Source organism: Polypterus senegalus, chromosome 3 (genome assembly GCF_016835505.1).
Source record: "Polypterus senegalus isolate Bchr_013 chromosome 3, ASM1683550v1, whole genome shotgun sequence".
Lineage (NCBI taxonomy): Eukaryota > Metazoa > Chordata > Cladistia > Polypteriformes > Polypteridae > Polypterus > Polypterus senegalus.
Window position 1 is genome coordinate 55,713,701 of NC_053156.1, and position 57,857 is coordinate 55,771,557.

At 37.8% G+C, this 57,857-nt stretch overlaps 1 protein-coding gene across 1 annotated transcript; it reads right to left on the minus strand.

The window, feature by feature from the left end:
• Window positions 1–6,911: 6,911 nt before the first annotated feature.
• Window positions 6,912–43,008, minus strand: wnt1 (wingless-type MMTV integration site family, member 1). Its single transcript, XM_039747241.1, has 4 exons — window positions 42,222–43,008; window positions 38,514–38,767; window positions 35,543–35,808; window positions 6,912–8,220 (listed from the first exon to the last, which is right to left on the minus strand). The coding sequence occupies exons 1-4, from the start codon at window positions 42,320–42,322 to the stop codon at window positions 7,732–7,734; spliced, it is 1,110 nt and encodes a 369-aa protein (XP_039603175.1). The 5' UTR covers window positions 42,323–43,008; the 3' UTR covers window positions 6,912–7,731.
• Window positions 43,009–57,857: the final 14,849 nt, after the last annotated feature.

Consider the following 57,857-nt stretch of genomic DNA (forward strand, 5'->3'; position numbering starts at 1 on the left):
TTTTTTTTTAATTAGACATTTGTAGTTCCGGGTTGAGCTATTCCTATTTTGCTTTTTTTCAAATTACTGTGCCTACCTTTAAGCAGTGGTACTGGACTTTTCGTAACTCTTTGGTCGCTTCAGAAGAATGAGTTTCTTCCTGGTTCCAGTTTAGCGATGGGGCCTGAAGGCTCATTCATGGCAATAAAATGAGGCTAATTTTTTTTTATTATTATTACATTTGCATAATTTTCTTTTATTTACACTAGGGGTTCTGCTTCCTGCTCATTTCACTTGCCTACCCCCGGGTTTGGTTAACCGGATATACAATTTAAAGAAATTGTTATTTTTTCATTTTTCTTGATTTATGCCAGTAATAAAGCTGTAGTGAATGAGTTATTCCCCAAACTGCTATGCGTGTCTCTGCCTATTGCGATGTGAGTAGGGGGGCTGAACTCACGGTTAGGAGATGTGGTCGCTCCTCCAAAACCCCCTCTTAAACGGTGATACAATGGGAAACAAATTCATTTTTTTTACCTCTACTATGTTCGATCAGCTGGCTTGGTGCTGCTGCTGCTGCTTGTGCCCTGCTGCATGATCTGCATGTCGCGCAGCGCTTCGAACATTTAAAAGCCTATACAGCAGCTGTGCTTTCGTCTCACTTCCTTGTCTCGAGGGACGCTAAAGTGTTTTTGAGAAAATCACGTCTCAACCCAAGATTTTTTTTATTATAATAGGGAGACATTTACACATCTGGGTTGAGCTTTTCCCTGTCTTTTTTAATTACTGTAGCTACCTTTAAGCAATGCTACTGGACTTTTTGTAACCTTTGCTGGTTTGAGCTGTACAGCCTTTTCTGAGAAACTTTCGACCATGAAGTGCAAATATTTAATTAAACAAAAGTGGTCCTTATTTGAATGGCATAAATTAGGGAATCTCACCTTCAAACCCCATCGTAAACTGAAGAGTTCGAAATGGACATTCACACACACAGGTAAACCCAGCGCTGTAAAAAATGATTTATAATCAAGTGGAAAATTATTTATTTCATGATATTAAATCTTATTTTCCTTATTGTAAGATTCATTGAGTTATCAAAAAATAGCATTTAAGATTATTTAGCTTACTTTACTTGTCAAATAAATTTTGCTTACCCCTTTGGCAGATTTTTTGCTTGCATGCCGATAGAGCTAGCCCTTCAGTGTGCAGCACCCAGCACAAATACAATTTTGCATACAGCAAAAGTAAGATCTTTCTTCATGACAAATTACATTAAGCATATGATGGACAATTAAAACAAAAATGTTTAACAAGACAAGCTTGAGGGTTGTTATAATTATTTTAATAATAAGTTATATTAATGATAGAAACCTATTTTGTTTCTGCACAACGTCTGCTGATGCTGTGCCACACTGGCCTTAAGCAGAAACGACTCTGAAACAAAACTTAAAAAAAAAAAAAAATCTTTTATCTCAGTGCTTTCCATGATGTTCACGGGAACCTGTCATGCAGTATTTGCAAAAGATTCAGTCTTTTTTGATCATAAGAGTATGAAAGTTTTGCAGGGTGGTAAACTGAACAATATAACCCAGATGAGAAGTGAACTTCTTGACACCAAAGTCAGCATTTGGGAAGAAAGTCAGAGGTTGCACAACCTAAACTAGAAAGACCTGTTGTAGTGCCATGGGCAGCAATTACACGTGAATGAAGACTTCCAGTGATTTTCTAATATCACAATAATGCCTGCATGTGTAATCTTGCTTGAATACAGAATTGTGGATTTTTTTCCAAGCAGAGGGCATGGCAATAAAAATGTAACATTGTAAATGTTGCCAATGCATCTATTTCTTTCCAAAGCTACAATTTCCTCTTTTATCATGTTCCCCACTCACTGCTTTGTTTTCTTTGTCTCCCTTTGATTTGTGGTGGCTTGGTGGTGCAGATCGAGAGTGCTGGGCTTGAATCATATGCCTGATAATTGTCCGGGTACAGTTTGCGTGTTCTCTCCATGACTCTGCGGTTTTCATTCAAATCTTCTGTTTTTCTTCCCACAACTACAAATATCCAAATACATACACATGTGACAAAGCTGCTACTCCTACTGCATGCTGTAAATTGAACAGTGTGACTGTGACTGTGGGGATACAGTGAGTGGACCCTACACTCTATTAGCACCCTGTCCAGGGCTGTTTCCTGCTTTGTGCTCGATGCTGTTAGATTAGATGGCTTGTTATATTACATATGCCTCAATTTTTCTTGGTGACCTGTGTTTTTGATTGCACTCATTACACCTTTTATTATTCAAGCATTTAATACTATTGCACCCTGCAGCCGAGCGCTTAAGCTCAGAGACTTTGGTCTGAGCAACTCCATCCATGGCTGGTTGCTTCACTTCCTGATTAATAGGCTCCGTTAGTGAGGACTGGCAACAGGAATGCCTCTATGCTTCTCACCAACATTGGCGGTCTGCAAGGCTGCTGCCTTAGGCCCATTGCTGTACCGTAAATTCACCTGTGACTGTGTAGCAAAGCATGATGGCAGCAAGATCATCAAGTTTGCAAATGACTCCTCCATGTCTGAGGTCATCAGCAGTGATGATTAGGCAGCTCACAGAAAGGATGTAAATGACCAGACTGTATGGTGCCATGACTATAACCTTACCCTGAATGTCATAAAAACAAAAGAGGTCATTTTTGTCTTCAGGAAGAACAATGGCAGTCATGCTCCATTCCACATCAACGTCTCCCCATCTTTTCAGTTAGCAGCTTTGTGTTCCTTGGAGTCCGGATCACTGACTGCTTTTCATGGTCTGTCAGAACCCCCTGTATCCTCAAAAAGGCTTAGCAAAGGCATCCAAATCCTAATCAACTTCTGCCACTGCACTACAGGAAATATCCTGACCAGATGCATCACTGCGTGGCTTGGTAATCTGACTTGCCCGGACTGCAAAATTATAATATGCAAGCTTTCAAGGCAACTCAGGCCCCTTCTTCAGGCAAAAGTTGCCTCAAAAGCTTGCATATTGTAATCTGTCTAGTTAGCCAATAAAAGGTGTCCTTTTGCTTAACTTCTCACTACATCTCTGATTCCAGTCATTCAGCTCATCCCATGTTTTCACTTCTGCTTTCTACCAGAGCCTCACCACCCGCTCCATCTGCTTTAGGGTCTGCTTCCTTCTCCAGGTCCTAAAGGTCACTGAACTCTCGGTGACCTGATCTTACCTGCCCCGTACTGTACCCACCTGCTGGTTTATGTCTAATTCTACTGTATGTTACATATGTGCTGCTATTTGCACTTTTTTTTCCCACCTCTGTTCAATACAGTCTTCATGTCTGTACAGTTCTGTTTTGCATTATGTACATTAAGCCACTCTCCAGCTACTCTTATTTATTGTATTTTTTAAAATACATCATCTTATTGTGTTTTTGCCTATATATACTTCTGTAGTGCAGTGGGTTAGGGGTCCATGGTAGTGTAAGATTTTTAAATTAACAATTTGGCTCGGGCTTGATGGGTGTAGGTATGTGCCACTGTATAGCTGTGTGACTGCAGAGGCCTTGAGAAGGGAAGTTGTTAATTGATGTTAATGTGCACAAAGGCTGTCCAGCATCTGAGCTCCACAGGTCATTTGTTGCACCTGCACTCATTGGAGATAAAAGGAGTCTGAGCAGGATAGACGAGAGGACAGAAAAGAAAAGAATAGCAAAAGAAGGGAGAAAAGCGATGGAACAACTCAAGAAGGATCATTGTTAAAGGAATGGTAGTGTGCTATAGATGGAGGCATGATGGTTGGGAAGAGGACCCATTGGTGAGCGAGAGGAAAAGGGTTCAGGGGACAAGTCAGTCGTACTCAACGCTGAGGGAGAAGGAGCAGCTGATTGGCTTCAGGGATTGTCCTATGGATGGAAGAGCTAGTGATGGTCTTATCCTTGATTTTAACATTCCGTATGGATTTATTTATTGATTTGATTTAACTTCCATGGAAGAACACTGATTTTATAGATTATTTATTTATTTATTGAAGGATTGCATGACACCTCATTTATCTGGACAATGAAAGTTGTTGGAATAAATTCTATAACATTCTATAACATTCTAAACAGAGCACAAAGCTCTGTTTGCAAATATTTTGTTATTTGGGTCCGCACTGCACTTGTCCATCTTGGTTTCAGGACTATTGATGTCCCGCAAATGGGATGATGTCCCGGCTGTGGACAACAGTGGACATCACAACCTCCCTACCCTTAACCTGCCCACCACCAAATGTTGCACAATAATTTCACTTTCTCCTCACAGTTTACGTTAAAAACACACACAGTGAAAATCACTTACCCTTTAATTTCTCCCTTGTCCCTCTGGTGTCCCCTTCTTAATTCAGCTGCTGTCACAGTGCCTTTTCTGAATGCTGCTTCCTATCCAGAGAGCAAGTTGTTGTCTTTAAATCTCAAGTCCTGGGATCTGACAAACCTCCTGCTTTGAGAACTTTAAAAACAGAGACACAGCGACGGTGGTAACACATACGAGAAGGACCCCCAAGTTCACTGAAAATATAGACTTTATTATTCTATAACATTCTAAAATGACAGTGTATAGGCTTTTTGGTAAAAAATAAAAGTAAATGGTTTATACTAAAGTATTTCTTCTATTTGCATATAAAAATTAATAATAAATATTTTATTTACAGAAATGAAAATCCTGTTATTTCAGTGCATGAAGTTTACCAATACTGACAGGGAAGAAAAAAAAATAAAAAAATAATTGCCAAATCTGGTCAGAAACCTAATGAATCACTTTTTCATTATCCATTTGTTTGGCACAAGAGGCTTTGGTGAGAAATACAATATGCATATCGGCCGTCTGTCTGTACATTGTACTTAAGAAGACTGATGATTGCTTCTTCTCTCCAGCAGCAAAACAAGTTCATATTATCTGACCAACATCTGGCATTAAAAGGGTCCGCCTGAATTTCCAGGCACGTCAGCTAGATTCCAAACAGTCAATAATGGACTTTTAGAGGCATGCTTCCAAGATGACTTACAAATATAAAATGAGCGTTGACGTGTGTGTGGTGGTGCAGATTATCAAGGATTATTGACGCAGATCAGGGTGTGAACTGTGCACTTAACAACAGCTGCAAAATCCTTCTGTGTCCTTTCTCTGACAAGGCACTCAAAGATACTGAGCTGCAGAGCTGCCACTTTCAAATCCTTGCACCTTGTGGCCTCCTCTCTGAAGATCAGAGAGTGCTTGGTAGGATAGTCACACAACAAATCCATCCTGGAACTGGGTGCCATCTGAGTTCATATCTCTTACATACTTAGCAGTGTACTTTTTATGTAGACATGGGGCACAAGAAAATGAGACAATGCCTTAAAAACATAAAAGAAAAAGTACCCTGTAATGGACAAATAAGTACTTGAAATGGTTTGGCCTGGTACATGGGGAGAGAAGGTTAGAATTGGTGGTCATCTTAATTTTACGTTTGTGTTTCCTGTCACATACACCCACAGGGGCAGAAGAAGGGAGACTTATCAGCCTTTGGATCATGCCATTCTTGAAGACACCTCAATTCTCTTAGGTACTGATGACTGCTGATGGTCTTATGTTGTATGTTTCAATTGGTTTGATTTGTATGAAATGGATGTTGATACAGTAAGATTAGTTTACTTTGAATTCTACACTGCATGAGCTACCCCACAAAGAAGTGGAAAGACCACCTTTAACATGAGATAACAAGTCAATGGCCATGGTGGGAGTTTCCTAAACAGGAGAACATGCCACTTCAATTGAACAGAAAAAGGGAGAGTGACCAGGTCTGGCATGACAACAGTCTGACATGCTACAATGGGAGCTGTATGATGCCAGATCTTTCACTGAACCATGTGGCTTTGCACATCACAAGGAGGTAAAGAGATTTGATTTGAGGAGGATGAGCTACCTGCCATCATCTATTGAATCATATACAGCAGAGCCCCACACTCTTCAAGAAAGATGCTGTCAGAGGTTAGGTGTCAAAAGAGTTTATTGGCCCTTATCCACCATAAAAAGGATTTGGGCCACCCCTTTAGCATTGCACCACCACCATGGCTGCCAGAAGCTGTGATTAATTTCTGGTGTCTAAGGGGCTTTAGCTAAGAACACAGGATCCCATATAGAGGGATAAGAAGTAGTCACCAGCTGAATTGGTGGCTGTTGGTTTTCACATCTTTGACATATTGAACAGCACAGTCTCTTTACATACACAGAGTGTGAGGCAGTGAGATGACATGCTCTATCAAGTGTGTCAAACTAGAAGATAGAAGCTGATGTGGGAAACTCAAAATTTTAAGTCTTTAACCTTCTGGAGCAAACGGTATCATTCCAATGAACATAATAATGCAAGGGGATAAAATTTGGCCAACTGTTACTTTTGAAGTGTCAATCACATATGTCCCATGAAGATGGAGTGACCTGGCCTAGTGTCACAGGGGAGGGAGTGGCTAATATGGGATCCTCTTTCACCACTCACCACTGATGTTTTATTGGCAGAATCAAGTGCCATAATATACTCGCAGCTTGGTGACCTCAGATGCCCCAGAATTTTTGTCACACTGAACGCTTTCAGAATTAAACCAGGCCCCAGGATATACCACAACTAGTTTCTTCCAAACCTTTTTTTCCCTTTTCCTTCCAGAGAATTACTAAGCTTGAGAGACTCAGGCAAATGCAGAAATCATCACCTGCTAGGAAATGAGAATTTGTGAAAATGTTAAAGGTGTAGGTTTTCCAAAAGTAAAAAACATGAAGCTGCTGTTTAGCAACAATGTGATATCCGCATTTTAACATCTAGTTAGGGGAAGCACAATTCTAAAAACAGAACATTTAAATCTTTATTTTTGCCCCGCCTGGAAAATCCACAAAGTAAAAAAAAAAAGAAATCCCTTCCATCTATGCCCTGCCTGCTTTTTCTTTTTTTTTTTTTTTTGAAAGGGTACTCGGGGAGTTAAAGGCACCCTGCTCCATCATCCAGTTCCTGCTGAAATCATTAGCATTGCAAGCATATGCCTGCACCAAAAAGCGGCGCCAGCTTTGCGCCACAGCGTCAGCTGAGTTGACCGCATCGACTTGTGTGTGCGAGTGTGTTACTACGATTTGGTCTGTAGCAGTGTTCAAATTTTTTGGTTTCTCAGCACTTGGCACAGCACTCGTTACAGTTCAGTGGAGCTGTCAGCCTCGCCACTGGCTCTTTCCACATCGTCATGTTTGTTGCAAAGGGCACAGAGAGGAAAACCAAGTGGCACAGCCAAAATGAGCCGGCAGAGCAGGGTGGTTGTTGTGGGGGAGGGGGGCATTGTGGGTTGAAGGGTTACTAGAAAATCTTTGGCAGAATTTCAGTTACAGGCAGCAGCAGATTGACAGAAAGGGGTTTTGGTCAATTTACAAGGGATTGGGGGAAATGCTGGGACTATCAAAGTGGAAACTTCTTCTGGCACGCTGAGTCCCTGTTAAGTGCTTTCTCTGTTCCCTTAATGGATGACAGTGTGGCAGCTTGGTCTGGTGATTGGAGGTCTCCTCTTCTCACCTTGTCATATCCATTTTTCCTTGTTTTTCCTTTTTTCATGGCTGGAAGCACCATTGAGACACCAAATGACTGCTGACTGTATTAAGGTGATAAGTGAGCACCAAGGAAGCACTGTCTGGCCTTCACCACAGCAAATAAAGTTGCCCCAAGGAGGTGAAAATATGGAATGAGGGACAATGGAAGAGCTGGGCCTACAAACACTCATGTAAAACCTGTGTGCTGGTGCAATTAAGGCAGCTCACATGGCAGCACCAATGGAAGGTGCAGTTGCACCGTTCTGTGACTTGCTCTGTCCTGGTCCGGTAGCCGCGCCCACAGCAAAGCAGTTCACATCCATCCAATGCTGGGGAAGAGCTGTTGCAGTAGCGTCCTGTGGTGCCTACTGTGCCTGTCTTCCCACTATATGTACAGAAGTTAGGAGACTTTTCGAAATAGACCAGATCCCGTGGGGAAGGAGGCTTGTGAGCTGGGTTTTCCGGCTCTAGGTGCCGCACATCCATTCTGGAGGCCCGGTTGCTGCCTTTGTTACCATAGATGACTCGAGATGCCCCATCAAATCGGTCCTTCAGGAAGTCCCCAACTGTACGGAACGTTGGAAGTCTCATCCAGCAAGTCTTGATCGTGCAGGATCCTGACATCCCATGGCACTTACATTCCTGGCGCATCTCAGAAAAAACTGTCTGCACAGAAAAAGAAAACAGGTGAATGAAGCAAAGCGATTGGAAGATAGAGACAGAAACGCAACACACATTGTGTGGCCCCAACATGGAGGGAGAATGAGAACTGGAAAACTGAGTGTGTCCAAAAGCTGTAAAACTCCATAGGGGAGAGCTGGGCAATCGTATGAGACAGATGACACATGAAGCCTCCCTGGAAGGATGAGTCAAACAAGCCTGCCTAGTAGGGGGTAACCAAACAGTGATACTGAATACAACAAAGACTGCATATGGAGCATTCCCAGCAGGTATGGTGGTTAAACGAGAGAGATCACTGGGCTGGAATGAGGGAAGTGATACAGAACACAGACAGTTATCTTCTAATTTAAAAGAGGGCTGGTATTTTTCAAGTCAAATTTATTTCTTCATAAACATGCTATATATGCATTTGCTATTTATTTCTTCATAAACATGCTATATTTGCATTTGTCATGTGAAATTGTGCTCTAAAGTCAAGCATTTTCAATAAATAAAAAAAAAAAAAATCATGCCCACACTGCTGCTTTACATTGCAGTTTATGGGGTATGGAGGAAAAGCTTAAAATCTTAACCAAATATGTAAATTTTTCAAGCCAAAACAGTTGTCGAGTACAATTACGCACACATTGTAAAATAGCTTAAACATGTCATTTTTGAACAAAAAAAACCCCACAAATATGAGATTCAGCCATTTTAAAAGAAGATCAACAGTGCTTTATAACTCTGCACTTAGTCTTCCTGTGCAATAACCTTTCACCCCACCTGCATGTAGTTACCTCTTACAGTAAAAGACCACGTCACAGTAACCTTTTTATGCCACATCGCTGGTTTTGTTTTCTTTTGTTTCCGTATTTATTTGAGAAGCCACACAAATAAATAGAAAACATAGCTTTACCATGAGAACAACAGTACCACCAATATGCAATAAAATGATTATTCCCAGATCCCCTTTATTGTCACAAACATGCACCGGAATCAAGGAAGGTGCATATCAAAAATTAACGAATCTGGTAAGTTTTTAGGCTTTTCCACCATGGCCCATACCCTTCATTGTAAAGCAACAGTGCGGGAAAGTTATTTTCTTTACTTTATATGTAGTGCGTAAGTTTTAAGTAGCAAAAATATATATATATATATATACTATGTTTGTGAAGAAATCATCTCAACATGAAAAACATCAAACTTGTCCATTAAGCCAAAAGGGGAAGCTGTCAAGTGGTGTGAGCATGCAGTGTGGTGTAGTGACCAAGGCACTGGACTTTAAACCTTACATGTACTGATTTCATTTTGACATGCTGTGTGTTCCTGAACCTGCTCTTTACACAACATGCCTGTGCTCCAGCCATAAAAAAAACATTGTATATTAAGAAAACAGTTATAATATATCCTTGACTTGAATATAGGTGTTAGTCAAATATACAACAGTTTTACACAAACACAAAAAGTGCACACATTCACACCACCCCAAACAGTGATCTAGTTAAGTGATACTGAATGTAAGACATGCTTTACAGTGTAGCAACATCTGCAGGGCAGAGCAGAACAATCAGAAGAATCCCTACAAAAAACCAGTGCTCTGTCCATGAATTGGATTAAGCTGGTTTTGAGAGTGTTAGGTTATCAGGAGGAGCAGAGTGCATGAATCAAGGTAAATCAGATGTATATAATGAGCAGAGAGAGGTGCATTTGTTAAAATAGTAGGAGTAGTAGTAATAGGAGGTGGGAGAGCAATCAAACAAAGTGTGATTCCCCTTCTATAAATGCACTATGCAAGGAAAGTCTGCCGAGGGAATCTGTGGAAATGAACTCCCCATACACTGAAGAGACATGGCCAGGAGAGTCAAAAGAGGACAAATAGCCATGGGTATAACTCATGGACCTAATAAAGAGTCACAGAGAGAGACCCCACACATACTGAGCACACCCAGCAGGCACAACTAAGCTTAGAGAACCACATGAATGCACACTGCACAGCAAGCATCTCAGAGGAAAGATCCAGACATACAGAAGCGAGCAAATGACATACCACGTAGAAAGAATGCATAGACCGGGCCCCAAGTACACAACGGCTTTGTCTAGCCGCCTGCAATATGGTTTTGTTTGTTTGCTTTTGAAACATTAAGGTAATCTGCAGAGCTTGTTGATCAATTTAAATTAATTTGTACCACATAAGAGAGCGACTGCCAAACAGTACGCGACCAATCATTTTCATAATTAAAATTCCTTCATATTGGTTTAATTGGTTAGCAAAATATTGGATAGCTGTCGCTTTTAGTCTATAAAATAATAAATCATGCAGTGCATAATAATAGGAGCCACATGTGGCAGAGAAACAAAACAAAGCAAAATGCTATTATTTTCAGACATTTGAACCCAGCATAGAAAGGCACAAACGTCTTGCACGCAATGCGCCGGCAATGTCCTCTGCACAAGACTTTAATGGCAAGGAGATGACGCCAGATTGTCTCCAACCCCTGATGTCATTTTGTGTTTAATGTTTAGTACCCCTCATTTTCCCTTTTCGACATGGCACTGATCTTAAAAGTCTTTGGAAGATACTCAAGAGGAGCACAAGTTGTGTACTTCCTAAAATGTGCTTATTGCATTGCATTTAGTGTGTGCCAAGACATTTATATGTGCTAATCATAAAGCAGAAGATGCAGAAATGCATGCAAACCAAAGGAAGACTGAATTAATTAGAATTATAGTTTTATTCTAAACATTGCTACATGAGAAAAAGTACAATTCCCATGCCTCATCAGTCCAAACCTCTCTTTACATGCCCATTTTTTAGCAACTGAGCTGTGCATTATATATTTTGCCTGAAGTGGTGCTGGAAGGGGGATTTGCTCTGCTGCATGGGCTGACAGTTTTGGAAACGGTGTTCTGGTGGAGGAATCTATGCGGTCACAAATCTTAACAGCAGATCTAAAATAAAAAAAAAGTTTATGTAACATTGATGTATTTGTTCATTTTGTGAATCTGCTTAGCATAACGCAGGGTTATTGGGTTGTGCATTTCCCAAATGTATCAGCCACAAGGTAGAAATAAATACATAAACTTCAGATCCATTACACTTATGCACAAACTGACATTCAAAAGGTGCTAATTTCAAGCTGCCAAACAACCTAAGGTGAAAGAAAGTATTAGGAACATGGGAGGATACCCGGGTACCTGGAGTAAACCAACAGGAAATAAAAAGAACGTAAAAACTCCACACTAGCCAAGGAATCAAATCCATATTTCTGGAATTCTGAGAAAACAAAGCTAAACAATACAATGCCATGCTGTCCTAATGGAAAATTCATAATATAATGTGGTGAATTATTTTTTGTGTATGGGAAGTCTTTGCCATTAACCTTCTTCTTTCTGATCTCACATCCTACAGATCTCACATCCACTAAATGCCATTGTACTGCGGTTGTGTCATATGCTTCACAATACTTTGTGATAAAGGACTAATGGATTATGTGATAAAGTGATAAACAGTGTTCATTGGTAGCTAAGTTTTAAAATCTGTATTTGAAGGTTTTATTTTGCTATTTTTTCACCTGCACAGGAGCAAAAGTAGCTGGGGAAGCATTTGGAAAATGACTTTTCTTGTTACTTGTTCCCAAGTGGCTGGACCCGAGTGGACACCTGGCTGTGGCAGATAAAGGGTCATTTCCAGAGGGTGGGACTGGAATGTGTGTCTGTATGGGGGGCTGCCAAACAGGATCCGAGCTGTTTTGTCCATGTGGTGGGTGTGGCAATGCACTGTACCAGTGCATGCTCCCTAACCTGAACCTGAACCTATGCTTTTCCTTGCATTTCAGTAATTATTTACTACTCTCATGCTGATCTTTCTGATCATAAAATAGGTCATTACAATAGCAACTGATGAGAAGAATTAATAATTAACTGCAGAATGATGGTATTTGAGGGTTCCTAGAGTGCCTCTTTCTATTGCACAATTTGGCTCAAAAACTAATCAGCACATTGTCATCTCAAAACAAGTTTAAGTTTTGAGTTTGGTATTTTTCTTTTCAGCCATTTTTTAGCTCTAGACTAGGGGTTCTCAACGTCGGTCCTGGGGACCCCCTGTGGCTGCAGGTTTTTGTTCCAACCAGATTCCTAATCAGTGACAACACCTTATAACACTGATCTCATTTAATCAGCTGGTATTTTTTTTTTCTTTTATTCAACATTCAGAAAAGCATAGCAGCATGATTTTTACATTTATGACATTTATAAATATTTCTGCTTTTGCTCTAGATTTAAATGCTTAACTCTCTTTTGTTGATTTCATTTTACTTTGCCCGTTCTCTGTGCAGTTTTTCTCCCTTCATTGTATCTTAATAATGACAACTTAAAATGAGCAGATCAGACACCCAGGCAAACAACACTGACTAATCAAAGGCTGCAACTACTTTAGTCAGACCCACTAATTAGTAAATAATGGATTAATTAAACAATTAGAACACCTAGAAAAGTAGAATAAAAATCAAGATGAAAATACTGTTAAAAAGAAAAAAATACATTATTTCTATATAACTGCTTGGTACATTTTAATATATATATATTTTTTTTAGCAAACTTAGCTTTCTGATTAATATATTGTTCCTTAAACACAGAACTTGGGAAATATCAGTTCACTTAATTAGCCCAGGAGTCCAATTAAAAACAGAAGCTGGTTGGAACAAAAAACCTGCAGCGACAGGGGGTCCCCAGGACTGACATTGAGAACCCCTGCTCTAGACTGTCCTCACAAAACTGTGAGAAACAGATACATACACACAGACATGCATTATCAAGATATTGATGTTTTTGTATCAGGGGACCCTAAAACAGAGATAGAGATTGAAATGTTTAAATAATTGAAACTTTTCACTCCTCCCCCAAAGATGATAGGTTATGGTGTGGAAGGGCACAAAGCAAAAAAGCTTTGCTTTTGTGCATGCTGCAAGTTTTGTTCAGTTTGACCTCTCTGCTTGTCTTGTCAACTTCAATTCTTATCTGAATTTGGTAACTATGTTTGTTTTCATTTGGTTTGGTTTTGTTTTTGTACCCATTTCTACTGGTTATTAACCTGTTTATTCCTTGCAGGACAATTAGAAAGCGAGGACATACACATTTATTCCTTAGGAAAAAAGTACAGATAAATTGACTTCAAAGCGGTTAAGAGTGGGGCTCCACAGTACACAAACAGGCATCAAGTGAAAGAACATTTATCAGGTACAAGTATCAGGTACAAGTGGTAGTAGAAACAGACCAGTGAATAAGAAAATAACTACCAGCTGATATCAGTAAGCGTGTTTTCTCAGTAAGAAGGAAGCAGGGTGTATATAATATACAATTAAGATGACAACAGTGTAACGGTTCATGAATATGAAGGAATACAAACGGTGTATGTGCAGAGTTTCAGTAGTAGTGACGTAATAGGAGTGGTGTGATGTTACTAAAACAGACAGGGAAAATAATAAGTTTAATAACCTCAAAGAAAGACATTCATGCAGTTGAAGGGGGAGTTTTACAGGAGCTTAAAGAGTCAGAAGGTGTGAAATAATAATTATTCTATTAATTTATTCATTGTATTAATTTAGTTTAATCACATAAATTTAATAAAAACAGTTGAGCAATTTAGTAATCTAAAGCCATGTTTTAAAAATGAGAACAATGCAATTCAAGTCCTGCTGCATGTTTGACTTTTTGAAGGATGGCTTGGAGGAGTTAGTCCTCCTCATTAACTGGAAATGTCAAACTGTTTTCAGGTCCTTGTGGAGTATAGATAATCTCTGAAGACTTTGGTAGGCAGGCACGGGGAGCCCCAATGGGCCACCTCAAAACTAGCTCCCAGAATTTGAGAAGTTGTAATTGTAAAGGACTTGATCATTACAGGAAATGAAGTATAGGTTTGCTCCAGAGACAGAGAGTCTTGCATGATGCGTTGACTTCTGGGTGCACAGGTGGGAGACCTCCCTTGAAGGGTAGATAGGTTCTTGGCCAGAGCAGAGGTGGATCCAGTTGTCATTGTCTATGTTGGAACAAATTGCATGCATAAGGGCAGTGTGTCACCTCTGCAACCCAAATTTAAAGAGTTAACTTACAGGGTGGGGAGCAAAACTGACAAGGTAGTCTTCTCTACAAGTCCTACTTCTGCCATGCACCTGTTCAGGTAAGACAGAATGGTCAGAAGGCTTAACATGTGGCTCAAGTCTTTGTGTAGTAGAGTTCATGGTGCTTTGGGACTACTTTTGGAACAAATGGAACCTGTTCCGTCGCAATGGGTTACATTTGAACTAGAGGAGCACCAATGTGCTGGGGAGGCATATGAGTAGGTTAGCCAAGGATTGTTTAAACTATGGTATAGAGGGCAGGTAGTTTAGGACAAGCCAGGGTTATAATTGCACATGAAGGAACAAACAATAGTGTAAAACTAAAAAAGCATAATAATGTAACTTCTAACCCAAAGTTTAAGTACAAAGCTAAAATGAGTAACACCATTAAAAATAGATGGCCTTCATACTAGAAGTATCACAAATTAAACAAGTGAGCTGGAGTGATATGTTGCTGAGCATAGTTAAGATACTATAGCAATAACTGAAACTTGGTTGAATAAAAATATGGTGATGAGTATAACATACATGGGTACACATTTTCGGAAGGATAGACTGAACAAAAAGGGGAGGGGGTGCCATTTACTGTAAAGCAGAATTTAAATGCAAGTATTCTTCAGTTGGAAGATGACTCCCATCTTAGTGAGGATGTCTGGAAAGCATTAGGGAAAATTGCCGTATTTTAGGAGTGTTCTATAGACACCCCAATGCAGACAGTAATTTTAATGTGCATCATTTTAATAATATTAAAAAGGCAAGCTTACAGGTTATATCATAATCATAGGACACTTTAACTACCCAAATACAGTCTGCACCAAATTTACAAACAGCAAAGCTCAAGAGCAGAGTTTTTAGATGTAATCAATGACTGCTTCTTAACACAGTATGTTAAAGCACCAACATGGAGGGAAGCCGGTCTAAATTGAGCAATTTGTAATAATCATGATAGAATTGTTCTGGTGGGCTGGCGCCCTGCCCAGGGTTTGTTTCCTGCCTTACGCCCTATGTTGGCTGGGATTGTCTCCGGCAGACCCCAATGACCCTATAGTTAGGATATAGAGGGTGGATAATGGATGGATGGATGGATGATAGAATTGAAAGTGTACATGTGATTGAGCAACTTTGGTCAAGAGAACATAATCAAATGCAATTCTCAGTAACTTAGAAGAGCTTGGATGCAAAGACCAAAACTGTTAAGTTTATCTTTGGTAGGGCAAAGTTTAGCAGATGAGACAACTCTACGGAGGATGAACTGGGATTGCTTTTAAGTGTGGAGGCAGTTGAGGAGCTGTGGAACAGATTTAAAAATATTTTACATATAATGCAGGACAGGTCATTTCCAAAATATGGATCTCCTTGAAAAAAAATATTTGCAGAGAGTTACTAAGGAGTTGAAAAAGAAGCTGCAGAGGATAAAACAGCTTTGTAAGGCCTGTAAGACTATTAACTCCAATGTGAATCGTAGAGTGTATGAGAACATGAGGGCAATTGTTAAGAAGGATATTAGAGAAGATAAAAGGCAGTTTATTTAGCAGATAAGGCAAAATATGACCCAAAGAGATTCTTTCAGTATTTTAGTAGAAAAAGAACAGTCTCGGAGGAGGTGAAGTCCATCAGGAATAGTAAAGGGGAATTAAAATAATATAATTTAATATACAAAAGTTAAGAGTGATGTCCTTCAGAACTGGTACTGTTTTTAACATATATGTAAATAGTATGGATAGGAATATAAATAACCAGCTGGTTAAGTTTGTAGATGATACCAAACTAATAGGATCACAGATAATCTAGAATTCATGAAATAATCACGGGATTTGGACAGCATACAGGCTTGGGAAGATTTGTGGCAAATAAAATATAATGTAAGTTAATGTAAAATATTACACATAGGAAGTCAAAATGTTAGATCAGAATACACAATGAAAGGTATGAAATTTGAAAATACAGCTTACGAGAAGGATATAGGAGTCATAGTGGATTTATCACTATCACCTTCCAGACAGACAGTATGATGTATAAGTACAAGTCAAAGAAGGTTATGCTTTATAATGCACTGGTGAGGCCTCATTTGGGGAACTGTGTGCAGTTCTGTTCTCCACGCTACAAAAAAAGATATAGATTTGCTAGAAAAAGTCCAGAGAAGAGCAACCAGGTTGATTCCATGGATACAGGGGATGAGTTATGAGGAAAGATTAAAAGAACTTCAGATTAAGCAAATGATAATTAAGGAAGGACATGATCGAAGTGTTAAAAATTCTGAAAGGAATTAGTTCAGTGAGTTGAGACTATTACTAAAAAAAATTAGTTCAACAAGAACATGGGGACGCAGTAGGAAACCTGTTAAATTTTACATAAACATTAGGAAGTATTTCTTCACACAAAGAACCATAGATAGACACATGAAATAAAGTACCAAGTAGTTGAGGTAGTCAGCAGGACGTTAGTCCTGTTATTTTGGAGGGATTAAGTGGATACAACTGGTGAGCTTTGTTGGGCTGAATGGCCTGTTCTCATCAAAATCTTTCTAACGTTCTAATAATCAGTAGAAAAAAAACATCAATAAAAAATGAACTAATGGATAGAATCATAACAATGTAGAAGTATGTGACAAAGGATGGCAGAAGGTGATGAGAGCAGATGTGTGTATTAAGCTTTGTATGTCCCATCAATATTTGATGAAATGACTTAAAGAAGTGGAAGGACAGAAGTATTGAGATGTTCATTTGCCACATTTTTCTACTTTTTATTATATAAAGTATATTATTTTCCAAAGGTATGCATGACAGGTATATACCAGCTCTAAACAGGTATGATTTAGTGTGTTGTTCATGTGTTTGATAGAGGAATAGTAGCTTTAATTTCTGATGTCAAGACAAGCTCTGACTATAATGCAAAATGTCGAGTCAGAATAAGAGATGGCTGGATACTTTATTTCTAAAAAAAAATAATAACCTCGACCTGTTCACTACCCAAAAGCCACAACTTTTCTCCATGATCCTTCAGCACAAACTACAATCATCAAAGGTAAGTAAAAGTTCAAAACAACTCATAAATACAATATGAAACAAACAGAACAGTGAGTTCTACATCAGCCCAAACATGGATTATTATAAAGTCAATAATACTGTATATTAAATACCATAGCAAAGGCAAAAATACAGTGTCACCAATAAAAGAGTGCCAGGAATTCTAGAGATTAAGAACCACAAAGCTGAATGAGCTTCTAGAGCAAAGTTGTGGAGTCCTGAAAATTTCAAACTCCAAAAATTTCATCCAATGAAAACATTTCCCTTGCTTCGAAGCTGAAGCTGATATCAATTGGTTTTAACGGTATGCCGTATAATATGAGGATCTCTTGATTGAGCAGGGTACATAGTTGCACACAATGTAATGTGAACCACATTATCAAGAAGGGGTTAGTCATCCCATGGGTGGCTAATGGCTGCTTACAGACCTGCAATAAATCTCAGAGAGAGACAATGTTCATTTGAAACAACTTCAATAAAAAGTGGAGAACCCAAGAACACAATGTGGAGATTCGCCTGTTCTGTTGATCCACCCAGTAATTTAGAGAGTACTTCTGGCCTAGTGACAAAGAAAGTGGACTGAAAATTAGAAGGGTTTCCCCTCTGTTCACTTAAGTCACTTAATTGATCGTCTGCTAAACACAGGTAACTCAAAGGAATGCCTCCTAAGTACTTCCAGTAAAACCTGTGAGGCTATCGCTGTATTTTTCAATCAAAAAATGTATGATATTAGAAATAACATAGTATATCTCCCCAACACTAAGGATCCTCCTAAACCCCAGCATTCTGTTTTTAACAAATTAAACTCTTTCACTAGGATAGATTTACCTGATTTACAAAAAATAATATCTCAATTAAAACCCTCCACCTGCGTCCTTGATCCAATACCAACAAATTATTTCAAAGAAGTATCAGGCGCACTAATTGATAATGTTCTTGACATAGTAAATTTGTCATTAGATACGGGGGTCTTCCCAGACTGTCTTAAGACTGCTGTAGTTAAACCCCTACTTAAGAAACATGATCTTGACCCCTCGGCTCTTGAAAATTTTAGACCCATCTCTAACCTGCCTTTCTTAAGTAAAGTTCTGGAGAAGGCAATCATTATGCAGCTACATGACCACCTAAATAAACATGCTATTCTTGATAAATTTCAGTCGGGTTTTAGAACAAATCACAGCACAGAAACTGCACTCGTTAAAGTAGTAAATGATTTGCGGGTGAATGCAGACAGAGGCCATTTATCTGTTCTCATCCTCCTAGATCTGAGTGCTGCATTTGACACCATTGATCACAATATTCTTAGAAATCGCCTTAGTCAATGGGTGGGCCTCTCTGGCAGTGTCTTAAATTGGTTTGAATCCTACCTGACAGGGAGAAAAATTTTCAGTCGACTAGATTACTGTAACACACTCCTCTCAGGACTACCCAAAAAAGACATCAATCGTTTGCAACTAGTGCAGAATGCAGCTGCTAGAATCCTAACTAGGAAAAGAAAATCCGAACACATTTCTCCAGTTTTGATGTCACTACACTGGTTACCTGTGTCATTCAGGACTGACTTTAAAATCCTGCTTATGGTTTATAAAGCCTTAAATAATCTCGCTCCATCTTATATATCGGAATGTCTGACACCCTATATTACAAATTGTAACCTCAGATCCTCAAATGAGTGTCTCCTTAGAATTCCAAGAACAAAGCTTAAAAGTAGTAGTGAGGCGGCCTTCTGCTGTTATGCACCTAAAATCTGGAATAGCCTGCCAATAGGAATTCACCAGGCTGATACAGTAGAGCACTTTAAAACAATGGTGAAAACATATTACTTTAACATGGCCTTTTCATAACTTCACTTTAACTTAATCCTGATACTCTGTATGTTCAATTCATCATAATAACTATTCATGGTGGCTCTAAAATCCGTACTGACCCCTACTCTCTCTTCTGTTTCTTTTTCCGGTTTATTTGTGGTGGTGGCCTGCACCACCACCACCTACTCAAAGCTTCATGATGCTCTAACAATGAGGGATAGATTAAAAGCCAAAATTCTACGTATCCATCATCATCAAGTCCTTCCGTGAGAATACAAAATCCAAAGAGGACTGTTTCATTTATGTTAGGTAGAATGCCCAGAGGGGACTGGGCAGTCTAATGGTCTGGAATCCCTACAGATTTTATTTTTTTCTCCAGCCATCTGGAGTTTTTTTCTGTCCACCCTGGCCATTGGACCTTACTTTTATTCTATGTTAATTAATGTTGACTTATTTTATTTTCTTACTGTCTTTTATTTTTCTATTCTTCATTATGTAAAGCACTTTGAGCTACTTTTTGTATGAAAATGTGCTATATAAATAAATGTTGTTGTTGTTAATTCTGCTGTCTTCCATCTGTATAATTTAATTTGTTAGCCATTATGAATCATCTATGAAGTGCTTTTTGATACTGTTCACTATGAAAGGTGCTGTATAAGGTAATCATTTGTTTGGTAATAATATGAAAAGGTGCTAAGTTTCATTATGCTAAGCAGGGTGCAAGAGCTAAGTGAAGAGTGTAAATGTATTTTGTTATGTACTATCATAGCCACCTACATTAAAAAAAAAACAGAGACATAAAAAAGAATAACAACTTCATCATCCAAACTTTAGTATTTAAAGTTTTAGACCAGAAAGACTTCTGTCATATTTGCATTGGTTATATCTGATTCATCTTAAATTTAAATAGTTTCATGATGACTGTGTCATAGGTTCAGCATAAAGGCTATTCTTCATTAATATAAAGCCACACATCTTCCCATGTCAACAATTTTTCACTAATTCTATATACAAGTGATATCCATTTGTGCTGAAAACCAGGAATATTAGTGTGACTTCAAATAAGTCCAGAACCACTTCATTTACAGTCTTGCCAGCAGCACCAAGCTCACTACAATAATGGAAGCAGTGGCAATGAATAGCAAAGTACTAAAAATCTGCAACTGGTCAAAATAAAATAAGACACAGATTTAGAAAGTGTTTTGATTATATACTATGCATAGTATAGAGTGCTATTACTGCCTTATGTTATACATGTGTCTGCAAAAGAATTTGGATTGTCTGCCAAATAATGTAGGTTTATGAGTAAGAAAAAAAATGGAAATTTGGCAAACCTAGATATTGGCTGAAGTTTGGGAGAAGGAAGTTGGGAGGATCATCTTCCAACATGAACTAGGCCTGACACATGTTCCCAGGCTCATGCAGGCTCATAGATTTGCACCCTGCGTTTAAGGCATATCACTGCAGATGTACAGAGAATTGAATATGAAGTTAAATTCCTAAACCTTTAAACTTCCAAACCAGTCCAATAGCAGAATGGGATAATAAAGGCTGTAAGGATTATTGCTGTGCCTAGCAACTCTTTATGATTTTTTTGTTTATCGTTTTTCTCCTGTTTTCTTACCTTCATGTTCTTTGTATTTTATTTTGTGTGTATGTATTTTTTCCCAGTCTTTTACCCTTTATTGTGTCCTTTTTGCAGGGCACGGAGATTTTATTGAATTGTATCTTCTAGGTGCAGTAGTCATAGGATCTCATTTACCTATGAAGTCTCTTGGAGACACCTGGGGCCTCATGCCTAACGGCGTGTGTAGATTTCACACTATAACATGACATAAGCACAAAAGCCGAAATGTGCTTACGCACAGAAAAATCTAGATGCAGGAATTACACCTCTATGCATATGCAAATCAATATAAATCGCCCTTAAGCTCAGCCTTCTGTGAAAAAACAATGGAAAAAGCAAGAGGGAAAATGGAACAATTTTAGCGAATACCAAGTGGAGGCAAGGAAAAACGTACTATTTGTTGGTTTAAACAGTGGTATAAACAATAAAAGGAAGCTGATTGCCTGACATAGCCGCACAGTGCCCAAAATAAAAAAGAAGTTGTCACATATCAAAGTCACCGTGTAAAGGCGAGTTGTAGCCCACCGTCTGAGTGTCATATGAAAGCTTATTAGGGTACAGAGAAAAAAAAGGCACACAGTAGGAAAAAAGCGCGAAATGTCAATTTCAATCTCGAAATTTCCACTTTAATTGCATAGTTTATTTTGTCATTAAAGTAGAACATCATAAACTTCATCTTAAAATCGTTTAATTAACCAGTTTCTCAGATCACATCATAATTAAAGTAGCACGTTAAATGCTTTGTTTTGTATTTGATCTTTTGCTCTGTGTGTGTGAATCACTACGTGCTTCCGCTTTCTCTTTCTCCGACAGGACACAGAATCCATTACATTCATGATATTACAGCTCTCTGAATAATTAAAATACTGAGATGTATACATGATATCTTTTTCATGATGATAAGAGTTAAAGCACGTTATTAAACAGGGGAACACGGTGCGTGATTGTGTGTGACCATCGATGAAATTATTGTAGCAGTACTGTCTCTTTCAAACGTACTAACCCCCAATTCCTGTGCTTATTTTTCTTTCTCCAAATACCCAATCACCAGACAATCAGCTCTGTAATAGACACTAAGCCATCTGTAAGCTTACAACGATGATTCTTGAAAACATTTAAGGAACATTGAAATATTGTTGTAGTATAAGTTTAGTTATTCTATCCATCTATCCTTCTAGTGTTGCGTCAGCCCCAGAAAGAATACAGCACAAGGTAGGATCAATCCATGAACTATCTAGCTTTGCAGAACTGTGTCCTCACATGTTTAATTATTAACAATACAGATTATTTAAATGAAGTTAAAGTTTTATCTATATAATATAATCAACATATTTTACTGCATTTCATCTTAAAAATGATATCGTCATCATATGTAAATACGCGCTTTATAAAGTGGCGCATGTTGTGCAATATTATAACTGTAGTGCAAGTTTACAGTGGGGTAATTGCCCTTATAAGTACAAACAGTTCTACAAGGTGCAATTAATGGACTGATTGGCTGTTTCTGAACCGCGAGGTCTTTACAGGAAAGGCTCTGAAACATTTTGCCGTGGCTGAGGTAGCGTGTGCTTGATGCTGTATAACGATATTTCTCTTTCCGATCAGCTGCTGCTGTGATTCCCCACTCAGATACAGTGATATTAATACTCTGAGTGGTGCAGTGAGAGTAATATGGAAAAAGATGATCCTCTGTGGCAACCCTTAACGGAAGCAGCTGAAAGAAATAAAAAAAGGTGCAGTGAGAGTAACAACGCTAAAGCATTTATGGTATTTGGAATGCTATGGCTATTTCCTAGACCATTATATTGTTACAAGTTAATTACAATCAGATGCATTACACTAATAAACAATATGCGGTTAGTTTCAGTGTATTTATAAAGCCGAATCAGGAAAATAAGGTGTAACCACACAGGAACAGTAGCATTGCTTTGACGCTGGGTGCCGCCAGTCTGCAAAACCGAGCGGAGAACTTGCGTACGATATAGTATGAGGTACCGTGGAAAAGTGCGTGGCTTTATGCCAAGTGTAGGTTTTATACATTGCAATTTGAACGTGGAAAAATTCTTTACGCAACATTTCTGTGCGTACGCACCGTTTATGCACCGTGATGCCCCTGCTGACTCCTGGACAGTTGCTGTCTTTGTTCTTTGAATGTGAGGCAATCTCTTTTTATTAAAATTAGTTTGGAATGCTTAGCTTTTTTAATTAGGGGATTTTGAATTTTTGGCTCTGATATTTTCTCTTTCCTTAGTTTAGTTTTTTAGAGTTTTTGTTTATTGTTTTTTCATTGCTTTTTATTTTTGAGCTCATTTTATTTTTAAATTCAGTTTTCCTTCTTTATTTCTCTCTTATTTACTCATTTAATTGAAGTATTTAATTTCTCCTTTTTAATTTATGATTAATGGCATTTTGAGTTTTATTTTGTGAATTTTAGGTTCTTTATGTTTATGTTATGTAGGTTTCCAACCTGCAGGGAAAAATCTGGGGGTTGGTGGCAAACCTCACACTGTTCCATTCCATCTGAACTAGTGTGGTACTGAGGTGTCACCCATTGCATGGCCGCACTTGGGTTGTAATCTGGGATCCTGAGTTGGTTTGTTATGTGGTGGGTGTGGCAATGCGCTGTATCAGTAATTTCCCATTTTGGGAAATACTAAATACTAGAATATATGCATGTCATTAATATTGAAGGTTTAAACACAATGTGTCCTTGCATGCACTATTTTAAGTTAATAAAAAAGCAGCAAAGTTTACCAGTTATTACTGAAAATGAAACCAAATAGCCTATCTCTTAGACCTAACTACAACAACTTGCAGAGCCTGCGTTTAACATAATTAGTATGACGTAACTGGTCATCATTATCCCTATTATCTTTACATATGTCTTGTCAGAACTTTATTTAAAACATTCACATTAAAATCTGAGCACACCAAAGTTATAAAAAGATAAAAAATAACAGTTTATTTCTAAAGTCTTGAATATAATTTAACCCTGCCATTTCTAGTATCTTCTTAAATACTATTATTTAGAACTTTTCAGTTTGGTTTTTGATATTCAAAAGACATCCTTATATTTTGCCTTTAAGTATATTTTAATATATACTAATCATTACACTTTTAGACCTAACCATAGCTTGAACACTACATATTTTTGTTATTTTGTATTTTAATTTTAATTTCTTGTTTTACTCCTTTCATTCTCATTTGATGCTAGTGTGGTATATGGCCGGCCAGTCATCCCGGCCAATACCCCCAGGCTGCCAGATGGAGCCTTTCCTACAGCATGGAGGTGCCCCAAATTCCAGCAGGGCATCATGGACATTGGTGTTTTCCTGTACAGCCCTGCTGGATAACGTCGGTGCCATCAGTGGCTGCTGCAGGGAGGCCCAGAGACATTTATTTTCCATATAGCCTGGAAGTACTTCCATGTCACGAGGACAGAAGAAATAAAGTACTTCCGGGCTGACGAAGAAAAGGAGCTTTTATCTGACCCGGAAGTATTCCCAGTCACATGGACAGAGAGAAAGAAACACGTCCGGGTTAAGGACTGTAAAAGACTGTGGGAGATCCCAGACAGGCGAGCTGAGTCGGGTGGTAGGGGACTACGCATCTGTGGATTTGTTTACTGTTTATGAGTACTGTGGAGAGGAGGGTGCTTTGTGCACTGTTTTGTCCAAATAAAGAAAATTATTGGACTTTTATCTGGTGTCTGATCTGAGGGTTCAAGGTGACGACAGCGCCCCCTATCTGTCACACTAGATAAACTCAAGGTTTCCACTTATGCTATTTCTTTCTTTATATGTTGTCATGAGGTAATCATTTAGTATCACACTATTCAGTTTCATTACATGCTGTTTTTAAACTGTGAGTATCAATGAAGCTTCACAATATTTTATTAACTAACTGTCTCAATGAGTAAAATGCAGATGAGATGTAACAACTAGTCTGTAACCATGGAAAAACAGAATTGCTATTTGTGAAAATTCTTCAGAAGCCAATATAATACTATCAACTCTAAGATTAGAGGGATTAAATTGTAGCACTATTGAATTTGGATATAGTTTCAGTGTTACATTGGACTTAAAATGGCATGACAGTTGATTTAGGAATCAGAACCAGGAGACAAAATAAGGCTGTGAAAAAACCAAGATTGTAGACCAGGGGTCAAATAATTCAATGAACAAGGTCCAGGCAGTTGAAACAATAATTGTGGTGAAGAACAAGACCAAGAGAATCAGTAGCCAAAAGTTAACATAACCAGACCCAAAATGTAAGACAAAAACTACTATCATATTCACAAAAATAATTTGTAACCAGATAGCCTCTTGTAACAAACAATATTAAAGCTAGAGTTTTAGGTTGAATCCACAGACTTGGACAAACAAACAACTCCAAGGGGCTGACTGTCTGTAACCCCTGATATCATGTTTAGCAAACAACAAAGCAACCAGCAACATTAAAGTCCCAAAATGGCAGTCACCAAAAAAATAAATAAATGATAGCACAGTGGGACAGCCCAAAAATAACTACTTTTAGTAAAGATGCAGTGAAACATAAAATAAATGTGACCAGTAGATCCCTGAGTCTCAAAAACCCCAAAAACAATATCAAGAATCATATAGAAAAAAATAAAACCAAGCATTAAATCATGATGAATATCACACACTGATCTTTAAGATAGTTGTTAACATACTGTATGACCTTCTACATTTTAGAAAAATAGGAAAATTGCAAATCTAATGTTCTGCCACATAGAAAAAAGTCAGAGAGAGAGAGAAAAAAATAATAATTTTAGTTTCAAATTAAATTTATGTTCATTATGTATTTGCACAGAAATATAAGTAATATAATATTTCTAAACTGTTACTAACCTTCCTCTAGTCTGCGTCTTTCCTCAGTATCTGGAGTTGGCACTTGGTGCCTCTGCTCTACCACCAGGCTGCTCTCCTGCATATGGAAAACTCATTCTGGATAAAGGGGCATTGAAATCACCAGATGGAAAGATTCCCTCATCAGATTGAATGGCACAGCACGACCCCATTATGGAATGTCAGGTAGATGGGTAGGTGGGTAGATGTATGAAACCTCCAGGATTTTCTCTGTGTCTAACTTTGTCACTGACTTTCTCTTTAACAATTTTAATTTCCTTTGTTGTCAACTGGCAATAGTCCATCAATTAATTAATGCACAGATATTTTTGGTTTCTATTTATGTCTAATAACTTTCTACCTTGTTCTCCATGTGTTTTAACAAATCTGTACTTTGATGAGTTCTAATTCTGTATTTAGTAATTAGTATAATATGCACTTGTTTCTTGAGTTAGAATTGTTCATAGCTCTCTCCACCTACATGCAGCAAAGAGCTTTTTACAAAAAGACGTTGTAGTGTATGAGTGGTATATTTGCCAGGCTGAAAAGTTAGTAGGACTACTGAGTCATGGCATAGTCAGAGCCCCCTTGCTTTTTCAAACTCAAACTTCCCTAGTACAAAAATACACTGGCAAAAAAGGATAAGGAGATTAATCAAAATCTTAAACTTAATAAAATCAAACCCAGGAGATGAAGAAAGTAAATCCATAATGCACGGCAAACTTTTAAAACTGCTTGCTATATTATAATTCACAAATCCTAAGTCATTAGGAAGAGTCAAAATGCGCTGAAACAGAGATCCACACCAAATAAAAGCTACTCAAAAGCTACTCAAAATAGTGGCGTCCATGAATCAACAAAATGGAAACCCACTAAAACAAACACACAATGATAACAATTATTAAAATATATCCAGAAACAATAATTCAAATGTAATAATCATATAGGGAGATTCCCTCACATCAGAAACCTCCCAAAAATGTCAATAGACTCTGAAACAAAATCCATTAATACAGAGCAAACGAAAAATCTTATAATTTAATGGTTTTCTGAACTTTCAGGACACACAAAAGCTAGTTTATTAGTTTATTGCAACTAGAACTGACTACTGTAATGCTTTACCCAGGCCTCTTTGAAATATTATAATTACATCCACCCATTTTTGAAAACTGATTGTTTTCTATTACAAGACATTGAGGATCCAGATACAATTCTTATCAGATCAGAAGAAGGCAAAAACCTACACTGGATGGGACACCATTCCATTTCTCACTGATTCATACTGGGCCAATTTAGATTTACCAATGAACCTGATGTTTATTTATCTCCTTTGGAGAAGAAATACCAAGTACCCAGAGAAAAAACAGACAGAAATTCAGAGAATTTGCATAATTTTGCATACACCACATAGAGAGTAAACAGGCTGCAGAGGTGGCAGAGCTAATCCCTGTGCTATAGAATGATGCTCAATTGCCTTCCAAAAATTAATTCAAAATAATGGACCTAGGACAGAAAGTGATGTCATACAGAACCAGTAAATCCACTAGGAAACACAGGCAGCTACCTAGGGTGCCATCACTTAAGGGAAGCAATTTATGAAAGCTAAGAGATGCTCTGGAATCAAGGACTAAACCAAAATCAAGGTTGGAGACTACACTAGATGAAAACTAGAAGTCTTTCCTAAACATGGCTTTGTTTTATTGTTTGCTCAAGTGCTAATCTCTTGTAGGGACTTTTGTTTTGGTGGGTCCAACTTTGGATGCTTTGCTGTACTTGGCAAATTCCTTTCAGGTTTGTTTGTGCCAAGGTCATGTACCTCCAAATTGCACACCATGCTGCCTAGCCACATGCGATGTCCCAAGTAAGAAAATGCAGGTGCCTTTTGAAAAATGTACAGAACAATAAAAATATCAAAACAATAAGATTTTAAAATAAATAATATATCCCAGTGCAAAGAAACAATGATAAAATATTATAATTAGTCTGAAAGTAAGAGCTACACGTGGACATTTTTTGCAGTCTCTCTGAAATACCTTCGAAATATGCAACCACCAATTGCACCATTGCTTCAGATTTTGAAATTGATTGGATGTAATTACAGCAAGGGGTCTAGGTGAAGGATTACAGTAGTCAGTTCTGGTTGCAATAAATGAAGTAGTGTTTCTATGTCCTGGATGTTTAACCATTAACTTTGTACTTTTCCATTTCTTTTAACATGGAGAAGGTCATGCAGTATAATAACAACTTTTTCATATAGCAGTTCACAATAAAACAGCTAAACTGTAACTAAATTCAATAACACTAAAATTTGATATTGCTAACCTAATAATTAACAGTAGTGTTTTTGTGTTTACAGAATTTCCACTTAGAAATTTTGTTTTTCCGATACTAAGGATTAGTAGTTAAATCTCGACTACTTTTTACTTGAATAGTTACAGTTTAAATATTGTGAAGCCTTATTGATAATCATAGTTTACAGGTAAGGTGCAAATAAAATATGAGATAATATGCTACTAAATAATATCTCCTAATGGTTTCAAATAAAGAGAAAATACTATAATCAGAGCCCTCAGGTGAGCCATCTCTAAGTCTTTAAATGTAGCGTACATTATTGTTTATTTGGAATTAAGATACTTTTTTGCCAAAAAATCATGCAGATCACTGGAACTGATTAGTTGCCATAACCATGTTGATCTTTCCAGAAAAGTCAGACCATAATGGTTAGAAGAACCACAGTGTGGCAGAAGTTTTTCAAAGTAAAAATAGGAACAGAAGTCTGGACAGAGATGTGATAACACTAGAGGACAAAAAGAACCAAAAACAGGCATGTCTCACTTATCGATAGCATATTGTTCTGAACAGAACGTCTTTAGTTGCATTTGTCGTTAAGCAATTCAACATATGGATGAATTGAATACACCTGACCTGACCTGATGTAACTTACCCTTACAGCTTATGACCGTGTTTTGACACTGTTCAGTTTCATTCATCGTATCCCTGTGGAAGCTCCATTATTAAAGTGTGACGTCGTTAGTTGGAACATCTTTAATCAATTCATGACTATATAAAGGACCAGACTAATAGAAACAAAAAAGCTTGGAATCAGGACAATGATCAAAGCATTATGATACCCACTTAAATCATGAGATCTGGTGAATTAGTGATCATGCACTGGTTCAACATATCAGAAAAAAAGAACCACCTCTTTCAACCCTCACAAACATATGCAGTTTTTAATATCTGGAAAAAATTTGGAATTAACTTGCTTAGAGACCTTTATATAGACAACGTCTTTGCATCCTATGAACAATTACGTTCCAAATTTAACATTCCAGCTACAAATTTCTTTCACTATCTTCAAATCAGGAACTTTGTTAAACAGAACCTTCCAGATTTTCCTCATCTTGCACCCTCATCCACGCTGGAAAAATTATTGCTCAATTTCAAGGAGTTAGACTCCATCTCTACAATATATAAAATCCTTTTACAATCCCTTCCTTTCAAAGATCCAAGAGGACACTGGGAAAATGACCTCTCAATTAATATATCAGAAAAGGAGTGGAAAGTAGCAATGCAGAGAATTCACTCAAGCTCCATATGCGCAAAGCATACAATTATACAACTCAAAATTATATATCGAGCACATCTGTCTCGACTAAAACTCTCCAAAATGTTTCCAGGGCATGATCCAACCTGCGAACGTTGCAACCAAGCCCCAGCCTCACTAGGTCACATGTTCTGGGCCTGCTCCAAATTAACATTATTCTGGACAAAAATTTTTAATTACCTCTCAGACAGTCTTGGACTCACAATCCCTCCTAACCCATTAACAGCTGTGTTTGGGGTTCTTCCAGAGGGTCTTAAAGTGGAGAAAGACAAACAAACTGTGATTGCATTTACTACACTGTTGGCACGCAGACTTATTCTGATAAACTGGAAGAACCCAAACTCTCCTCTTTTAAGTCAGTGGGAAACTGATGTGTTATATTATTTAAAATTGGAAAAAATCAAATACTCAGTTAGAGGATCTGTGCAGACTTTTTTCAAAACATGGCAGGATCTAATCAGTAATATTTTGAAATGATTTTATAAAGCACAGAGAATTTGTTGATTTAGGTATTTTTAAAAGCCTTAAATTTTACACCGTTTGGCTTGCTCTCTCTCTCAAGGGTGGGGATCGATCTGTTCTTAGCATAATTCTTTTTTTTTTTTTTTTGTAAAAACTTGATTGCTATGTATTGATTGTAATAAAATTAATAAAAAAAAAAAAACATATCAGAAAAAGACTAATTTCATTTAAGAAGGATGGAAATTAGAGGAGGATTAACATCCTCAAAGATATTTCATTGGCAAGTCTCCAGTGAATCATTAAGAAAATGTGCAGAGTGTACAGAAATGCTCAGATTTATTTGATAATCATATTCATTAAGAAGTACTCAGTTAATTCTCACATAGTTTTTGCCTCAAGAGTTCAACATTTTATTTTTTCATATTAAAAATGTTCTCTTGAAAATGTGTATAATCTTAACACATTTGGTTACAATATATTCTTCCAGTGTTGACTTTCTATTCTTGGTTTAGGGACAGTAGGAGAAGACTCTTTTCTTCTTTTCTTGTTCTTTTCTTGGTGTTACCAAAAGTCCGAATTTAAACACCATGTTCAATTTGGTATGTATTAAATACACACCATTCTCTTTACTAGTCCTATAATTACTTTCTTGTGATCTGTTAGAGCTGCTGATAAGGCTGTTCATATTGCAATAATGTTTGTGAGTAATTTTTGTCTAAACTTAACTTTTGGGTATCATCATGACCAATTCTTACTAAACCTATTTTTACTTTTACTTGATAATCTATTGACTGGATCTTGTTGTTTTTTTCTACCTTGCCCAAATACCTATCCTGTCTTTGGAACAGAACCTTAGAATGGATGGATGAATGTAGCAACAGTCCATCACACAATACAGTCATAGTCAAAGACGTGAATATCTCAGATGAGAGCTACAACACCAGCTTTGATGGGCAGGCTCAGAATTTGCCTTTCCATACCATTACACGCCACATATTTAGTCTACCTCAATTACAGATTTTTTTTTTCCTCGCCTCCACTGCCAACTGATTTTTCCTCATCTGACCTTACTTTATTTTTTCCTATTTTCTAGTGTTTCTCAGCATGAAAATGAAAAACATTATTATATATTAATGTTTAAATATAAATATTGTTTGCATATTTTCCCAGTGGGTTTCCTTCGGGTGCTCCTGTTTCCTCCCACTGTCCACCCACATGCCAGTTAGGTGAACTGGTGATGCTAAGTTGGCCCTGGTGTGTGTGTGTGTGTGTTTATTCTGTGATGTACTGGAACCCTTTTCAAGGAATTGTTCAGGCCCTGTGCTCTGTGCTAGCTAGGATAGTCTCCAACAGCCCACATAACCATTTTGTTTTATGATTACTATATTGCACTTGTCTATTTGAGAATAAATTCAGAAAACTGTCCTCTGAGAAGTAAATATATTAATACTAGTCATATATACAGTCCTAAACATATGTTTAATGCAGAGTTTAATTTTTGTTGATTGCTCTGATGTTCAAACCATATTTCACTCTTCACTGATTGCAGCTGCAGATTCCTCATGGGGTCGCTGTAAGGTCGCATTCAAGTTGTTGAGTCTGCCTGCATGTCAATGAATGGAATATGAATCTAAAAGTCTAATGTACATGTAAAGTATGTTAAAATTGTTTTTAGTGCATCCATTTCAGAATAATGGTTAAAAAAAGTTCAGGGGCACAGGGATTCAAAGCCTCACCCAATACCAAGGGAGGTAGGAATCAACCAACCTGGGATAAGTCTTCAGTACACTGCTCACACTCATTTTAGATTTGCCAGTGAGGAGGAAAACCGGAGTACCCAGTGCAGATAATATGCCGACACAGAGAGAATGTGCAGATTTTCTATAAACCACAGACAGTTATAGGATTCAGATCCAGAAATCTGGATCTATAAGGCAGCAGTTGTAGCCATTGCACAAATCTATTTTGACTTGTTTAAAACACTATCATTACATTATTATTTAATCAGCTGATGGCTTTTCTTGAAGTGAGTAACAGGATCATGATAATTGTATCATTTTTGCAATGGGAACACAGGCAGTTTAACTCTTGCTCATTATCACATACTCAGAGGAAGGGATTTAAGAGGCAACCTTCTGTTTTACACTTCTGTATCCTACTTATGAGTAAGTCACAATTTAAAAAACTAAGAAGTATTAAATAAAATGAGTTTGGTGAGTGAAAAAAACACCTCTAAAAACTGACACCGTTATTTCTGATGATTGTCAGGGTACTTAATAGGTATCTTGTAGCCATAACTATATATGCCAAGAACAAGATGTGTGCCTGTGTGTGAGGCATCTGTTGATGTGATTTGTCTACATACTTTATAGACTGCTTTATCTTTCGATATGCTTTATAAACAAATTTACATCTTTTTGGAACCTGTTTGAGTTTTTCCAATGCTAAAGCATAAATAAGACTTTGTTTCTAAGGTAATTTGTGGCTGCTACTGCTGAAGTAAAAATGTTTATGTGTTGGCCAATGATTAATAGCTCTGTCCCTTTCTTTAACTCAATCTATCAATCACTTTTGCATCTCAAATACTTCCAAGCTCCCAGCAGATCTTCTTTCCACCTGCCGTGCTGAATTGTGTTGGATATTTTTTCTTTTTCATCTGGTCCCTTTTGAGCCACTGCTGATGTAAGAAGGAAGTATACCCCAGGCTGGGAGAGGGGGTAGTGAACCTAGTGCAGGCAAGGAAAGTCATGAATCATCTGCCGCCTTTCTAAGACAGTCAACTGACGAGGCATCCTTATTAGCAAATCCTTTGGATGCAAAAAAGACAAGGGCAATCAATGGCATTTCAAGTATGTGTCTTGAAGATATCAATACTGGTGGTAGATGTGTCTCAAAGTCATTTGTCTTCATGTCATCATAAGGTCACATTATTACATGTTTGGTTGACTTTGCATAACATAAGTGGTCATATAAAACATATACACAATACCATATTATGCCATTTCTACAATGATCTATCATATGGATAAATGGAGGTGCACACTGTAAAATGACACTTTCTGTTATTAACTGAAAGTAAATGTCAATGCCATGCCAAGTGGTACTACAGTATGACATTTTCACTTAAAACAATACTGTGTTATGCACAAATGAGAGAAAGTCTATAGTGCAGAAAAGTGTACTGTAGACTCTGAAATCTATACAGCAGTGACTTTTTTATTTACTAGCTGTGTAAGCCCGTGCTGTAAAAAGCACGGGGTCCTAGAAACTATTGAAATCATCAGAAAAAATAGTGAAATGTAGAGATGTCAGGTAATTGAAAGGAACTACTCTGGGCAACTCTCTCCTAGGAGGTTTCGTTTTGCTGATGTGCTCGCATTGCTTGTGTATTAGTGGCTAAGCGACTGTGTCTTTCTTCTGAGGTTTCGGTTTGCCAATGTGCTCGCCTTGCTTGTGTTTTAGCGAAAGGAGGAAAAGTAAAAGGGATCCCGTTTTGGCGATGTGCTTGCCTCACTTCTTTATTAGCTGCTAAGCAAGTGACTTTCTTCGGAGGTTTCATTTTGCTGACATACTGGCCTCGCTTGTGTATCCTTGGAGGTGGAGCCCTTACCCCAACTCCACCTCTCACTTCTGGGATGGACAGACATACACACTTCCACGCTTAGATGTTTATATATAAGATAAGAAAGGAATTTCAATGGGTTCTTAGAACCAATGAGTCACACTGAGACGACTTAGCCCTCAATGTCCTATGAAGCACTTATACTATTCAGAAGAAACAAGCCACATTTGAATGGCCAGAAGCATCATCAGTCCATCTTTCTACTTTTGTCAGCATGCACTTTGCATTTGAGAACATGCAAATCCCAAATTCCACGACCCACATCTGATCTTAACATGCTGACACTGTCCCTCATAATTTCATCAAGACTTCTTCTTTCCCAGCCAACAAAGACAGGTTTAATGTTTAACTGCAGCCAAGTTATTTGCTGCCTCAACATCTTCCAAACAGATGGCTTTTCTTCTGATTGCAGTTCTAAACACAACAATTTGGGCCTCTTTGGTACTGAGAGGGGTGGTATTTGCACATCCTCACATTGGGCTTTTCTTACGGACACTGCCTACCAATTTGTTTTGCCATACAAATGGAAATTCTTAGTGCGGATTTATTTACACTCTATAAAGATGGTATGAGGAACTCATCATTCCCATCACTCCAATGCAGCACTGTCAGCAAGCCGACTCCATTGTAGATAAGGTGGACAGATGAAAACCAATTTAACTATTAAGAGATTACAACGAAACCAGAGTAGGAATTTATCCGTGATGTCTACTATGCATTTATCAACCAACACAGTATTTTATAGGACCTTTCATTGTGAACAGCATGAAAAGTGCCTTTACATGTAGAGTTCTAGGTATTTTTTCCAAAAATACATATTTCAATATTGGGATTTCATTTAGATAAACTGCTTTGGATTACACTTTCAATTAGGAGTTTTGACTCGAAAGACCAGTTGTTTGTTCAGACCCAACCACTGGCTGACTATGTGACCCTCAGCAAGTCATGCCACCTACTGTATTAATGCTCCAACACTACAAATATGAAACGGAGCCACATAATTTGATTTAGCATAAAACAAAAACACTGATGGTATCTGAAAACCCAGTGTTTTCCACAGACATTTATTGACCACCAGGATACACTATAAACAATACTGTGCAAAGATTTAAAGACATCTGATTGTCAACTCTTTAATTTAGCACACCGTCTAAAGAGGTAACATCCTGTAATATGATTCCCCATCATGATGCAACATATAAATATACAGACAGTGTGGACAGAATAATTTGGTGTACAGTGATCCAACAGGATCTGAAAGTGATGGCATTGAGTCTGCATATGTGTTTGTTCATGTATAGTATATGGAAAGCATTGATTGGCCTTTTCTCTTCCCTAAGACAATAGTGTGTAATCTGGTCAAAAGAAAAGTGCACCTCCTACTTGCCCACACCAAAACCACTTTAAGGAGAAAACTGAATTTTCCATTGAGGTCTCTGATTTAAATACTGAGAAGACCCAGTCTTGATTAGCAAAAGCAAGGCTTCAAAATGGTATTTAAGCTGACTCAAGAAAAATCAGGTTGTCTGATCATTCTAGCACTTAGATCAACTTTAAGTAAAGAAGTCACCTGCTAACTCATGGACTATAGCTCTTTGTAGATTTCATGTCAATATAACACTTCTTAATAGGCATCAGAAAGAAATTAAAATGGGATTTCCCTTTGGAATTTTAGGACTTAGTCAGCCTAGTTCAAATCCAAAATACTGTATGATTTTCTAATAAATAATGACACGCTCTCCACTTGCTGCTGCTTACTATCTCTAGTCATACTGTAGATGTGCAGACTATGAAGAGGATAGGCTGTTCTTGATTGTCATTCTAATTAAGGGTGATAAAATATTTCATTATTTTAAAGTCCACAGAAAGCTGCTAATAATTTCAGTTAAGGACACACTGTCTACATTTGGTTTGTGTTTTACCAAATTCAGTAATTTTAGAACAGAATAGACTGTAACTTTCCTATAAAATGAACACCAACTAAGAAAATCTAACTTAAAGAAAAAATGATTCTAAATTGCAAATAGTGTGCCAAATATGATCTAAACCAAAGATTATGAATATAGCTTTGCAGAGAGGATCTTAATGGAGTTATAGTGTCACCAAAGTATATTATATTACCCACAATACTAAATAAGTGAATTTAACACATGCATTCTAGACTTAGAAACAGCACTTATGAAAATCTTTACCATTCGCCCAGCTTCATTGTTGTGTAGATTTGTCAAATAACGGAGATCTCGTCCTCTTTCACTTGAGTCCACAAACTCTCTTCCGAAGACTTGTCCAAAATCAATGTTATCACTGCAACCACCCCAGTGCCAGTCAGGACCACCAGGGCCTCTGCGGCGATAGTCACAGGTGCATGACTCAATTGAACCTTCAGAACAAGATCTGGCAACGGAATGAGTTACGCCTGCACTTGTGATGGCAAAGATAAACGCTGTCTCTCTGCAGCCTGTCAAAAAACAGTTAAGGACAAGTTTAGATTGCAATTAGGAATTATGAAATGGGGATCAGAGTACTTTGAAATATCTGGATGAAGATATCAATAGAAAGGAAGGAATGGTCCATGGTTACATGGGAGAAATGCACCTATAAATAGCTACAAACAGGACAGAGGAAAAGTGATGAAACATTAGTGAAATGAACTGTGTGCTACAGAGGAACACAACACCTAATAAACAGCATTTATAAAGATGAATTAAAAAATAGTTATGCTGAGGAAGTGAAAACGAGGCATTAGCAGTGCCATTATGATGAAGGAATGGGGATCAATAAAGGGTATAAAAAAAAGCTTGCTGCTGTAGTATGGGATAGAATAGAGAAAGATAAAAACTATACTGCCAAAGGGCAACCCTAAAATGTGTAATATCTGAAAATATCAGTTTTGAGATGTGCATAGCATAAGTGTTTTATCTGCACAATGATGATGAGCATCTACCGACAGGCCCTGGTAGAGAGTTGAACTGAGGTTTGTGTAATAACAAGCACCACCATAGAGCTATGTTTAGTAAACTGAATGAAGGCTCTGCAAAGCACGGAGAAGCAGAACATAACTATATGCAAAAGAAAACACTAGAAAAAAGCACTATGTCGTGGTGAAGACTACCATAGAGCTAAACAGAGCTACAGTACATCCACTGGTAAGGAGCTGAACAGAGCTACATGCAATAAAAGAGAACATACTTCAGCTATGTGTAATGGTATAAATTAAGGGAGTTATTTGTAAATTAAGAGGAAGTTCATTTAGAACTGAATCCAGGAAGTACTTATTTATACAAGGAGTTGTGGGAATATGGGAAAAACTACTCAGGCATGTACTTGAAGCAGAAACTTTGACAACCTTTAGAAGAATCTAGATGACATATTGGGAAAACTTTGTATTAGAATAGTAAACAAACATGATGGAATTAATTATTTCTTCGTAAACTTTTTAAATTTCTATTCTATGTTCTTATAAAGCAGAACAAAACAATGTGAATTAGCAAAGAATTGAGTTATGTACAATAGTAGTAGTTTTGTCACGTGTACTGTCCACTGTGAAATTCTTACTTGCATCTTCCACAACATGCAACATTCCACCTACAAGGAGCAACACAAAGTAACAAGCAATAAGAAAGAGAAGAACAGAGCTACATGAAGTAGTAGTAAAGAGCAGAAAAGAGCTATTTGCAATTCCAAAGAGCAGGCCAGAGTTGTGAAAATTATTAAATGGCAAAACATATTTATATACAATAGAAAAAAGCCAAACAGAGTTACTGTATAGTAAGTGTTTAAGAGCAGAACAAACCTACAATCTGTGAAAAGGGTTCAATAGAGCCATATGCCATGGTACAGAGTGGAACAGAGAGAGTGTTCCTTTATCACTCTTGGCTTGAAAGGTCCACTGAGCCATAAAACTTCCAAAACTCATCTGCAAAACTTCACAAACACAAAAGGTGTGCTACCTGTAACAGTTGCTGGGCATGCCACAAGCACAATACAAAAGACAATATCTTTCTCTCATTATGCAGTGCTCATTGTCAAATAAACAAACAAACAGACACATCTAGGTGTACATACCACAATGTATATCTACTATATAATAAAACACTAAGGATTGTGTGCCCTGTCCCTCTGAGCAAGCTGATTGGTCAGTATAGCTTTGGTGTGATTGGTCAGTTCAGCTTTGTTGACGTGAGACACACGAGGAGGTGTAAAAGTGTATGAAGCATGCTGAGAGAGTCTCCTCCAAAGACGGCAAGTATAAAACATGTCTGGAGGTGAGAAAGGTGTCTCAAAAATAATGATGGAGTCTGTTGAGCCAGAATTACAGGAATGTGATTGAGAGAGGGAGCGGCGGTTAGTAGATGCTCGTAAACACAAATACAGACGAAAGGAGCTGATGGTACATGTAGTGCACAAGATAGGAAATATTTTTTAATTATTCTATTACTTGTTGTTGACAGGTACTGTGGCTAGTATATTCTATATATGTATATAAATACATATATGTGTGGGTGTGTGTGTGTGCATGATTATGAGAGACAAGAATCATGAGAAGGTAGCCAGCTTCAAATGGTGAATGTCACTCAAAGTGATAATTCAATCTGTCAACCAGCTAATATCTTTAAAAAATTACAAAATATTACTGTCATAAATTTTAGTTATGCTGCCTTTTATCAGCCTAGCTATCTGAAGACCAGTACTCAAATTTGAAAATGTCCCTTCTCTATATGAAGCAGCAAAGATCAGTTTTTAGTTAAGGTAACAATTGGAGTATAGAGAAGAGAAAAGAGAAGTTGGGAAGAACTGAACACACAGTGAAATATGAAAAGCTACAGAGAGTAACAGAGAGCTACTGTGTTAATTTAAAATATTGTAATGCCCTTTTCAGGGGCACAGAGTCAATACATGAGCAAAGATAAGATTTAAATGATATCTGTGTGAAAATGGTTTAAGGTTAATTTCAAGCTTAAAACTGAGATACACTAATTAAAAAAATCTAAGTAAAGTAAATATAAGCAGTCTGAACAAGAAAGTGAAGTGAACTAGACAAATATTAAACTGGGGTACATTTAACTGTGGTTTAAGGGCCTAGACAGTAGCTCTAATTGTATATGTTGTACTACTCAAAATTAGAGATTTAACTTGAAGACAGCCTGATGTATCATAACTCACCTCTGCTAACAATTTTCCCAAATACATTGGGACTCTGTGTAGTGGGGCAATTCCAGCGCCGATTTCGAAACTGCCACTTGCATTCCTTCATGGCACTCTGGAGGCCACTGGTGATGGCATGCAGGATTCCAGGATTCTGTCGGATTAGTTTCCTCTGTTTGCGGCTCAGAAGCTGGAGACTGGGGTCCAAAACTAGTTGCACATTTTTGGAATCAGTAAGTAAGTTAGTAGAAGAAGCCACATTGACAATGCCCCTGGAGAATGGAACACAAATTTTATAGGCATATTATCTGGGAATTATTTTATGCACCATAGATAAAGCATTTCATAGCCACCAAGTAACCTAATTTGAACATCACCGGGATGTGGAGGACACCAAAATAGTTTGAAACAATCCATATGAACAAAGCAGAATAGGAAAGCTCTATAGACATCACAGTTGGTTTCTAGTGAGCCACTAGCAGATTTTATACTAAATCCATTTTCTGCTTTCTTAGTCTTATAAGCAGGTACCAAAGACAGAAATACACAGTACACAGATCTTTCTGATCATTTCATACAATACCTGTTGCATACAGTAATGTGCAGCTGAATCCTTTGAAAAATGTGAAAACAGCTGCAGATCCCTCCTTCAGGTTCTGTGGGCATGTACTGTAAATTACAAATTAACCTTCATTTTCAGATCCACTTACTGTAATCCTGTTCAGGGTTGCCTCAGGTGAAGCTTACTTTGGTAGTATGGGCTCAAAGCAGGATCCAGTCCTGGACAGGATGCCAGTCTATTGCTGGGCATACTCATATACCAGACCAGTTTAGAGTTGCCAATTACCTTATAACTAAACCATGCAAAGGACACCCACACACACACACAGGGAGACCATCAAAACTCTATACAGACAAGAGCATTTAAAGCAAGATTCTTCACAGTAAGGCAGTAGCACTGAACACTGCGCCACCATAACAATACATTTATACAATAAATAGTCAAGTAAAAGAGTATCATTATTGGATCCCGAAGATGTTATGTAAAGAGCTATAAAATTTACTGTTACATATGATTTTGATTTTTATAATATGTGAAAGAAACAAGGCCTTCCTGAACTCATTGGGCGGTGCAGTGAGAATTATTTTCTGCTTACATTTTTCTTGGATACAAACAACATTTACAAATGCAAACATGGTTTTTGTAATCTCTAAAGTGATTGAAATAAACACAAAGATATTAATCTTTACTTCCTCAATCAATTCAGCTTTTACAAATCCACACTCACTTATATAAGGCCAATTTAAAATCGTCAATTACCCTACCAAGGACATCTTTGAGATGTCAGAGGAAAAACTGAATGCCCAGAGAAAAATCCAAGCAGACACAGAGAGAATATGCAAACTGCACACACATAGGACCTGGGCTGGGATTTGAGCCCAGGACTCTGTGGCTGTGAGGTCACCCTTTAGTTCTCGAAATGTAACTCATTCATTTCTAAGAGTACTCGGACTAATGCAAATTATGTAATAAGGACACAATTCAATGATCAAATATTATTAGCAATGGGATAGAGAAAAGTTTTCCTTATGGAGAGAAGATAAAACTAAGAAACCAAACAACTATGAGAAAATGGAAATTAGATCAACCCTTTGGACTTTACATTGTCATTAACTGTACAGAATCAATAGATAGATAGATAGATAGATAGATAGATAGATAGATAGATAGATAGCAGCTCTAATGGTAAGTTGAGTATTGATTTGGAATTTCCACTTTTTCCTCAATTCTTTTTTCTCACGCTTATCAGATACTGTATAATCTATGCAAAAAGCAAAGTGTTGATTTGATTTAATATCATTACTGGAGGCTCAGTGCCTATTTCCCCAGTCACTAACTTTTCTCTTTCGAACTCTTTCAATGTACCACAACTCTAAATCACACTATTATTCGCCTGTCATATTGTTTCTATAGAATGTGGAAATTATTTCGTTATTCAATAACATTTCGATTTCATTTTTGACCTGATCATCTGGTTTTAAGCCTTCTAAAGGAGGCCACTAATGACAAGCCAAAGTAAAAGTGTACCGAGAGCGGATATCTTCAGTGCCCGTGGTCGTCCGTATATGATGAGAGATTTACTGTAGCGCTCCCGCTGTAGGGATTGCAAGCACCATTGCGGCGTAGCAGCCTGAGGCTGAACCACAAAGCCATGTTTGTCTGAAAAGGCGTGCATGACGAAACCGCAAATAATACAGCAGGTGGGTGGAATCGGGAGAAGCGCACTGGAGATGAAAGTCAGTGCGTTTAACATCGCGACCCCCCTGAACTGTAAGAGAAGGTGCTGAAAAGCAGTTCACGGCGCCGTCAAACGCACAGGTGCAAGCGTGACACCACACTTAAACAGGTTCGTCTATAAATAAGCAAATGTTCCAGCTATTATCACCTCGGCTTCTAACTTCTGCATATTGTAGAACGAGCAGTTTTATTCTAGGGGATGAGGGGTATACATTGCTCAGATATAAGCTGCTTATGCTCAGATCCTTCATCCGTTTCTCTATAAAACCGGCTTGTTAAAATTGCTCGATTTGCTTCACATATTCGCTTCACAGAGGATTGAAAGATTATTTTGTGCAAAGCCGAAGGCGAATTGGCAATGCGATAAACTGAAATTGCCCGAATGCAATCAATATGGTCTAAAAATTGCCATAAAGACAAAAAGGGTGAAGTTAAAAATGCAGTAAGTCAGATTTATTCAACTAGCCAGAACTAGTGGCCTGAGAATCTTTTAAATTAACATATTTAAAGGATATAAGAGTACTAGGTTAGCTTCAAGTATGTAGTAAAAGAATTCAGTAATCTTTGAATTTAAGGAATTACATGCCAACGTAACAGAAATCTATAATCGATTCCTATATGTGCAATCAAAAAAACAAACAAAAAAAAGAAATAAATAGGAAAGTTCATTAGAACACACACAAACATTCGTGTTCCCTGCAATATTACAAACATTTATTCAAATTGCACGTGTAATTGTATATTTGTGGATGACATGGATTAAAACAGCTTGTATGTGTAGATCGTTATTCAATATAAATTTGAATTATTTTTCTAAGTGAATGCGAGAAAAGAAAGACGAAAGGCATGACATTATAATATAATATAATATAATATAATATAATATAATATAATATAATATAATATAATATAATATAATATAATATAATATCTCCTCCCTGTGGTCCTGAGTTGGAAAAGCTGATTTGAAGATAGCTGGATGAATGGTTGAATGGATGGATGGATGGTGTTAAATATTACACACCCTTTAGATATTGCTTATTACGTGCACCTTATTTCCACACAAAAACTAAAAAAATATACTTTTGTCTTTTAAGAATACCTTTTTACCCTTAAATTTCCCAATACATGTCCTTCAAAACTATCCTTTGGTGTGCTGTCTTGTGCGCTTTATTGTTCATCTCCGGCTAGGTGCACAAGGAAACGTTTTCACGTACACCGTTATTTTTCTCATAAGCGATCCCCTAAGCTGTAACATATTGTTAAAAAGGGTGTGCTTAATGTCTCGGGGACTCTACATACGAATCCGAGACGAGGAAAGAAAACAGTTTATTGCAGTAATGCATTACAAATATTTGGTTTTCAGCTGCCTTTTTCCAGCACGCGCAGTCAAAATTGTTATTAGGAAATTGCTATAAATTACTCACCACCATCTCCCGCTGTTATTGACCGCCAGAGTGTTGGAAAGTGTACAGAAGAGAAGAACCCACAGCGTCTTCAGTCCCAAAATGAAAGCGCACGTCCTCATAGCGACTGCAGCGGGACACCACGATTTATACTAGATAACTTGAATTCGTCAGAGTGCCTGTAACTACATGCGTCTCCACTAGCAGATCTAAGATATGGTTCTTCGCTTATCCTATGATGTAATTAGACATCCTACGGTAGTTTCAGTAATTCTGACTATATAGTAAATGCAGTACGGGAATTCTTGGATGCAAAAGGCAATTTCGCTGAAGAGTTCAATTTAAAGTCGGTTTTTGGTTTTTATTATTTGAATAGTCTGGGCAGCTGGTCAAATAATCCAACTAAAAATAAAACGCTATATACTGTCGTGTTAAATAATAAACTTGGAATCCTATCAATGTTTTCTTCTTTTTTGTTTCAGCTTCTTCTAACAGCTGACACGCCTCAGTGGCGATTCGCACCAAGTCCTGACCTGGTTGGCCAGCACAAGAGCGGCTCCTTCTTTCACTTCTTATGGATGCTGTAAGATGGTCTGCGGGGCAGTGCAGTGGAAGAGGATAGGCGACACATACTCTCACGGTGGGGGTGACACGGGGTTCCGCGACTCTGCGTCCATCAGCTAGACTCTGACAAAAAGGAAAGAGATTAATTCGCTCAACGTCCACGCAAGACAGACCCTCGCAAATCCTCTAATCTTTAATAAACAAGGGGACCCACTTGGCCCCTCCGCCCAGCATGGCATTCCAAACCCAGCCAGATTCATGCGCATCACACATCTGTAGCACGACCGCCCGAGAGCGCCTCATTACTCTACAACATCTTCATATTCAGTCACACAAACGCACACACACCCTGGGCAGAGGCGAGTTCTTTCACTCATATTACTAAACAGAGCAGTAGGTTCAAATGCGTTGCCAGTTCATTTAATTCGAGATTAGACGAATGTCACGATGATTTGTGACTGCGCTTAATTAATTTCACCTTTTACGTATCTTTTTTAATCGGAGAGTTAAGCGTGAAACTATGCAAAGCTCTTGTTGTTTTCTATTAAATTAAGCTAATCTCTGTAACAGGCATAATTTGACATTCCAAAAAAGAACAAATTAATAGCGTCATCAATGTATATTTTGTAGCCACATGTTGCAGCTATTAAAATATTAATATGTTGGAGCATATATTTATCGATATTTAGTGTTTTATACATTTTGGTTAATTTCTTAATGTGCATCTTTTTCAGAAATTCGCAACTTAACGTCTTTTGCGTTTGATGATTCTTAACAGCAAAATAATAACACAATATTTAATTTAAGACTGTAGATTTGATATATTTAGCTGTTTTTGGTCTTGCTTGTTATTTTAGCACACTCCTGTTTCTCTGTTACCTTTATCCATTCGCCTCCTTTGCTGTCTGATGCACCTGCAGTTTCATCTGCGCCGATGTCCTCAGCACCGCATTCTGCATCATGACGTTTGATCATAAGGCAGACTTAGAATTGATCAGATATTTGTTTTTATCTCCCTTCATTATTAGACGATTTAAGATAAATTGTTATGAGTCAAAAAGTTTTAAAAATAACATGCAGCTTCTGCAAGCGTTGACCTTTTAGGACACCACGTTACCTGCTCAGCTTACTTTTATAGCTGAATCTTAATGTTAGTTGATGTCTGTTCATAACGGGACTGAAATATAACGCCTTTGCCTATAACTACAATGGTACTCGTGGTAGTTTTAACCGCATTGATTTTCCATCGGTCCATCCAATTTATCCAGTATATGGTCGCTCAAAAACACACTTACCATGGAAGGGACATCTCTGAACAGCCTGCTCACAAAAAAGGCGCAAATTTACTTGGGTTGGACTGAGGCCCTCGATACACATATTCTCGCGTTTGAATTAATGTCAATTAAATTATGTCACGAACATCTGAAATTTAGTGGTGATATATATGAATGGAAGGCTAAAGAGTCTGAAATTTACTGCTTTATGCAAAACCATCAAAATGCCTCAGAAGGCGTTTAGAAAGTGTACTAAAATAAGATTTAAGACCTCCGATACTAAGACAAGGGACAAGATCATAAAAGGTAGATATACAGATATCTATGGAAAAGATCGTGGACAGGCAAGCATTACTTTATGCATAAAATACATTTTATGTAAACTTAATAATAAAAGGTAATGAAAGCCGATGAACATTAGACATCCAAACAGCATTTTACGACAGTGTGAAACGTTCTGTCAATTAATAACAAGTAATCAAAGTAGAGCACTCATTGTTTCAAAAGCTGGCATTGTCGTGGACATTTAACGATACTTTATTAGTGGAGCGCGTGACTATAATTTAATATAACAAAAAAGGAATAACTGCAATGTATTGCGATTCCTTGTCTATAATATTCAAGTTGCAATTCCAGATGGATCCTGCAGGTGGGGCCAATGTCCTTGAAATAAATAATAAAAAAAAATTGAAACATTCTCCTGGTGAAATTATCGTTTAACACATTGTTATGACACGTACGATTTTTGCACTTAATGTTTCCACATTTTAAAGACAATTATAGTGAAAATATAAAATTGGAAGTAGAAATCTTCCACAATTGGCCATAAAGACAGAGCTTACGAAAGCTTTAACTACTGAAAGGTCACAACAAATGAGCAGTTTCCCTTGAAAAAGAAATAAAGCAGGAGGGAAACCTTCTCAAGAAGATTAAAAGTTACCAAACCAAGAGTTTAGGAAATCGTCTTTTTGTTTCTGCGTTTATTGAATCCTCTTTGCTCGCAGAGTCTTTTCCCGACCCTAATCCGAAATGTAACAGTTTGTAAACTGTTACCCTGCGTCCATTCACGCGTGAAAAACCAGATTAATCCCAAATCCTGTTAAGAGAGCCTTTTAAACACAAATCAACTCCAAATTACTTTTTAATCCACTTAATTCTACACGCCTAGACCCCGTGTTAGTGCAGTCAAAAAGAATTAAATTAATTTGAGATTTTTGTGCTATCTTGACATTCTTTTCCACAATCTTAAATAAAAACTGAGAATGTTATTAAAAAAGCTTAACCTGAACCCCCAGATGAATTTGCATGCAAACATATTTCGTATGGCTGATGTGTTGTTTTGTTTATCTGGCTCTGTACAGGGTACTCGTTCAGCTACACGTTATCTGTTAATTAAAAAAAAAAGATAAATTTGTGCTCCTTCATATACAACTAGACAGATACAATGAATTAGTCAGTAGCTTACTGATTTAGAAACGTGCATTTTCATTAACATACATTTATATAATAGGAACTACCCGTGTGAACAGGTTAGACGCAATTTAGAACACTGCTGAAATGTTCATGGATGGGGAACTGGGCTTATAGTGGAAGAAGGATGTAAGGCAGGAATAATCCCTGGATTTGACATCAGTCTACTTCGTGGTGCTAGGTTCAAAATGTTGTGTGGAATATATAATGGTCAGGAAAACTAGAGATAAATAAACGGATTTAATATGGATCTGATACCAGCCGACATTATTATATACTACCATCTACAGCTTTAAACATGTGTCATCAATCTGTCCATTTACTGATCTCGTAGTGTAAACTACGGCACATCGGTGGGACGCTTCATACAAATACTGTCTATAAAAGATGCAGTCCCACATACCTGTACCCATGCTTGCCATGGCATGCATAAACTAGTTTGTAGATCGTTACACACTTGCGTAAGTACCAACACACAGTCACATGAAAAAATGTGAACCTAAAGCAGAGCAGATATATGGGGTATACTGTAAAAGGTTTGATTCACCTTTCTATGAGGGACACGGGAAAAGTTTTTGCCCGTCCTCCATGACCAATCCGTCTCAGGAAAGTTTTCATCCCACTCTCACGCATGTCTTTCTTGCTTGTTTCTTCCACAAGATGAGGTCTGCATCATTCTGGTTTCAAGCTCAGTTGACCTTTGCTGTAATGTACCCCATTATTATTTCCCTCTGGGAAAACACCTGCAATCCGGTCAAACTGCTGCCCCCTGGTGGCTCTAGATAATTGTTCAAGTAAATAGGTTATGCAACATGGACCCTTTCAATGTTACTAAATGACCAAGAGGTTTTTTTCCCAGTGACCCCAACATTTTCCAGGATTGAGCCTACTAAGACAATGAATGCTTAGTTCATTAAACTTCTTACAACTCCTAATACTGTTAGGTTCACAATCAATCGAGTGCTATGAATGGGGCAGTCGCTAAAAAGCATGATTCACCTTTATATAGAGGGCACGGGGGAAGGCAAAATAAAAGAATAGAAAAGAAAACCCCACCCGGGGTTTGTTTCCTGCCTTGTGCCCTATGTTGGCTGGAATTGGCTCCAGCAGACCACTATGACCCTGTAGTTAGGATACAGCGGGTTGGATAATGGATGGATGGATGGATGGATATACAATAAACATAAGTAAAATAAATAGAATAAAATACAATAAAACACAATACAAACCAGCAGTAAATTTTAAAAAAATGACTAAGAGAAAGGAACCATCAGTATCACTGAAGATCAGCTAGAGTATAGAAATGCATCTTCAGTCTAGTTTTAAACAGTTAAATTGAAGGTAACTCCTTAATGTAATTAGGTAATGAATTCCACAGACGAGATGCAGCAGCTGTAGAAGCCCTGTCCCCCTTAGTTTTACACTTAGTACGAGCAACAAAAAGAGACAACTGACTGGTAGATATGAGTTCTCTGGATTGCTGGTGTATAACACACAATTGAGATAAATAGGTGGGAGCAAACCCATGTATTGATTTAAAAGACAGAAGCAAAATTTTTAAATCAATTCTGGAACTTACAGGCAGTCAGTATAAAGAGACATAAATTGGAGATACAGAATCAAACTTTCTTGCCCCAACCAAAAAAACAGGCAACAGCATTCTGCACCAAATACAACCTGCATATCAGAGATTTGATGATCTCAGAATACAACGAGTTGCAGTAATCAAGCCAAGAAAAGATGAAAGCATGAGTAACTTTCTCAAGATCCCTAGGAGATAAAAAAAGGCTTAACCTTGGCTAAAAGACAAAGCAGGAAAAAGCAACTGTAGACCACAGAATTTATCTGTTTCACAAAAGATACATTACAATCAAAAATAAGATTCCAAACATTTGCAAGACAACAAAAGAACCAAGGAGGACCTGCTATTGAGCTTTAAACTTTGACAAGAGGACCAGCTATTAGCATTTCTGTTTTATTTTGATTAAGATCGAAACACTTGTCAAAAGATTCATCCAGAATTTTTGTTCTATAAGTCGATTGTGCAGCCATATCACAAGAGAGTTACACACAGTAATCTAAACCTATATGAAAGAAATCAGATAAAACAGAGCTAAAAATATTTCAGTGGAAAAAGAAGATAATGGTAGTATGATGATATGCAGAATTACATTTAATCAAATCCTGTCTGTTTCCTAAATACTAACTTAAAATGTCTAGCAATTTATCCATTTTCTAACCAGCTTATCCTTTTAAGAATTGCAGCAAGCCTATCTCAGCAGCATTTGGTACAGGGTGTGAGTCAAAACTGGGTGGAGCACCAGCCCATCATGAGGCTCACCCATAGCACACAGACACAGACAGATGGACACAGAATGTTCCCAAATACATACGGTTTATTTTACTTTTCCTGCAGCACACAATGCCAATACAAACTTCCTCAGTCCTTATTCTTTATCTTTCTTTCCTTTTCCCTTCTTTTCTTCACTGCCTCCACTCCTCTTCTGCAAGCTCTGTCCTCTTCCTATTCGGCTCCCCAAGTGGACTGGGGCAGCCCCTTTTATACCACACCTGGAAGTACTCCAGGTGCTCCTCAATTAAGCCCTGTCTGTATTTTAAATCTGGCTCCTTTACTGGCATCACTTGCGGTTGAGGCGGAAGTACAGCAGACCGCAGCTCCGGAATTATCCCAGCGGCCCCTGGTGGTGGCCACGTAACCCAACAGGCTTGAGTGTTACAGCCCCATGCTTGTGGCCCCAATGTAACCCAGGGTGGCTGTCCTTTTCTTGGTCCCCTGCTCTCCCAGGCTTCCCAACAGGGCATGATTCCCAGCCATCCATCTCAATATATATATATATATATATATATATATATATATATATATATATATATATATATATATATATATATATATATACAGTATATATGTACAGTATATATGTATATATATACAGTGCATCCGGAAAGTATTCACAGTGCATCACTTTCTTCACATTTTGATATGTTACAGCCTTATTCCTGCCTTAAAATGGATTAAATTAATTTTTTCCTCAGAATTCTACACACAACACCCCATAATGACATTGTGAAAAAAGTTTACTTGAAATTGTTGTAAATTTATTAAAAATAAAAAATTGAGAAAGCACATGTACATAAGTATTCACAGCCTTTGCCATGAAGCTCAAAATTGAGCTCAGGTGCATCCTGTTTCCCCTGATCATCCTTGAGATGTTTCTGCAGCTTAATTGGAGTCCACCTGTGGTAAATTCAGTTGATTGGACATGATTTGGAAAGGCACACACCTGTCTATATAAGGTCCCACAGTTGACAGTTCATGTCAGAGCACAAACCAAGCATGAAGTCAAAGGAATTGTCTGTAGACCTCCGAGACAGCATTGTCTCAAGGCACAAATCTGGGGTTACAGAAAAATTTCTGCTGCTTTGAAGGTCCCAATGAGCACAGTGGCCTCCATCATCCGTAAGTGGAAGAAGTTTGAAACCACCAGGACTCTTCCTAGAGCTGGCCGGCCATCTAAACTGAGCGATCGGGGGAAAGGGCCTTAGTCAGGGAGGTGACCAAGAACCCGATGGTCACTCTGTCAGAGCTCAGAGGTCCTCTGTGGAGAGAGGAGAACCTTCCAGAAGGACAACCATCTCTGCAGCAATCCACCAATCAGGCCTGTATGGTAGAGTGGCCAGACGGAAGCCACTCCTTAGTAAAAGGCACATGGCAGCCCATCTGGAGTTTGCCAAAAGGCACCTGAAGGACTCTCAGACCATGAGAAACAAAATTCTCTGGTCTGATGAGACAAAGATTGAACTCTTTGGTGTGAATGCCAGGCATCACGTTTGGAGGAAACCAGGCACTGCTCATCACCAGGCCAATACCATCCCTACAGTGAAGCATGGTGGTGGCAGCATCATGCTGTGGGGATGTTTTTCAGCGGCAGGAACTGGGAGACTAGTCAGGATAAAGGGAAAGATGACTGCAGCAATGTACAGAGACATCCTGGATGAAAACCTGCTCCAGAGTGCTCTTGACCTCAGACTGGGCGGCGGTTCATCTTTCAGCAGGACAAAGACCCTAAGCACACAGCCAAGATATCAAAGGAGTGGCTTCAGGACAACTCTGTGAATGTCCTTGAGTGGCCCAGCCAGAGCCCAGACTTGAACCCGATTGAACATCTCTGGAGATCTTAAAATGGCTGTGCACCGACGCTTCCCATCCAACATGATGGAGCTTGAGAGGTGCTGCAAAGAGGAATGGGTGAAAATGGCCAAGGATAGGTGTGCCAAGCTTGTGGCATCATATTCAAAAGATTTGAGGCTGTAATTGCTGCCAAAGGTGCATCAACAAAGTATTGAGCAAAGGCTGTGAATACTTATGTACATGTGATTTCTCAGTTTTTTATTTTTAATAAATTTGCAAAAACCTCAAGTAAACTTTTTCACGTTGTCATTATGGGGTATTGTGTGTAGAATTCTGAGGAAAAAAATTCATTTGATCCATTTTGGAACAAGGCTGTAACATAACAAAATGTGGAAAAAGTGATGCGCTGTGAATAATTTCTGGATGCACTGTATATATATATATATATATACAGTATATGTATATTGTCACACACGTGAGAGTAAGAGGCAGCTAAAGGGCCTGAGTAAGTGTAATGAAACATCTGACCAGGGGGCGGCGGAGTGCACTGACTGTCTTTCTCAGTTCCCTACAGACCTTTCCCGGGAAATCCTGCAAGGTTCCGGCACCTCAGAAGATGTCACTTCCGAAGCCGGCCCCTTTGCTGACATCACTTCCGAAGTAGGCCCCTTTGTTGACATCACTTCTGGTTCCAGCCATTTTGATGACATCAGTTCCTCTCCAGGCCTTTAAAACCTCCATCTTGGGCCACTATAGCCAATGTTAATTGGACTCTGTGAAATGCACTTTGTATTTCTAATACAACAAACCCTTTTGCAGCTGTGAAAAACAATATATGGGTGGCTGCCCCAAACCTTTATGATGTCTTTAGCGTATTATTATCACTATATATATATATATATATATATATATATATATATATATATATATATATATATATATATATATATATATATATATATATATATATATATATATATATATATATATATATATATATATACTATACTATACTATTGTATAAATAGGCAAAAGGGTAAAATGCAAATGCCACATAGACAATGACCACATGCAGATTTCAGATTCATATTGTATAAAAAAATCCTCTATTATCCCAAAGATTTCCAAGACATCAATGGGTAGTTTCTTAGTACTTGGAAACTCTAAATTAGCTTAGTATGGATGAGCATGAGTGTGTTTTTTAAAAGTGCCAAGTGACCTTGTTGAATCAAATGTAAAGACACTATATATACCTGTATATAGTCAAATGCATGTCCCTGGAAAGTTCTTTGCAGGCTCTACTCAGGTAGGATATGACTTAACTTCCTTTTAAAACTCCAGAATGCAGTAGGACACCCAGTTGGACATATGACGCCATTTTCTCTCTGGCATGCAAGCTCCTGTCCCTTACATCCCATAAGCTATTTATGAAACAATCAAACTAGAAGTCAGCATTCATTCACGTACCAGCAACTTTTGAGAATTACTTACAAACCATCTGTCTTAATGATAGTAGTGTTGGAGCAAACTGTGTTGCTACACCCTCTGAATCATTATTTGGAAAATACTGCACTGTACTGTATATTGCCATCATAATAGCAAGAAACAAGCAAATTAATAAAGGAAGACAGAGAGACAGATAGACAGATCATTTTAACCCTTAAAAGTGTAAATCTTTCCTTAAGAGAAACTGAAAAGAAAGTCAAGGTGTCAGTGAGTACAGTTTTCTACACCTTTAAAGGGAACTTTGAAAATGGAGGAAACTATAGCAGGCCTGCAGAAATTTAAGAAAAACTATATTTGTAACATATGTGTCACTTTTCTAATTTATTGTATTATTTCCATGTCATACCAATAAAGCATTGCTACCTAACAGTTCCAGAGTCCTGTCTTAAAATCACAGCCTGGGCACTGCCTGTGCAGAGGTTGTTTGAGTTTCTTTGTGTATTGAATGTTTTTGGTTTTTTTTTTTTTACCTTATGTAGTCTTGTTTTCAGATCAAAGTTTTGCATGTTAGGTTAATTGGCAACTCTAACCTCACCTTGTTTGATTGCTGGTTACTGACTTGAATTCCATTTTTTAAATTCATTTTAATCCTTTTTTTTTACTTTATATAAAGTCATTTGAAAACTAGTAGGGAGGCGGTTCTCAACCTGTGGGGTGCACCAACCCAAAGTAACAAAAAAGGGGGTGCGAAGATGTGAAAAAAAAAAAACAAGAATCGAAAATATGAAAAATGCATCTATTGAAACCAAAACAAATTAACTTAAACTACTGTACATTCTGATACTAGAAAAATAAATATAGAGTTAGATAAATGCCGATAAAAGTTAAGTAGGTATAATAAAACTTGTGGAGGTGTATCCGCAGCAAAAAATATAGGAATACATTTCATTAGGGTTTCAAAAAAACATTAAGGGGCGCGATTAAAACTGTTATGAAAACTCGGGTCGCAAATACTTAAAGATTGAGAAATGCTGTATTAGGGTTAAAACTACATAAAATAGAATATAATTTGTTATTAAATATTCATGTGTAATAAAATCTGAATTCCGACCCTTCCCAAGTTTATCACTGCCTTTTATCTGATCCATCAGGCTAAACCCCCAAGTCCCTGAATCCCTGCAGGTAAGCAACATGGATTCATGGCAATAATGTGATACTAAAATATTTGTGTCTGTGCCCCAGAACAATGTGCGCTTCAGTATAAAAAAAATAATAAAAATGTATAAAAACTCCCACTTGGTTGTTAAGATGTGTTACCTAGTGGACTATGTGCCACAACAGTATCAGTTCAATCCCCATTACTGAGTCATTGTGTGATTCTGACCAGCTTAAACAACCAGTGCTCCAATTGTGGAATAATTGTATCGTTTTGAGCAAAAATGGGTGTCAGAATGACAACAAGTAAAGTAGGTTTAAATAATCAAGTAGACAGAGTTTCCTAACCTTTGTTACTTTCATGATTTGGCACAGGTATAAACATCAGATGAGGTGGGTTGTGTCACAAATGTCACATCACAAGTTTGTCCTAGAATTGTGGAGTTAGCAAGCAAGCTGAAAGCTAGTCCAGAGATAGGGTGAATGATGTGTTAGGGGAAGCCTATGTCTGGAAGACTAAAATATATATATATATATATATATATATATATATATATATATATATATATATATATATATATATATATATATATATATTGATGTTAATTTTGACTCCATGCATTCAGTTCTCTACCTGTTTCTTCCTTTACTGGGCAGTTAGGAACTGTAGCCTACCTCCAGAGCACCCGGATCAAATTCAGTACAAGGTAAATAAAGCTTTGTTTAGGCAAAAATATGTCGTCTGTTTCATTGAAAATATAACGTATATGCAGAGTTACTATGTTTGCAACCAAGTGACCAAGATCAAATGCTTGCTGTTTTATTTATAACTTGTAATTTACACGCCTCAAATGGTGGCCACAATTGAAAGCTGAGACCGCAGACGCTTTGAAATACTGAACTGACTTTAATACTTAGCATTATGCCTGGGTATTTAAAGTAACGTTTAACCTGACTTATTTATTGTTTTAAATAATCATTACAGTATTCCAAACACTTATCTAATTTTTTCCAATTTATGTGTTTTATTTGTTTTCAATCTAATTCAATCTTAACTTCTTAAAGTGTGATAAATTCAATTTTATGAACAACACCCCCCGCTGATATGCACACTTGTAAAAGACATTGACGTATGTCTGTCAGACGTTCACCTGGTACGGACAGGTGGTCTGACCCGCTCACCCCTGGAAGTCTTCCTAAACCGAATGCCTCAGCATCGTCTTAAAATGAATGTTGCCTCTTTAAGCGCAGCCAAAAAAACGAGGACACGGAGAGCTGGGGGCAAATTCTGCTGGTGCAAAGCGGCATGTTGAGACAGAGAAGAGGCGAGAAGTACTGACTGGAATTTAGGAGCCTGCGAGGCAGAGGGCTGGTCAGTTAGAAAGTCAGAGAGAGACGAAAAAAAAGTTAAGCTATTGAGAAGGGAAAGAAAAAGCATGTAGTCTTCTTTAAACACATATCCAAGGACATTATTTATTTCTCCTTTCGCATTTGCGTGTTGTAACAGTGGATAACGAATTGGCCTCACGGATTCAGCGTCCTGGGTTTGAATTCTTAGACCCGCACGATGCCTGGGTAGCGTTTGTCTTCGCGTTTGCTTTGCTTTTTTCCGCGTACTTAACGTTTTCCTAAATGTATTATCAGATTCCAAAGATATGCGCATATTTGGTTAACTGACGAATCTAAATCTGCCACAGAGTGCAATGCGGTATACTGGCGCTCCCTTCCTCAATTGGTTCCTCTCCTTCGCCTGATGTTGCATGGGTAGGCTCCGGTCCCCTCGAACTTGAATTAAATGCATTCGGAAATGTTAACGTTACTGATCACTTTACATCACAAAAGTAAGAAAAACAGGAAGGAAGATGGTTAAAAATGCGTCCCGCACCTTTTAATTGCTGGCCAGTGTCTCACAAAAGTTCATTTTCCGAGGGCAAGTTGTGCATGAACGTTTGCGCTCGACCTTCTCTGAGTAACGAGAAGTGGCGCGGGAACATATTGAATGAGGCCCTAGTGAGAACGCGGTTACTGAGCGGTTTCTGACCGTGACGTCATACAGAGACTAAGTCACAAAATAGTCAAGCGTCGTAGTACTGAACGCACATACTTTTCTTGTTGTAACGTCTTCGTTTTATGCAAAATATGGCCACATGAAATAACGTGGTGACAAAAGATGAACATTTACAGTTGTCATATTAGCAATTTCCTCCATAGCTTTCATGTGGTAAGTATGCAAATATCGGGTCCTTATGTCGGTTGGCGTAATAATGTTTTCTTCGGCCTTTTTTTTTTTTTTTGTTATTGAAAGTTATCATGGGAAAACAGTTATCAACCTCCTTTGCTTCCTAATGTGAGTGGAAAGTGCCATTACAGACCCTCCATTTCTACTTCTGGTCTAATTATTAGTGTACCTATTGGTGTTGCTAATGTTTTCAGTTTATTTTTTATAGACATGTCTACATAGCTCAATGGCATTCTTACTTGTATGCCTCCCAGAGAATACTGACAGTAATTCAATACCAACAGCACACAATAAAGAAAGACAATGAATATTCTGTATCACTATACAATAACACACACACTCACACACACATATTGTATATATACCGTAGGAGCTAGTGTGGGGCTCTGCGCTGAAAAAGAAAAACAAAAAAGTAACGTAAATAGGGGAAAGGAAGGAACAAAGTAAGGGCAGTTGAAAGGAGAAAAGGTAAGAGTGGGTGAAAAAAAGCTGCCATTAGAGAAGATAAAACGAAAGATTAATAGTTGGTCAGAAATAAGACCTGGAGAAACTTGTGTTCCCGACCTGAGAATGAGCTTAGTTTCTTCTGCTTTTCTTTTAAAGGTGTCATTTAAGTCATATGAAAGAACACAGAGAGATCAGTGTGGCCACAATCAAGAGATATGAAATGTTCTGTATTGGAGGACCTCAATAATGTGGGTCTCATTACTGAGGTTTCTCTTAGAGTGGATGCAATGAGGTTTATTCCTGGCTTGATTGAAGGCCTTGTCCATAATATGAGAAGGTATCCTCTATCAGTGAAGAAACTCCTCATTCTGAATGCTTAATTTCAGAAATAAACCTCATCACTGCAGTGGGGGCCGAGTCTAAGGAACTATGAAAGTGATAGAGATTTTTTTAGTATGCCAGGGATGGAAGGAGCTGCAGAGGATATAACTGTGTGAGTCAGTTGACCTGGAATAGAGAGAGATTATTAATCCGGGGAAACTGATAGAAAAACTAATATCTAAAAATGGTGGAGTTGTGTTGGAAATGTTGTCTGTAAACCTGAGAGATGAATGGAAACTAATAAAATCATTAATGAATTCCTGTTGCTGGCATATATAGTGTAGCACCCTGCTTCCAGACCTCAGCAGGTGGAAAAGGACTAACAGAGTGGGCAGAGATACCTGGAGAAGCCGGCCATTAAAGTATCTCCTGAGAACTTGGACATGGTGTGCAGACACAGCACTTAAAGAGCACTTTAACTGTCTATCCCTGCTTCTAAAATCCTTTAGCCAAGCTGCGTGGTCCTCAGTGAGCTTGTGGCCTTGGGATGTGGGATAATGTGAGAGACAGGTTGCCTCTGACCCTGGGTGAGTGAAGTGGGCGAGACTGATGGCATGTATGTACAGGCACAGGAATGATGCAGCCAGGAGCACATGGAACTACACAAGACAAAAGATTAAAGTCCAGCTGCAGAAGAAACCAATGGTCATTTTCAGAGCTAACTACCACTAGCATTACTTTAAGTGTTTCTTGCACTACTGGGTTTTTGCAATATATGCTACTAGTATACTATCAAACTTAAATCCTGGAGGGCTTCAATGACTCTAGGGTTTTGGTTTGGCAACTTTCCCAATTAGTAACCTATTACTGCTGCTAAAAAGTCATTTAACATGATTTTTAAGACTCAGAACTCTTAATTGTTTCTCCTTTCCTTAACCAGTACCTAAACAATAATAAGATGCACTGTGAGCCAACAGCTAACTTAGGGGCTACAAACATAACTCCTAAAGGCAACCATTTTTGCTCAAAACAATTTAGTTATTAGAAGCTAGTTCATGCTGTTAATTATATTTTAATTATATTTTCTGGACATTTTAAAAATGGTTGGATCTGTTTATTGTTTAGCTGCTGATTAAGGAAAAACAAATGATCAAAAAGCAAGCAAAACTATGGAAAATATGTATGAAAACCTACAGTTACTGCAGCCCTCCAGGACCACCAGTTTTTATTTTATATTCAGAATAATACCAATTATCCTAGGCATAAGTAATGTGACCTCTTACCAGAAATGTGTTAAACTGTAAACTGTCATATTCAATCGCCCCACAGACCTATTGTGATACCTGAGCAAATCATTTAACCTATGATTCCTCTGATTGTAAAAACATGTGGACACTTGCTCAGTGCACTTATGATTTGTAAATAAATTACCAGTAAAATGCTTAAATAATTGTACACATAAACAATATTTGCCTATGGCCATGAAACAGAACGTGGTGTCCAATCACAAGTAGAGGTGGGGTTTCTTGTTAGATTGAAACAGGTTTTTTTTTTTCCATTTGGTATAGTACTTAAAAGTGACATGGCTGGGCACCATACCCCTGTTAGCAAGACGAATGATTATTCTGCAGTTTGTGGCCAAGGTGCGTAAATGACATCAAAATAATCAGATTTTGTTCTCTTGCCAAAAACCACAAAAGGAGGTACTCACCTTGTATTGCTCACTTAAAGGTTAGTATTTTCCTGCACCAGCAATTTTATTTAGGCGTGATCCTATGCCCGTTGGCAATGCTCTATTATTAAAAATAATAACAACTTCTGTTTGGGAAAAGGTACAAATAATTTAGAAAACTGCAGGGCATTTGACATTTGGAAGAGAAGTAACAATATGAGAAAATGTAGAAATGGGTATAAACTGGGCAAACAGGGAGTGAGTGGCTGGGGAGGATGGACGGTAGAAAGTAACTGTGGTATACATGGACAGGGCATGGGCAAGGCAGAGAAAGGTAAAAAAAGGACAGCAGGAACAAAAGCTTAGGACAGAAGGCTTAGGAGTTACTGCTTGGGTCAAGGACAGTATAAAGGTTGAGAGTGTTAGGAATTTACATTGACTTTATAAAGTTAATAAAGTTGATAAAGTAGAATATATATATGCTAAACTCAGCAATAAAAGTCTGAAAAATACTGATTCAGATAAATAGGAAGTATAAAAGTGAGTGAAATTAAAACAATATCAAGCAGCAGTAAATAAGAGAGATATAGGTCTATGGAATAATGAGTTTATACGGGATAAATCCAGGTCTGTATCAGTGTAAGGTGCAGCCTCCCAACTTTCTTTGGCAACTTCCTATTATATCGTTGTGAGAGTCCCAGTCTCACATATAAAAAGATTGAGATTGGAGGCAATTATGTTTTATTTTTCTGTCTTGAATTAACTCTAACACATTTATTTGGCCCATTCACTTTATATTTACAATTACTTGTGTGGAGGCTGGCCCGGACACAAACAGGCGGACACCGATGGTTCAAACACCCACACACGTTTATTATACATATTATATACAGTGAAGCACACACCCCCAAAGTCCAGG

Coding starts and splice junctions, on each gene's coding strand:
- wnt1 (XM_039747241.1), bottom strand. CDS start 42,322: ATGAGGACGTGCGCTTTCATTTTGGGACTGAAGACGCTGTGGGTTCTT. Junction 38,768..42,221: donor AATAACAGCGGGAGATGGTG/GTGAGTAATTTA, acceptor TCCATTCTCCAG/GGGCATTGTCAATGTGGCTT. Junction 8,221..35,542: donor ACAATGAAGCTGGGCGAATG/GTAAAGATTTTC, acceptor TTTTCTGTGCAG/ACAGTTTTTTCTGAGATGCG.